Raw genomic sequence first — 70,588 nt, forward strand, 5'->3', positions numbered from 1 at the left:
CTTGTCAACACTGGCAGAGGACAGGGAGGCCTGCAGGGTTGGCTCTTGGTCCAGGGAAGAGCCAGAGAAGCAGGGAGCAGGGCCTATCTTGGGGCAGTGAGAGCAGCTGAGGAACCTGGGGAGTTGTGTGGCATTGAGCATAGTAGCAGAGTAGCTTTGGCCTCTTGACCAGCAGCAGCTACAGCAGCCTACAAAGATGCCAGGCGGGCTCCCACACGACATCACAGATTTCAGACCAAATGCTTTGTTCTGCCAAACTTGCAGAATTCCAAAGATATTAGGAGACTAGAAAATTCTCCAAAGAACATTCTACCCAAGACGATTTTAAAAACACGGAGCCTCAGTGGAAGGGGCTGTCACTGTCACAACCACCACAGCACCCCATCTGTTACATGTTCTGCCTTTCCTGGTTGCAGTCGGCTCCGATGTGCAGGACTGCCAAGTCAGAGTGGTAACACCCAGGGCTGGGGCCTCTGGCTGGCTCCTGTCCATAGGGACATCCATTTCCCTGCTCTGAGGGACAGGACACAAGGCACTTGGAAGCTCTCTGCTCTCATAGCTTGCTTGTTTGGCACAGGCTCTCTCACTGTGTAGCTCTGGCTGGACCAGAACTGAGATCTGCCTCCCTGTGCCTCGGGAGTGCCAGGATTAATGGCATGAGTGGCCTCCCACAATTGTTATTGGAGACAGTCTTACTGTGTAGCTCTGGCTGGCCTGGAACTTGCTACATAGACCAGGCTGGCCTTGAACTCAAAGGATCTGCCTGCCTCTGCCTCCTGAGTACTGGGATTAGAGGCCTGTGACATTATGCTTGGCTCTTCTATAGCATTTTACAGTTTGTGCTGGCTAGTTTTATGTCAACTTGACACAAACCTAGAGTCATTTGGGAAGAGGGACCCTCAATTGAGAAAATGACCCTACTGGATTGGCCTGTGATAAACCTTTAGTACATTTTTTTTAAAGTTAATTTTTTTATTATGTATACAATCTTCTGTCTGGGTACCAGATCTCATTATAGATGGTTGTGAGCACCATGTGGTTGCTGGGAATTGAACTCAGGACCTCTGGAAGAGCAGTCAGTGCTCTTAACCTCTAAGCCATCTCTCTAGCCCATAGTACATTTTCTTGATTGATGATCGGTATGGGAGGCCCAGCTCACTGTGGATGGTGTGCCACCCCTTGGCTGGTGGTCCTGAGTGCTACAAGAAAGCAGGTTGAGCAAGCCGGGAGAAAGCCAGGAAGCAGCATTCCTATGCTTCAGTTCTGGCCTCCAGATTCCTGCCTGAGTTTCTGCTCTGACCTCCTTTGGTGATTAACTATAAACTAGGATAAACTCCTTCCTCACCACACTGTGTCTGGTCATGATATTTATCACATCAATAGAAACCCTAAAACACGGCTAATCTGTGGCTGCTTCTATTGGAAAGGTCACTTAGCTGTCTCCTGCACACTGGAGGTAACCAGGGGTCACCTTTGGGAACTGCTCTCCCTCAAGTGCCCGGCACAGCCTTACCTACAAGCAGCACTGAGCAGACAGCAGCTGCTCTTAGATCAGTCTTACCATCCATGAGCAGGGTGCGGAGGTAAAGGGTGAGGTGACGGGGGGCACTATCTAACGAGCTCATGGAATTGCTGCGGTAGGCTCTCCTCCCCACATTCTGACTCTGAAACCTGTCATAGGCGAAAGGTGAGAAAAGGTCTCCTTATGTAGCTCAGGCTGGCATAGAACTCACTTGTCAGCCTAGACAGGCCTCAAACTCGACATTGAGAAGTTTCTGGTTTTGTTTACCATCAAGGGCCATGCACATGCTAGGCAGCAAGCACCCTTCCATTAGTACATCCCAGGATGTTGAGGTGGTTTTTTAATATTTCCTTATTTATTTTGTATATATGTGGGTTTGCATGTCATTATGCCCACGTGGAAGTGTGAGAACAACTCCCAGGAACTGGTTCTCTCCTTCCACCCCATGGGTCCCAGGGATCAAACTTGGGTTAACAGGCATCTTTTAACTGCTAAGCTATCTTGTTGACCCTAAGGTTCATTCTTAACCCTATTTAGGTTACATTTTCCTTACTGCCCTAAGGCAATTTTATTCCAAAAGGTCACTTATTAATTTAAAATAGAAGGCCTCTTGGAGGCTACTGGAGACCACGGTTCTGGTACATCACTACCTGTACCCACAATACTTTCAGGACACTGCTCAGTCTAGGAGCCAGAGCAGAGCAGCTTCCATTTCAGCTGCAAATACACAGAGGGCCTCACAACAGCCACATCTGAGTTACTAGGTCAAAAGTGAGACAGCAAGAGGTTTCTAGGCCAAAGTTTCTCCTGAGACCAGTTCTCCAGGCCACGTGTACCATAAACAGGGCGGGCATCTCCAGGCAAGTGCAACAGGCTGAAAGGATGGAACCAGAGGGCCTGACATGGAGATCAGGAGGCAAGAGAGAGGCATGGAAGGCAGGGAGGCTGCCACCCTGCCCATGGCTTACCTGTCACCTCTGTAAAGAACGGTGCCAGCTTGGGATTTGGGGCTTATTTCCCTAAACATGAGATGGAATATTTCAGTAAATGTCAGGGAAGTTCCTGCCACATGTGTACACTTCTGAGATTGTGCATACACAGTTTCAACGCTCATTTATTTGACATTTACTAAGTTCCAGATATTCAGCAGAGTGGCCACGGAAGTCTCCACTTACCTGCAAAGTTGCTTTCTGTTACCTGCAATCAATCATAGTCTGAAATATGAAAGTTTATTAAAACAATTCTTAGTTTAAAGTCACATACTGGCTGGGCAGTGGGAGTGTACTCCTTTAATCCCAACACTTGGGAGGCAGAGGCAGATGGATCACTTTGAATTCGAGGCCAGCCTGGTCTACAGAGTGAGTTCCAGGCCAGGCTCCAAAGCTATAGAGAGAAACCCTGTCTCAAAAAACCAAGAAATAAAATAAAGTCACATACTGTGCTGAGGAACATGAATTATCATACCTCCTGCTCCATCCCAACCCAGACATTATTTAGTTCAGTGTGTCCATGTTGTATATAACTGACAGTCAGCTACTGTTGTTATCAGATCAACCACCTTCGTATCGGTATCGAATATCAGTGTTTGTGCTCAGATAGCCCTTATCTCCCTAATAGCCCAGAGCACAAGAGTAATGTTGCCAACAATTCAGAAAACCAGGGGTCGGGGATCTAGCTCATTGGTAGAGCGCTCGCCTACCAAAAAAACAAAAAACAAAAACAAAAAAAACCCCAAAAAACAGAAAAGCCAGAGAAGCATCAAGTGCTTCCTTATGTGAAAGATTCAGTCGTGGGCCAAGCATGATGGCACATACCATTAATCCCAGCACTTGGGAGGCAGAGGCAGGTGGATCTCTGTGAGTTCGAGGCCAGCCTGGTCTACACAGTGAGTTCCTGGACAGCCAGGGCTACAAAGAAAAAAGAAAATCCTTGTCTGAAAACACAACAACAAAGTCTAAGTTTTTGACTAACTACAATTTTAAAATTGTACACTGGAGTGGCTAAATTACCGTGTTCACACAGGTTTTATAATAGTATTTTAAATGACTGTATTTATTGTGTGTGTGTGTGTGTGTGTGTGCATGGATAGTACGTGTGCCACAGTGTGAGAATGGAGGTCTGAGAACAACTTTCAGCAGTCAGGTCTCACCTTCTACCATGCAAGTTCCAGGGACAAATTCACGTAGAGAGGCTTGGTAGCAGGAGCCTTTATGAAATGAGCCATCTTGCCAGCCCCTATTGTATTTTTAATTGTTCTTTTTTTTCAGCATGGAAAATAGTTTATTACAGAACAAAGTGAATAACTGTTCTATTTTGTTATTGTTGCTAATCTCTCACTGGGCCTAATTTGTAAATTAGAATTTGTCATTGGTTATGTATGTCTAGGAAGACGACATACGCATAGAGTTCTGTACTGTGGCTTCAGGAATCTGCTGGGAACCATGAGAGACAAACCCTCTCAATATCTCTATGATGGAAGAGTGGTCATACAGATGGGAAGTGAGGTCAGGCAAGGCCCGCAGCTGCTTAGTGGTAGGACTGAGACCTGAATCCCAGCTGTCTGCTTCAGGAGCGCTGTCCTTAACCAGCCACGTTGCATAGGAATGTGGGAATGCAAGTCAGTTGTCAGCCCAGAACCTTCTCTGGCCTCACTTGGCCACGCACCGACCTTTGAGGCCATAGATGGGATGTAAAGAAGGACAGAGTCTCCTAAAAGGTCACTCTTCTTTATTTCCCAGGGCCATCCGTGCCCCAACTCTCAGCAGTCTGTGGGAAATGTGACGTCTTGCCACCTCACAGACTTCTTGACTTTGTGTGACACCTGGAAGCTTCCAAGGCCTGCCTGATCAGGAGCCTGCTGGGTCAGGGATGTTGAGCTATGTCTCTTCTTGTTGCTTTTGTTTTGAAATAGGCTGTCACACTCACAGGCCTGGCTCACTATGTAGCCCAAGTCAACTTCAAAGTTGTGGCAATCTTACCTCCGCCTTCTGAGTGTTCAGATTACAGACGTGAGCCACCACACCCAGCTTCAGCCATGGTGTTTCTATAAGCAATTTCCAGGCAGAAGGTCCCTCAGTCATTCAATTATCCTTCTAGCAGTAGACCGTTTGCCTAGTTTGCTGGGCCTATCCCAGGAAGAAATGGGAGGGCCTCTGGAAAGCAGGCCTTGGGTCTGTAGTCGTTTAACTTGAAGATGGTTAGAGCCCAGGGAAGCTCTGAGAAGGTGCTAGCCAGCCCCTCCTCAGCAAGCACAGGCTCTTCATACTGTGCTGATGTCCCTCTTCAAGGGCTCAGGTTGAACTCACTAGGTGCAGGGACACATGACAAAATCCCAGTTCAACTCCGCTGGAAGCCACCACGCTGGAGGAACACTTCTTTCACTTTATCCACAATGGTCTCCACCTCAGCCATGGCTCCTAGACCTGGAAGCAAAGTTCATCTGTGGCTAAGAGCCACCATGTGAGCTAACCTTGCCTGTGGCTACACTCAGCTCTCCCCTGGGCACTTGACCCACATCCTAGTCCTGGGGAGCCCAAGTTCAGCTCAGCATGAGCTAGCTCTACCATATCTCTCCCAAGCTAGCCCAGGAGAGGCCCTGGGGGGCATTCATTTACAGTGTTTGTCCTATTGCCAGGGACTCTGCCAGACACTTCACACACCTGTCTCACTTCAGCCTAATGATCCTGAGAAACAAGAATTAGCACTCTATCCATTGCCAGATGAGAGAGCTGAGCTCAGAAAATAGTTCTGTCCAAGGTCAAGATGGGCCAGAGAACCATTGGACCACAGAACCCAAAGGTGACCCCCAAAGCAGAGCCCCTCTACAGCTCTGGGCTGAGTATGGCAAGAAGCCCACCTTGGTCTCCACACACCAGCTTTTTGCTCACACAGGGAATCTCCACATAGCCGAAGGCCTTGAGCTGGCCCACCTGCTGTGCAGTGAGAGGATGCTTCCACATGGCAGTGTTCATGGCAGGGCAGAAGAGTAGGGGCTTGCTGAGGTCCCAGGCCCGGATGACACAGGTCTGTGAAGAAGGGGAGGAGAGGTGCTGATGCTCTGTCTACCACCCCTCCTCAGTACCCCCAAGTTCCCCTTACTGTCCTCCAGCCACAGTCAGCAAAACAGCTGTTGACTAGGGATGGCTGGCTGTCACACATCTACAGAGATCTGTCCTTGCATCCTTAAGCAGGGAGGGGCTGTCTCTTCATCCCACATCATCTCTGCTTAGGCTCTGGCAAGGTCCGAGACACAGGAGATACTCAATCAGCACCCACAATGCCCCAATACCTCCACAGATCTCCACTCTGTATGCATTCTCCCCACTGACAGCCTGAGCCTTCACACAGGCTCACAACTGCGGGGCTGGGAAGCAATCCCAGGGAGCAGGGGCTAGCTTCACCGTTCATTGGAAGGCTAGAAACAGTGTTCAAGTTCTACTCAGCAACGGCTCTACTTCTAGGCTGAATAAACCCTGAGAATGAAAACATCCAACACACGATACCTTTTCTCATCCATTATCTCAAGAACCCTTACTGTAACCACCCTATAAGGAAAGTACTGTCCCTTGTTCACAGATGAGCAAGCTGAAACTTCCTGACTGACTGATAGTTGTCCAAGGTCACACTTAGATACAAACATGGGCCTGCATAACCACCCATTGGACTGGGCGGTCTCCCCTCCTCCCAAAGCTAGACCATACCCAGGTCACACAGCAGAGCAGCTATGAAAAGGCTTGACCAGTTCAGATCCTCCCTCCTTCTTTTCTTCCTTCCTTCCTATTTTCCAACTCAGAGTCTTAAGGTTGTGAACTCGGAAGTCATACAAGCTTGAAATCAAACCATGAATGCTAGGTATGGTGGCATAGCCTGTAATCCCAGCCCCGCTGGAGGCTGAGGTAAGAGAATCTCAAGTTCAGGGCCAGCCTGAAATATATACCAGGACTCTTTATTTTTTTGAAAAAAGAAAGAGCTGCCAGGCAATGGTGGCCTCACTCAGGGAGACAGAGGCTGGCAGACCTCTGAGTTGGAGGCCAGCCTAGTCTAAAGAGCAAGTTATAGGACAGCCAGGGCTACACAGAGAAACCCTGTCTGGAAAAAGAAGGAAGAGTGAGAGAAGGAAGGAGGGAGAAAGAGAGGGAGGGAGGGAGGGAAGAAAAAGAGAGAGACACAGAGAGACACACACACAGAGAGAGAGAGAGAGAGAGAGAGAGAGAGAGAGAGAGAGAGAGCGAGCGAGCGCAAGAGCGAGCAAGCACTGGGCATGGTAGTACACTCCTTTAATCCTAGCCCAAGAGAGGCAGAGGCAGGCTGATCTGAGTTTGAAGCCAGCCTGTCTACACAGCAAGTTCCAGGCCAGCATAAAAATAAGAAAGAATGTGCATGCTTTTGATGGTAACATGGTATGGCAGCAGTTTTTTGAGGCAGAGTCTCATGTAGTCCAGTGTAGTTAGATTTTTCCAAATCTCTCTTACCCGCCAGTCCCACAGTCGCTCAGACCCAACCAAGAAAGCATACAGAAACTTACATTGTTTAGAAACTGTATGGCCGTGGCAGGCTTCTTGTTATCTGCTTCTTCTCTCTTAAATTAACCCATTTCTGTTAGTCTATACTTTGCCACATGGCTTGTGGCTTACCAGTGTCTTTACGTGTTGCTTTCCATGGCGGCGGCTGGCAGTGTCTCTCTCCAGTCTTCTACTTTCCCAGAATTCTCTTCTCTCTTGTCCTGCCTATACTTCCTACCTGGCCACTGGTCAATCAGAACTTTATTTATACAGAGCAATATCCACAGCAGTCCAGGTTGGCCTCTGAACTGGCTACGTAGCAGCTGACCTTCAACTCTTGGCTCCCTGCTTTCCTAGGTGGTGGGATTAGAGGTGGGTACCCCAGATGCCAGTCGAAGTGTGAAAGCTCTTGGCTGAGGGGCTAACACTCAGAATGGGCCCACAACCAAGGCACAGGCTCAGGAGGCCAGGGAGAGCCTCCCAAAGAGATAGGCTCCTGTGCTCTGGCCACACCAGGCACCTCCTCCTGAGGGCTCCCGGGAGACAGCAACTGTGACACCCTCCCAGAAACAGAGTCCTTTTGGGAAAGGAGGAGGGGCAGAGAACAATGCAACATAGAGCCAGAGCCAGTGCCTGTCTTCAGTGCCATTACATCTCCTGGGACAGCAAACAGCCTCAGAATCCGACTGCTTGCGCCATCCCAGACACCAGGCTTGGTTTCCCACCAGCTCCTCTCAGGATGACAACCCGGCTATGAGTGGGCAATTTCAGTCACACTTCCCCTGGGCTCCATGCCACCTGCTGCTTCTGTGGGAGTTGTAAGCAAACCTAGAAGGGCCCTTGGTGATGTTTGGTGTGGGGGTGGGGCTGGCGCTCTAAATACTTTCAGAGCGGAGCACACTGACCACAGCAAAAACCCAACCCGTCTGCCCTCAGCAGGGCTGCTTCCCCAGCGTCTGGGTCTGGCTCGGAGGCGGCAAATCCCGGACAAACCACAACCTCTCTGAAGCAACTAGCAGTAGGAAAGGGAGAGGAGGACGTGGTTCCCACAGCCAGGTGACCGGCACCATGCTCAGTGCCTCGGCCTTGCCCCTGGGAAACCGCTCAGGCAGGGCAGAAGGCTGGATCCCAGTCAAGAGACTGTCAACCCTGGGGGTGGGGGTTACTCCCTCTTTCTGGACCTGACAGTTTAGCGCAGAGAGGCCGGAGCAGATGGAAACAGACATTCCCAGGCTGAGGGCCTGGAGACCAGGAATGCAGGGCAAGATCTAGCATGCTGCTCTCCAGCACCTTTCCAATGGAGACAGGAGAGTCTGGAAAGGGAAAGCAGCGTGAGCTTCCTTTCAGGATTCTAAGAAGACAGAGCAGAAGGTAGCCCCACAACCGAGGATGCTTACAGTTCAAACCGTAACACCAGAGATTGTCTGAACCGTGTTCAGGTTAGACTGTTTGAGGAAAGTAGTTAGTTCAGGGACATACCCCACTCTTCAGGCAATTCTGAAGAAGAGAACCTCAAAAATAGGGAGAGTGGCAGCCTAGAAAAAAAGCCAGGCCCTCAAGCCACGGCGATCCCATCACTTGGAAAGGGAAAGCAAGAGGCTCAGGCTGTCAAGGCCAGTGGGCTATCTGAGACGATATTTGTTTTATATGTGTGTGGGTATTTTGACTGCATGTATGTCTGTGCACCACATGTGTGCCTGCTGTCCATGAAGAAGGTGTCAGATCCCCTGAGACTGAAGTTACAGACAGTTGTGAACCACCATGTAGGTGCTGGGAATCAAACCTGGATGCTCTGGAAGACCATCCAGTGTTCTTAACTACTGAGCCATCTCTCCAGCTATAGGCTCTATTTAGAAAAAAAAAAAAGGCTTATAATAACAACAACAGAAAGGAGGCAGACCTGAGTTTTCAGAGGATGGGAAGAACCCTCAGAGAGCTGGCTGGGGTGTGTTCTACCACATCGGCTGCTGTTAACCTGCTAATAGGAGCCAGGGATTTGGGGGTGCATGGCTGAGCACCTCCCTCACCTAATGCAGAGCCCTGCTGCCCAGGCCCAGTCCTCCTGGGCAGCGAGGACCATGCTGTACCTGGCTCTGCTTCTCTGTCCTACCCAATCTGCTTCTGGCCACAGCATCATGGCGCTGTTCCTCCCGTCCTGTTCCTAGTCTAATGATGCTTAGTCACCAGCAGCTTCCCAGAAGAGGAGCTTAGAGTCTCCTAAAAAGCAGACAAGGGCTGAACGAACCCAGCTATCACACAAGCATTCTGCCACTGAGCTACATCTTCAGCCCTCTTCTTACTTTCTACTTAGAGAATTGTGCTGAAGCCTACCAGGCCTTGAACTTTTGATCCTCCTGCTTCAGTCTCTCAAGTTGCCAGGACTACAAGCTTATGCCACCGGGCCCAGATGACAGGACATTAATTTCATGATCTCCTAAAGCTCCTGATGCATCTTCAATATGCACTTCTTCACCATTTTCAACTCTAAAAAGGAGCTGAGTGTAGTAATACACACCTGTAATCCCAGTATGCAGAAGGCAGGACTGCCCAAGTTTGAGAGGATCCTGCATATTCTGTCTCTCTCTGTCTGTCTGTCTCTCTCTGTCTTTCTCTCTCTCTCTCTCTCTCTCTCACACACACACACACACACACACACACACAAATTCAAACAAAAATATTATGAAAGAAAATCACTTCCCATCACATACAAGCAGCACTAGTAAATGCCTACCTAGTGCCCAGCACTAAGCATGCTGCACAGGCTGACGGGGTCCTTTAAGTCTCTAGTACTCAGCAGGGGAGTATTCCTCCTGCCTGCATGGGTGATCACAAGTCTCTTCCTGTGTCCTCAGTATAAGCCCTCAGAACACGGGAGGTGAAAGGTCAAGAAATGGAGGAAGGGGGTCCATAAGACCTCCTCAGGATCATCACGTAAACAAAGATCGATGCTCTTTTATGGGAGCAGATCCCTAGAGGTCTCGGGTAAAAGCCAATCCGGCAATCACGTCTCACCTGGTTTCCCCTTCTCTGCAAGCTTCCTCTGATAGACGTGAAAATTGTTTGGGTTTTAGTTTGGGGCCAAAACGACTCTAGAGAAGGAAGTGTGTGAACTGCATAAGGACGCAGACACCCTCATCAGGGTCTTCACGTGTGTTTCTAGACTCCTGGGGGGGGGGGCAGAACTGATGGAGAAGCAGTAACGGACAGGAAATCAATGGGTGTGCATGCAGTGCAGAGGGCAGCCTGTGGGAAGAAGAAGGAAGAAGGGGGGGGGCACCTGGCTGACCACTGAGGGCAGGAGAGAGGTGGCCACTCCCAGACAGCACTGGCGAAGCCAGATGACCCATCAGGCCCGGACCTTCAGCCTCTTTGCTAAAGAGACAAGGACAGGGGGCTGCTCGGCAGACCTGCACTCCATAGTAGCAGATTTACTTGTACGGTGAAATCTGTAGCTCAGCAAACTGGGAGCAAGGCTGGAGAGGAAAGATACTAGGAGTCACTCACAAGTAAGTTGTCACAGATGCCACTGGCCACCTTCCCCAGAGTGTTGGCATCAAGGGGAGCCACTAGCATGAGGTCAGCCCACCTTCGCAGGTCAATGTGGAGAACTGGGTCAGAGCGGTGCTTCCACGTCTGCCAAAAGAAAGAAATGGGGGCCGTCAACCCAGCCATTCTCAGTATGTGTGTGGGGAGGGGATGATGGCCAAATAGGCCAGGTACAATAAGTTGAGAAACCCAAGGAAACCACCTAGCTCTCCCTCAGAGTCTTCCACTGTCCCCTCTCACAGTGAAGCTGGCAAACATTGGCCATGGAGCCAGCAGCTTGACAGAAACCAGGCCTGAGGAAACAAACGCTCCTTGTCTCTCTGAGCTTATTCCCTTTATGGTTTGGTTTTCAAGAGAACTGACATCTGGCAGGGAACTCCTGGCCTGTCTGCTTGAGGCGGATGCTTGGGTTGTCCAAGCCAGTAGAAGAGCTCTGGGGCGGTGAGAAATGAAGGGGGAGGGGAGGGAGGGGAGGGCAAACCAGCCAGAAATGTTCGGGACTGAGAATGTTTTAAAATGCCTGGCAGGACAGCCCTATGAGGCCCACACTGCGCGCCTGGCAAATCGGCTGGTGCCCACCCCTCCGCAGGGGGGCAGAGGCATGGCCAGCGGCCGTGGGAAGTAAAGCACTCTGGATAGCCTTGACGCTGAGAGCCACATGGACAAGGGTGGTGGGAACAGAGCTCCTCTGTGGTTTCATCAGCCCAGATAAGTACAAGGACACTCAACCCCAGGCACTGGGCCAAAGCTGAGCTCTGCCTGAAGAAGGCGGGACTACGGGCCTCCCGCAGGCCAGAAGCTAGACAGATGTTTTCCTCATTGCCTCTGCCCAGATGGCCCTGACCACTGACTTGAGCCCAGGCTGTGTGCTCCAGCAGCCAGGACCATAGGCTGCAAGGAAGATAGCTCTGTCCAGCTGAAAGAAAAGCAATGGGCCCAGCACTGACCTCCCATTCATCAGCATCACTGTAGAGGGTGACAGGAACATCCTGAGGGCTATAGAAATGTTTGGCTCTCTCAGTTGTTACCACTGTGACTTCCAGCTGTCACCAAGGAAATGGAGGAAAAGGAGAAAGAAAAAAAAAGTTACTAACGCCACAGGCGTAGAGGCCACCTGAGGGCCAGTACAGACAGATGCTCTCCTCAGCCTGGTGGTGAACAGGACTTCCCCTTAGCAATGAACCTCATGTTTACACAGCTACTTCCGCTGTCACTCAAAGGTCAGGCCCTGCCAGGTGTACACATTTCACTTCCCTATTTAAGGGGCTGCTGAGAAATGAGTCACCAACTGCCTCAGTATATAAATCAGCAGCCACTTGCCACTCAGGCAGTAGAGTGAGTCCGGAGGCAGTGGCAGGCAGACAATGGGAGAAAACTCAAGCCTACCATAGGCAGGAGAGACCAACCAGGGAGACTCATAGGACCAAGCTCTATGCCAATAGCTTGCTTGCTACAGGCCAAGGCATTGACAGCTGGTGTGTGCATTCGATGTCAGTCTCCATGCTCCAGTGAGAGTAGAGTGCCCTCACCTACTTCAGGAACCAGGCCTGGGTGTGGGAAAGGGCCTCAGGCTACAGACAGGCTCTGGGAAAATGAAGTCTGTGCCCCCTCCTACGGGGGTGTGGGGGTGTGGGGTGTGGGGTGTGGATGAGTGTGTCTTCACCTTGTCAATGACTGAAAAAGTACTGGTGCAAACCAAAAGGTAGTCTGCACCACAGAACGTGGCCTAGAGAAACAGTCCAGGAGGAAGTCACTGCCTGAGGCAGGGAGTAGAAAGCCACACCTTAGGAGAAACCACTGAGGCAGGAAAGGACATTCATCCAGGAGGACGGCTAGCAAAAGGAGACAGAAAGCATCATTGACAACCAGGGCTTTGTACAAAGGCCACAGTGTCTGAGCAGAGCTAGCCCTTAGCCTGGACAGGGTTCTAAGCAGTAAGCTCATGTATAAGCTGGAAGATTTCACACAAACTTCAGTTTCCTGCCTGCTAGAGAAACCCTGAAAGCTCCAATGCCTCTGGATCCAAATTCCTGCTGGATAAGAACTGGAGGTCAAGGCCACCTCTTTGCACACAGTCTAGTCGACACTCCTTCCCACCAAGAACCTTTCTCCCTGCTGCACAAAGCAGGGGGTACCATGCTCTGTAAGAACAGAGCTGAAGCTAAAAGCAGACATCTGGAAGAGGAAGACTGAGGAGTGGCTGCAGGCCTCGGGTCCCCAGCACTGCTGACTTGTCCATTCTGTCTTACTTCTACCTAGCATCCCTAGTCCCCCCCACCATACCTCAGGGATACTTTCAGATATCCTTTAAACCAAACCATCACTGAGAGCTGAGGGCCTCTCTAGGACACCTATGAACAAGCCTGCCAGTTCTAAGCAATGGCAAATGAACAGGGCTGCCCTGGCCCTCCACAGAAACCAGCCATGGAGTACAGCTTGGACCCACCACGGCAGGGAGAGCAGAGGAATGGGGAGATCATGCTGGCAGGGAGAGCAGAGGAATGGGGAGATCATGCTAAGGGGCTTTGTGTTTCCATGGCAAAGACACAAGATAATGAAAAGGCCAACTATCAGCTTAATAAGTTACACCATGAGAAGAACGATCCACAAACTCAATCATGCTTAACTTTCTAACTAGGAGAAGAAATTTCAGTCTACACAATAAAGGAAAGAGCAGGAAAAACAGGGGAGAAAAGACACACTAGGTAGAAAGTCCTAAATAAAATGACAAAGGTAGCCACAGGTGGGGCACACACCTGCAATCTCAGTACTCAAAAGGCAAAGGCAGCAGGATTATGAGTTCAAGGCCAGCCTGGGCTACATAGTGAGACTCTAAAGAGGACTGGGCCTGCAGCTCAGTTGGCAGAGTGCTTGTCTAACCTGCACAAAGTCCTAAGTTTGATCCCCACATGGCATAGCGCCAGGCATGATGGCGCACACCTATAATCCTCCACTCGGGAGGTGGAGACAGAAGATCAGAAATTTGGCGATAGTGATATAGAGTTCCAGGCCGTCCAGGGACACATGAGGCTATATTAAGTAAAAAAAAAAAAAAAGGGGGGGGGGAGGGAGGCTGGGGAGAGAAGGAGAGAAGGGATAGGAGGGAGCAGGCTCAGTAGTAGAGGCCCTGGGTTCAATTTCCAACACTGAAAAAAATACAGACGACAGAATTAAGTCCAAGTATGATAAATATAAAATATATAACAGCCTACACTTCTGATCAAAATACACATTTTTCTTAGCTGGCAGGATGGCTCAGTGGGTAAAGGCACTTGCCACTAAACCTAGACGTGAGTTCAATCCCTGGGACCTGATATTGAAAAGAGAACTGACTCCCTCAAGTTACCCTCGCATCTCCACATACATGCAGTGCATGTACACAGACAAGAGAAATATGTAAAACGTAAAAAAAAAAAATCACATTCTCCTTCAAACTGGGTGCAGTGGCCCACGCTCATAACCCCAGCTTTTCAGAAGACCATGGCAGGAGGCTAAGAAGTCTGTCTCAAAAGAAGACAGTAAAGGGCTGGCAACGTAGCTCAGCAGTAAAATGTTGGCCTAGCATGTGTAGCCCTTTGTTTGATATCCAATACTGCAAATAAAATAATAATAAAATAAGCTTCCAGCCAAGTGAAGTAAATTAAACTCTCAAGAACGCAGGAGGAAATGGCAGCAGTTGAGACTTGTCAACACACTTTTGGAAAACTAAAGTGGAAGGAAACATTAGCAGATGAGATCAGAAGCCCAAATACCAAGAGCCCGTCACAACACCGCTGCACACAAGCCCACCAGAGGAAAGGAGGGGACAGCTCAGGGCCCAGAGGCCTGGGGTACCATGGAGGGCAGGCAGGAAGTGGAGCTGAATGCAGGACTGTCTCACCACCTACAGGGCAGTTAAAGCCTCCCAGCCTCCATCTCAAGGCAGCAGCCAGACATTAACGCCATCAGAGCTGTCAAACAGGGGCCAAACAGCCCGGGCTAGAAGTGCTTCTACAGAGGCCCAGACACTGGAAGACTCTTCTCCACCTGAGCCCTTAACACTGGCTCTACAGCCGGAGATGCAGACTCGTGAGGGCTTTTCTGGAAATCACAAATGACTCTGGGACTACTAGGGGGTTGCAGGGAAGGAAGTTTTGAGGTATTAAATTCTGAGGACCCCCCAACAGAAGCATTCATTTCCAGCTGAGTCCTGGCAATGGAGAGAAGTTTCCAGCCAGCTTTTTCAAAGCCGAGTAAGTGTAGTCAAAGAACAGCAGACATGTGAAGAAAAACCTCCAGGTCGGGGAATAAGATTAAACAACTGAAAAGAAAACAGAAACTCATAGACAATGCAGAGAGAAGACTCAGAGCTGAGAGATGTACCCAAGAAACAAGAGCATAGTGCTGTTTTTTTCTTTTTTATGTATATGGGTTTTTTGCCTGTGTGTATAACCATGTACCACGTGCATGCAATGCCTTCAAAGGCCAGAAAAGAGCATCAGATGCCTAGGACTGGAGTTATAGACAGCTGTGAGCTGCTGTGTGGGTGCTAGGAATGGAACCAGGTCTTCTGTAAGAGCAGCCAGTGTCTTAATTGATGAGCCATCTCTCCAACCCCCACAGTGCTTTTTTTTTTTTTTTTTAAAGAACTATTTAGGGAACAAAAATAACTCTGGCAAATTAAAATTATAGTGAAATAAAAAATTCAGTGCACGGGCATGGCAGCTCGCATCTTTAATATCAGCACTGGGTGGTAGAGGCAGTATGGTCTGAGAGATCAAGGCCAGCCTGATCTATAACGAGTTCCCGTCCAGTTTACATAGTGAGACTCTGTCTCAAAAAGCCAAAAAGTAAATCTTACAATTTTTTAATCAATGCAAAGCTAGGAATGGCAGTATACACTTGAACAAAAATAGAAAACTATGAAAACAATCAGGCCAATGCAGGGGGGCTAAATCTGAGCAGTAAATGCCACAAGGAAATAACAGAAAGGGAGAGGGGAAAACTGTTTACTTAAGCCTAGAAGCCCAGCACTTGGAAAGCTGAGGCAGGAGAGCATGACTCAGAGGCTAGCTTGTGGCACACAGTGAGACCCTGGATCAAAACAGGGGAGCAGGGGAGAAAAGGGAGGAAGGAGAAAGGAGGACAAGGAGCAGGAGGAAGAAAGAAAATGAATGAATGTACTCAGGAAGCTGAGGCAGGAGGATCATGAGTTCCAGGAAAACCTGAGATACAGGGAGACCCTGTCTCAAAAACAAATGCACAACAACAGAACATAGCCCCCAAGGGGCTCCTCTTGCAGCCATGATTCCCACCAATGTATATGGGGTTTGCAATCAGCAAAACTCACCAAGTTCTCATCCATGCTACTACTAAGGCCACATCCAGGCTTGTAATCCCTCAGGGTTTTCTCCTAAGTCCCCACACTTACCAGAGTTGGCTCGCTGTTTGCTTGGTCTATAGCAGCTCCTAAAATCTGAATCCTGCTGCTCCCCATGGCTGCTCTCAGCCTGTACCCCCATCAGTAGCCCCCAAAGACGCTGATGAGAACAAGAGACCTTCCACAAGGCTCACATGCTAGGGGAAGGGGAAGAGGGATGAAAGAGAATCAAGAATGGATCCTTTGTGTGTGTGACACAAGGTCTCAAGTAGCCCAGGCTGGCCTTGAACTCCCTTTGTAGCCAAAGATGAACCTGAACTTCTAATCCTCCCGAATGCTGGGATTATAGAGTTGTACCATCACACACATTTTACGTGGGATCGACAAAGGCCTTTGAGCAGGTTCTCTACCAACTGAGCTACATCCCCTACAAGAATAGCCTCTTTCACTGGTTAGAAATGGTCTGTCATCGCCAGGTGTTCGAGGAAAATGTCCTCATGTAAGGCTAGGAGATACAGCCAGTGAGAGAGAGCTTACCTAACATGTGTGAAGCCCCAGATCCTAATCCTAGGTCCTAAAGAAAAACAAAACAAAACAAAAAAACCACACACACACACACAAACAAAACTTCACCTAAACCCAAAAATACTGTCCCAAATCTCAAATCTAAGATACAACTGAAGGGCTGAAGAGAGGGTTTGCTGCTCTGGCAGAGTACCTGGGTTCGGCTCCCAGCATCCACACGGCAGCTTGAAGCTATCTGCAACTCCAGTTCCACAAGACCCAATGTCCTCTTCTGTACAGGCCCTGCACACACTAAGACATGAATAAAACGGATACTGCCATGCCTGTTCCCAATGAGCCTCATAGAACTCACCTCCTTATTTATTTATTTTATTTTATTTTTTATCTGAGACAGTGTCTCACTAGGTAGTCCTGGCTGGCCTGGAACTCAGGCACACACCACCTGCCTTGTTTTAAGACAAGATTTGCTGTGGCCCAGATTAGCCTCAGACTTACACGGTGTGGTAAGGGGCTTTTAGCTTTCATTTCTAAGAGCTCCCCGCCCCCCATTCCGAACACCAGGTTCCTCTTTCTCTACTCAGAACTCTTGGAAAGATGCTTCTTGAAGCTCTGAGGGCTCCACTCTAATACCCAAGCCTCTTGTGAGCGCTAAGAAAAAACTCTGCTTAGGGCTAGCTCAGAAACACTCCCAGGTTGGTACTGTCCTTGTTCAGGGGGTCCTCTGGCTCTTCTGGCTCTTCACTAGGTTTTCTCTCTACATGCCATTCAATGTTTCAGAGCCTGTATGGTGCCTCCCCACATACCCACCACCTCCAAGGATCTCCAACCAGGTATCCTTTTGGTCTCCTATCCTAAGCGACATCTCTGCTTGAGATCTTTCCTTCAAGATTTTGTACTACCTCTTAGCCAGTACACTCTGGCTATCCTTCCAGGGTGTACAGTCACACTGCTAGGGAGCCTCCTGGAACAATGCATTCACTAAGAATAGTGTGAAGGACATGTGACAGGAAGGTCCTTCCCCATGCCCTTCCCCAAGCCTAGTGCTCGCAGACAAGCCTGGGCTAGTTTCTCTGGTTTTAAAGGGATGCCACTTGATCTGACTCATCAGCCATAGGGTCTGATTATTTCACCTTCAGCCATTTAAACAAAAGGTCCCGAGAGTGAAGGGTTGGGTAGGCTCTGGGTCAGCACTCTAGCACATGCATGCACACACACATACATACACACTATAGACTATTTACTCATTCATTCATGCACATCAGGCAAAAAATGCCAAGGGGTTCTGGCAGTGCAGAAAATGCCCTAAGGGCAGGGACCCCCCCCCCCAATGCTTTTCTGAAATCTCTGTGGGTTCTAGTGGAACAGAACTGGGCAGTAAAATCTTCTCCCCCACACTGAGTAACTCCTGAGAGTCAGCTCTGTGCTTGGTCCCCCAGAGATCCCTCTTAAGATTAGGTTTTGTACCAAGTATTTTTAACCTGTACTTCTTTGTGTGATGTGACTGAAGCCAGGCCAGACACGATTGCATAAGCTGTCTGCATTTTGTCTAGCATTTATAGAGATTCCTTCCTGAAACCAGTTCACAAGTCTGGTTTCCTTTTCTCTGCTGACTCTGGATTCTGGGGCTCCTAGAGAGTTTGGGTGGGGGACAGGGGTAATGGAGACAGAATTTGCAGTGATACCTCCACCTCTACTTTAGACCCCTGATCTGGTCCAGGTTATGACAGAGATCAAGGAAGTCTGTGTGGAAATACTTCACGGTCATAGTGTGAGAGAAACTCCATGGCCAGAGTCTCCACCTCTATCCTTGTTGTCTACTAGAAGCCAGTAGCATGACCATCCTTAGTTATGACAACCAAAACCTGTCTCTGGACATTGTTCACTGTTCCCTCAAGACACAACTGCTCTAATGGAGAACCAGGAACCTACAACATTATCCAGTAAAAACTCAACAGCAATAATGGAAACGCCTTACCAGTTCTGTTCAGTGTGGTCACCACCAGTTACAGGTGGCCACTGAGTACTTGTAATCTCTGCACAGGCAGAGATGAGTGGGTATTTCTAGCACTGCATGTGCATGTGAGGATGTCGCCACGGGAACAAGGGACTTTAAAGAGAAAGCGCCTGCTGTCTTAGGCACTTTGCTGCTGCTGTGGTAACCCACTATGACCAAGGCAACTTAGAGAAGGAAGGGTTAGTTGAGCCTACGGTGCCAGAGGGATAAGAGCCTATCACCATTACTGTGGGGAAGAGTAGAAGCAGGTAGGCACAGCAACTGGAACAGCAAACTGAGAAGACGTGAATCTTTGAATTCTGAGAGCCAGCCCCCAGTGACATACTTCCTCCAGCAAGACCACACCTCCTAAATTGACTGAACAGTCAGCCCCACCAACTGTGGACCAAATATTCCAAGGCCTAAGAGTATGAGGAACAGCTCATTCAAACAACATCTGCCATGTACTTATCCTGTGATGAGACAATGCATCAGAGCTTTAGCTTTGGGCCTCATACATACAGTAAAGGCACATATTTGGCACATGGACCCAGTAAAGGACCCTGACACTGAGCCAACATGTTCTAGATCTGTACCTATGGTCTAGTGTTCAGACAAGCTGCCACCAACCCAGGGATAAGAGTGACAGATATACTCCAGGCAAAAAGACTCTTGATGTCCAGAGCAGCAGCTGGCACACAGGAGATGGAGCTATGGAGGAGGTAGCCTCATGAACAAAGCCCTGAGTGAGCATGCCGATCTCTCATAAGGAGAGATGACTCGGCATGTGTTTACCATACATAGGCCACGGGGGCCAAAGCCCTCAGTCCAGCTTAGCCGAGCTAGGAGGCACAACATATGTAATATGACCATAGAACAAGACAGGCAGAAGCTAGTTCACAACTTCCTGAGTTCAAGTAGAGAAAGCCCATGGTGGAGACCTGAGCTCCCCAAGTTCACTCACAGCAGGCATCAGGAAAGTAGCCACTTTACTCACTGGGAGGTCTTGGGCAGGATAAGTTCCTCTCTGACATGGTTTCTGAGGGGGTCTTCCGGCTCTCTGGGATGACCCAGTCCTTTTATGACCCTTTTCCTTTACCCAGCAGGCTCCGCGGGAAAGTCTCTTGCTGCCCTGTTTCATGGCCTCACCAGCCCCTCACTGCAGCACCAATCCTGCTGTGCCTGTCCCCAAGACAGGAAAACAATAAAGATAAAACCACAGACATACTGTCCTGGGCTATCAAAGGAGGGTCGCAGAGTACAGGACCCTCTGCCTGGGTCCCAAGATGGTTGCCTCAGACCCGTGCCCATGGCGTTCATTCCCTAGAACTCCAAGTGAGAAGCCTGCAGGTAGAGGAAGTAGAGGCCAGCCAAGTCAACTGAGGCATAACTAGAATTCTCAGAGTTGCCATACCAAGATCACAGGTGGCTGCCACCTAGAAATTAACTAGAAAGAAGGGAGAAGGGAGGACCCAAGTCAAGCCTGGTTTCTCCTGCTCACCTCTCCTTGACGAATACTTAAAAAAAAAAAAAAAAAAAAAAAAAAAAGCAGCGCCTCACAGCACAGTCCTATAATTCACGCAACCAATGCCATTCTGAGCTCCATAGCAAGAATCTGCCTCAATACACACACACACACACATAAATGTAAATTTTTAAAAAATTAAAGGAAGAAAAGCAAAAAGAATGTTCCATAATCTGTCCCACCTCCAATTTCACTGTCTTAAAGAATACAAGTATACACATAGGTTAGAAAACAAAAATTTAACAGAATAATACAAAATGAAGCCCATCTCCCTCCACAACTACCTCCAAAGGGAAAAAATTGCAGGTAATCTTAGATATATAAACATTTAAAGGCATCATATTATATATGTTTTCTAGAATGGGTTGGAGACTCTTTGAACTTTGTCCCAACTGACAAGCTCAGAGGCAGCCATAGGCAATAGGTTAGTATATGCATAGGTCAGTATATGCAATTATGAAAAATAATGCATGAAATATTACAGCTCTTGATTCCAATTCCCTGTCATTTAAAAATTCTCTCATTTATTAGGGTGGGGTGTGGTGTGTGGTCAGAGGACTCTTTGGAGTTGGTTCTTTACTTCCACCTTTATATGAGGAGTGAAATCAAGGGATCATCTTGTGTTGTTAGGCCATCTCACATCTCATCTCATTTTTTGTTTTGTTTTGTTTTGTTTTGTTTTTTTCAAGGCAAGGTTTCTCTGTGTAGCTGGCTGTCCTGGAACTTGCTCTGTAGACCTGGCTGGCCTCAAACTTGGAGATCCACCTGCTTCTGTCTCCCAAGTGCTGGGATTAAAGGTGTGTGCCACCACCACGCAGCTGAATATTTTATTTTTAAAGTTTTAATTGTTAGGTAGGGCTGGAGAGATGGCTCAGCGGTTAAGAGCACTGGCTGCTCTTCCAGAGGTCCTAGGTTCAATTATCAGCAACCACATCGTGGCTCATAGCCATCTATAGTGGGAAATGATGCCCTCTTCTGGCATGCATGCAGATAGAGCACTCATATACATAAAATAAATAAATAAACCTTTTTAAAAAGTTTTAATTAGTATGTGTGTGTGTGAGAGAGAGGGGAGGGCGATGAATGAGAATGAATAGGGATTCATAGAGGTCTGATCTGATCCCTAGGAGCTAGAGTTACAGGCAGTCATGAGTCACCCAACATGGAAACAAACTCAGGTCTTAACCACTGAGCACTGTTAGTCCCCAAGATGTGAGGAGAAAGACCACTGACCCAAATCATCATGGCCAAATTAATTAAAGCAAGCAATTAATTAAAGCAAGGTTTTTTTTTGTGTACATGGGCTGCCTCCCTCTAAGGCAATGTTTGAGAGGTCAGAATTAGATGTGAGGAAATCAAGGTTTTTATAGCTCAGAGGTAGTGAGTTTTCAATGGAGGATTTGGTGGGCAAAATAGACGAAGGGGTTACAGGAACAGAAGATTATCATATCAAGTTAGTCCTAACTACCTCCTGAAACAAAGATATGGTGGCAAGGTGGCCGTAACAAAAGGTAGTCCTAATAAGGTAGCCACAGCAATTCTCCAGAACAAAGGCAGGGTTTCAGGATAACTGGTTGTTACCTTTTTGAAACAAAGGCATGATTTCTGTTCCGGGAACAGGCAGTATATAGAACCATTTAAGGTTACAGGTGGGGCATAGCCCATTTGCTCCTCCCATCTTTGGGATGACCCACACTAGTAGGAAGGGATCACTTCATTGTTCCAATCCACTTGAGAAACCCACTGAGAGGCTGCACTATGAGTACACCATAGCTCTGTACTGTCGGACTCAGGGTTTGTTTTGAAATCATCAACAATGCTATAATGAGTATTCTTGTACACAGGTGAACTTTTACAACTACAAGATTCAGTTCTAGGAGTGAAATAAAGACTATGAGCATTTAAAATGTTTCCTTACACTGACCAACTAGAAAAGCAGAATTTACTTCCTAAGGGCCTCCTTCCTCATCTTCAGCCCTGGGTGTCCTGATGGACGTGCCAGAAACTTATCTTCCTATCAACCCAAGGACTAGCAGCTCCTTCCCTCTGGCTCTCAGGCCCGTTGCCACCTGTCCTGAAAGTCACTACGGTGTCTCTGTCTTCTATTCCGGGGTCAGGTCAGACTTGCCCACCAGGTGCAAATGTTGAGTTGACAACCTGGAGGAAAATACTGCCCACAACAGTAACAATTATGGAGTTGCAAAACATTCTCCTAGATAGCCTCTGGCCCTAGTCCTGGGGTCTTGCAACCTGGGCACAACAGTAACAATTATGGAGTTGCAAAACATTCTCCTAGATAGCCTTTGGCCCTAGCCCTTTTGCCTTCACATCTAGAATCTTCTAATACCAGAGCCAAAAAGACCCCGGGGGTAGATGACCCGCAAGCCTGCCTTCTCTGCAATGCACAGATAAAATGACTATGGCTAAGGAAGGAAAAAAAAACAGAAGTAAAGCAGCTCAGAGTCGGGTGTCAGGACCTCCATGCCTCTCCCCTCTTCTTTCTTTCTTTCTTTCTTCCTTCCTTCCTTCCTTCCTTCTTTCCTTCCTTCCTTCCTTTCTCCCTACCTCCCTCCCTCCCCCTCCTCCCCCCACCCTCTCCAGACTGGCCTCATACCGGTTATGTAGCTAAGGATGGTCTTGAACTTCTGATCTTCCTGCCTCTGCCTCTGTGCTAGGATTACTGGCTTGCACCGCCACTCTTGATCTGATGTGGTGCTGGAGACAATTCCAGGACTCTGTGCATGCTAGGTGGCGAGTAGTCACCCACCTGAGCTACATTTCCAGGCTTTATTATTTTTTCGAGGCAGGGTCTCCTGCAGCTGAGGACAATTCCTGTTCCTCCTGCCTCTACCTCCCAAGTGCTGGGACTACAGGTGTGTGCTACCAGGTCTGGCTCAGACCCTCTCTCCTCCTACCTGCTGCTGTCTTACTCTTCTGACTCCAAAAACGGTGCCTGGGCTTTGCTGGTGACTTCCCTCAACTGTTCATGTAAGGCCAGCAGCTGAGTCCACCACGTACCCCTGCTTACTCCATTGCCACAGGCCCTCACATCTCTCTGACCTGCTGTGGGGTGATGGCACAGCCTCTAGGCTGGCGGCTCTGCCAGGACACCTGCACATGCTGGCATGCCAGGCGTGTATGCAGAATGGCCTGGCTACCTGCAACACACACCCAGATGCTTATTGACTATTCACAAGCTGACTGTCCTCAAGAGAACCGGGGAAACCCTTCTTCACATGAAAGATGAACCCAGCAAAGAGCTGAGGGCCATTGCTCCAAGAGACCCAGACTCCACGATACTGGGAAGCTCAGTACCCCCAGGGGAGAAACTGGAGAGAGGAGTGCCACCTGGAAGGGGGTAAAGGGGCCACCCCTGGTTACCAACACCTCACCACGCCCCGCAGGCAAAGCTAGCTTTAGCCTGCTGCCAACCTGCAGGATGAGGACACGGGGACCCTCACATACAAAAAGAAGCTGTATGTAGTTCCAGGGGCTTTTCCGATGATGGCGTCTCAACAATCTCAATACCTAAAGCCATTTGTGGCCCAAAGGCTGTGGTGCAGAGCAGAGGAGGGGTGCCAGACAGGAAACACACACTGGTGAGTGCTTCCATGTGCCAACCTCTGAGCCAAGCTGCTGTCAAACTGTCCTCTGTCCCCTCCACACCTGGGGAATGGGCAGGAGGGCTCATCCCAACTTTGAAACAAGAAAGGCAGGCCCTTAAGAGTCAAGTGTCGGGAGGCCTCCACAGTTCAGGGCCCTCTGGCTGCCTCACTTGGGCTCCAACCCCAGCCAGAGAAAGAGCGGGCCAAGGCCTGCTCCAGACATAGCCTGTCCTCTCTCCCAAGGGCCCAGGCTAAAAAAGCCTGGGGTGGGTGGAGCCAGCACCCAGCAGGCAGCCCTTTCCTCACACCCCCACACATGCGTGGGCTGGGAGGAAGTGGTGGAGTTCCCATCCCTTGTGCTCTGAGGCTGCCCATCTGTTTCCTGGGATAGGACTCCCTACCCCCATCCTCCTACCGGAAACTCACTTGCTAGGGCTATGGGAAAAGGAACTATTGGAGTCCCTCTCTCCCCAGGGGGTGGTGACAGCCTCAGAACCCCTTTCCAGGCCTCCTGCCCTCCAGGTTCTTGCTAATCAGCTCCTACCAACAGCTCTGGGCTCCTGAAGCAGAGAGCAGCCGTGAGAGTCTCTCTTTTCCTGACTGTGGCATGGTTGGCACCTTCTTCACCTATTTCAGCCTGCGGGGAGGGAGGGACTTAGAGAGAGGAGCAACATTCTGGGTAGAAGTTAGTAGAAAGTAAAGAAACAAGTCTTTCCAGTCCCCCACTGGAAGGCGCCCACAACAGTCATCTGCGTGAGAGGAGCGCCCTCTGCTGGACATGCAAGATACAGCCACTAGGGGGCCCCCATCTCAAGGGTTCTGCTGACACAAGGGAAATGAATCTCTATGTCTTAATGATGTCTGCCCTACAAAACCAGCAGTGGATTCACCAAGCAGTGCCCAGTGCAGCCTATGGTCCTGTGAGTTGAAAAGGAGAATAAAACCACCCAGGTTGAGACGGGCAGGGAAGGTGTGTGAGTGCAGACTTGAAAGGTGAAGAGAGGGCAGTTATAGGCAGGGGCCAACCCCAAGCAGTGGGCATTAGGTGGAACACAGGAACAGCAGGAGGCTACATGACCGCAGAGGATTCTGGGGAAGTGAGACATCTACCTGCTGAAGCTGGCAATATTTCAGTCTTTGAATTTCTGTTCCTAAATCCTAAGATATAAAACTAGTTAAAGTGGAGGTGGTTCTGCCCACACAATCTCATTTAATCTAGCTTCTGCTTATCTTGTACACTAGTCTGTCTCCTGTGTGCCCCACACACCAGCACACACAGGTGACTTCCTGCTTACAAACCAGGATTAAGGAAAAGGCCAGCCTGTGCACTGCAGAAGTCAGTGGCCCAGGAGCACTGACTCCCTACGCCAGAAGCCACTATGCTTGTCTTGAAAGGATACTCACCCCAGGAATGTCCAAAAGCTTTGACACCAGAAGAGGCAGCTTCAGGGCAGCGACACTTCCAGTGACACCCACAAGAACATGGAACTTTCTCTCCATTGAGGATATGGCAGCTGGGGATGGGGCCCTCAGTTCCATGTGGAGTCTCGTGGCTTTCTGGGAGCCTGGAAAGCCTGGGTTTAGAATCTAAAACAGAATAAAGGGGATCATCTTCATTCAGTCATAGGACAAGCAGCTGGCGGCACGCTCTAGACCATCTAGATGCTGGAGTTGCTGTGGGTTTCAATGGTCCCAGTTTCTGGGAGAAGAGAGTGTGATGATCAGGTCAGGCCTCCTCCTCATACAATGCTGTCAGCGCCATACCTGTGCCATGGCTGCCCAGTGACTGTCCCAGAGATTATGTCACATAAAGATGTCATTCAGGCTGAGTCCTGAAGGGAGAGCACTTTTTCAGACAGGAGGAAATCACTTCAAACGGAGAATGGCAGGTCTGGGGAACAAGGTGTAAGTTAAGAGAGAAGCTGAACAGTCATGAGGGGTTAGGAAGGGCCAGTCAGGCTGCACGACCAGCTCTGTTCCCAAATGTCAAGAGTGGTGAGAACCTGGTGCTTCGATGTAAGAAAGATGATACTGGAGCTGGCAATGTGTGGAGGGGCCATGGCCAGTGGTGGAGACTGAGGGGCTACTACAGTGGGCCTGGCTGGCTGGTGAAGAGGATGGAAAGAGAGGATGAGGCCCAAAGATGCTGTGACATGGAACCATAGGCAAGAAGAGTGCTTCTGCAGCTAAGAGACTTGCCTGGAACTCTGTCCTGTATCTGTGGACCAGGCTGAGCTCCAAACTACAGATTGATTCCTACGAGCCCAACGCAAAGCAGTAGACCACTCCACAGGAACAGCAGGTTGGGTTCCTCTCCTGGCAAGTGCTTGTGAGGCAGGTTGACGCATGCATCAAAATCTCTACTCTGGCAGCTGGGCCAGCACACCTCACTCCATCAGCTACACTCACTGAGGATTGGACTCTGGGCAGAAAACTGTGGAAGATACCTGCCTTTAGAGACTCTGGGGATGAGTTTGAGATGGCCCTTTTCTAGAATGAACCTATCCAATGATTTCACACTCGATTTATACATCAGTTTCCTTTGCCTCTCCCTAACTCCAGCAATTTCCCTAAATGAGCAGATTAATCACCAACTACCACTCCCTCACTCTCACAGCCCTAAACATCTGATGAGTGAATAAATTATGCACAGGCAGCTGTCCTGTGAAGCAGGAGTCCTGGGTCCTGTCCAAGACTGTACTCCTGACCTGGTGTATGACCTTGGGTCAAAATCATTCCCTCCCCGAAACTCTTGGTTCATGTGAAAGACACAGGGCTAGGAAGATCTGGTTTCTGAAGCCTCCTCCGGCACAAACTGAGTCAACGCAGAAGACACAGGTAATGTCTCTTTCCACAAGGCGAAAAACCCTAGAAGATGTACTCCAAAAGGTCATGATCGCCATGGAAGAACCCAGTAGCTCCCTCCATGCCTGGGTACCCAAAGGAGCCTCTGTTTGGCATTTAGGCATATACCAAAAGAGCTGAGGGGATGCTCAATTCTCAAAGGGATTAAGCACAGACAGGTTCCCTGAGCACGATTCTCGCCCAACTTGCCAGCACTTTAAAATATATATATAAAGTTTTATTTGTATATTTATTGTTTATGTGTGTTTTGACTGCATGTATGTCTGTCCATCAGCTGTGTACAGAGGCCAGAAGAGGATGTCAGATCCCCTGGAACTGGAATTACAGATGGTTATGAGTTGCCAAGTGGGTCTAGGGAACCAAACCCAGGTCTGCCAGAGAAGTATGTGCTCTCTTAATCACAGAGGCTTTTCTCTGTGCCCCCCCCACCCCCTGCCGACAGCACTTTGAATCTTTTCTGTAATTTGGAGCCTCAACCAGGACCAGGCTTGTTAGAGAACCGAGTCCACCAAGAAGCCTGGGGAGCACTGTTGACAACTGATAGAGTCCACGGGGCCTACTAGCCAGCTTCCCAGAGCACATAATAGTAGGTGAGAGAGACGTTTGGGTTGTTGTTGTTAAGTTATTTTGTGTTTAATTTTGTGTCTGTATGTGACTATGTGCACTTGAGTGCAGATGCTCTCACAGGCCAGAGGCATCCAGTCACCTTGGAGTTAGCGTTTTGGGCAGTTGTGAGCTCCCCGACATGGGTGTGCATGCAGGTGACTGGAATGGGACTCGGGTCTTCTACAAGAGCAGTAGTGCTCTTAACCCCTGAGCCATGTCTCCAGTTCCATGAGAAGCACCTTCTTTTTTTTTGTTTGTTTGTTTTTCAAGACAGAGTTTCCCTGTGTAGCTTTGCACCTTTCCTGGAACTCACTCTGTAGCCCAGGCTGGCCTCGAACTCACAGAGATCCACCTGCCTCTGCCTCCCGAGTGCTGGGATTAAAGGCGTGCACCAGCGCCGCCCGACGAGAAGCACCTTCTTGATTCTGCAGCAACACTTACCTGTCAGTCCTCAGACCGTGACCCTGTCCTACTTCAGTCAGACGGTGCAAGAACAGGAAGAGTCCTGCAAAACAGAAACACAACTTCGTCTCTGCAGTCCCTGAGCCCGAGGGTCATGTGACAGAAAGCTGGCCACTGCACTGCTCAGTCCAGCTGTTCCCCACAACAGGCCCAACTGTGGCCCAAGATGCACTGCTTGGTCTGCTAGCCAAGCTTTGCCCAGGACCAAAGCCATTCTTCTAAGATGGAGTGGGGGAGGGGGAATAGTTGAAAAATAGGAACTAGATTATTTAACCAATATTTGGAAGCGAGGTCAAGTATATTCAACCCAAGAGTCCCAGGGGAGTGACAGCTGGCAAGAGTTTGCTCTCCAATATCAAACTGCAAGCCAATTAAGTCTCTTCCTCCACCCAGATCCTATTAAAGACTTTTTAAAATTTTTATTTATTGACAGTGGGGGTGACTATGGGCAGCATCTCACTTCCCTAGCTCCTGCCACTCACAGGAACTGTGAGCAGCAGAGAAGAGTGGACAAGCAGGGAGCAGGTCACGACTGAAAAGTCTGATTCCTGAGCTCAGGGACCAGGGCAGCCAGCCATGTAGGGGAGAGCCACAGGCAGGTAACTGCACTTTCTCTATCCTTCAGAAAGATGAGAAGATCCTTTGCTTACACAATAAACGTAGCCTCCAAAACACAGTAACGAGAGGAACTCTTTCCCATACTTTAAAATGCTTCATATTGGTGTTTCTTCCTAGCTGGTTAATGGTATACCTTCTGATACTTTGGAGCACAAGTTTTCTAGCCCAATCCCTTTGGCTCTGGAGGGCAGTTAGGATAGCTAACCCTCTATCCTAAACACAGAGTTCACTGGTTTGAACAGATGAGTCAGTACATGTCTGTATTCCCTGACCTATGTATCATGCTTGTCCAGGTATGTCCAGGAACTGAACACCATATCTAATTCTCTCCCACCACTACTGACCCTCCCAAGAAAAAAACTCAAAAGACAAGATTGTTTTATCATATAATTCAAGGTTCCCCTTAAACTTCCAGAATCAAACTTGAGTTACTCTTGGCTGGCCTTGAACTTAGGGTTAATTCTTCTTTCCAACCCTCACAGGCTGAAGTACAGGTATAGGTACAAGTACAGGTACAGAGAGACGCCTATATTACTAATGTGCTGGCTACCGCATTTGCTAGACCAGACTTTATTTTAAGTGGCATATGCAGAAAACACATTTTTTTTTTCATATTTTTACTTGACCTGTATTATGACCACAGAACTTACACTTCAAGAGAAAGTGGGGTTTGATGGCACATGCCTTTAATCCCAGCACTTGTGAAGAAGCAGACAGATGTCCATGAATTCAAGATCAATGTGGTCTACATAGTAAGTTCTGGGCTAGTCAAGGATACAGAGAGACTGTCTTGAACAGAGGAAAAAAAGGGAAAAGAAAAAGAATTTAAGATAGAGTGCGCACACACACCAGAGAAAAAGGCCTGTGTGTGACATGTAAGTCTCCTCTCCGTTGAATCAAGGTCAAAGTGTAATTAAAGTTTCAGTTTCGTGGCTACCTTCCAGTAACAAAATGGGCAAGAATGTAGCCAGGAAAATGTCACCACCTTACACCAAAATCCATACCACCCAGCACCTAAACCCATTTCATGGTAGTGGGAAGAGTAAGGAATGCTCGTTCGGTCAAAAGGCTTGGCATTCTAATGGACTTCCCTCAAACCAGAAGTAGGCATGTTTGGCTCTAAAGCTCCTCCAAGTTTCATTTCAGCACCTCTTGAGGACACATGCCGGAGGGGAACCCCCAGCTCCCAAGCACCCATCACTTCCTGAAGCTGGGGATCTCTCCTGCCTCTCTTGCTTCTAATATCCCAATGGTTCATTGACCAGGAAAATTTTTTCGGAAAAAACTGCCCCCATTCTAATTTTTAAACGCTGCTCAGCACATTTAGGGATTAAGCAGCTAAACACTCCCAGGGGTTTCCTTTCCCTAGTTTATTAATTTAAAATACAGTTTGAGGCAAGTTGGCTCGGTAAGGAAGCTTGCAGCCAAGTCTGAGGCCCTGGATACGAGTGACGGGACTTACATGGTGGAACTGAGTCCCGCAAAGTTGTCCTGACCTCCACCGCACGCCGTGACAGCACCCCCTCCTTCAAAATAAATGAAATTTTAAAAAAGTTTGCACTTCGGGACGCTCCTAGATCTCTTTGAGGGCAGCTTATGCTGCAGTTTTTCAAAGGTAAGCGTCAAGTGTGGGTGTCCTGCTTGCGCCGCCTTTAAACTAGATTCAAAACTCTGGTCAAGGATAGAGCATACTGTGAGCCGGCACACAGGGGCGGCTGCAAACCCCCAACTCTGAGCTCGAGGCCACGCCCGTAGCCTCACATCACACACATAACACATCAACCCTCACTCGAACCCACAGCTCGAGGAGCTTCTCCCACCGCCACATCAGGCGGGACCCAGGGACATAGCTTCCCTGCCCCTTCCACGGCTCACCCGCGCCAGCCGTGCAAGTATCGCGGTACCTAGGCGCCCTTGCCCTCCGAGTCTAAATGGCACGCGAGAAAGCTACGTGATCGCATGGCCTTCTGGGAGTCGTAGTCTACTTCTCTGCTTTCTGGGAGTTGTAGTCACCGGAGCGCCCAGCGCTTTGTACGTCCCTGGAGCTCGCTCCAGGAGGGACATAATTGTGTGTTTCTCCAACTCCCCCGCGCACCTGTTCAGAACTCAGGCACTCAATACTATTTACCACGCCTGTTCTAAGAGCCAGCTCTGCTCTCGAAACAAACAGGACTACAGAAAATTAGAGGCTAAGAATAATGAAGCTGCAGGATCTAAGCCACAACTCTAAGCAGGAAATCCATGTCATTGAAGCCATCGCTTCGAGAATTTTGGGGGGAGGAGGGGGGCGTTAATTGGCTGGTCTGGAACGCAGAAATCTGCCTGCCCCTGCCTCTGTCTCTTAAATACTGGGATTAAAGGAGAGTGCTACTTGAGAGGTATCTTGAGAGGTGACCAGCACAGAGGATCTAGCAGCACTCCTAGTGGGCACACCTTTGGCAAAGACTCGGCATATTGGAATAATTGTCCTCACCCTGCAGCAATCATAGGTCTCAAGAACCTGTGTTCAGTGAGGCTACTGAATTAGCTTCAGGTGGCCCACCATGGGAGCAGAGGAAGGGCCTGTGTTCCAGTCCTACCATTGCGGGCCATCAACCATCAGGACCTCACTCACTGTTACAGACTACGTCTGTTATTTCTTCTTCTTCTTCTCCTCCTTCTCCCCCTCCTCCTCCTCCTCCTTTTTTAAAATTTATTTATTTATTATGTACACAGAAGAGGGTACCAGATCTCATTACAGATGGTTGTGAGCCACTATGTGGTTGCTGGGAATTGAACTCAGGACCACTGGAAGAATAGTCGGTGCTCTTAACCTCTGAGCCATCTCTCCAGCCCCCTATTTCTTCTTCTTAACTGGTAGTTATGGTATTTACTTCATAGCCTACTCAAGGCTGCTTTAGGGAAAGGATCACAGAGAAGTATATGGTTTTGGGCACCACAGAACGCCAGGCCACAGATCCACTCAACCCAACCCTACACTCTGCCTCACATCCCACAGCAATGCTTCATAAAGATCCACATGAAGACAAGTAACACAGCAGAACAGACAGGGTCAAATGATCCCTTTTATTATGGTTCATCCAGTTACCACAGATAGACACATTGGCTCAGGCAGGTCAACTGCCAGCTAGGGAAAAGTTTGTGTCTCGCAGAAACAAGGGGCAGTGGGCACCAGGAGAATGCAAAAGCAGGTCACTGGCTGGCAACAGACAGGAGGACCCCCAGAACCAACTGGGCCCACCTCCCTCCCCCAAACCAAACGTTCTGTACCATTTCTCAGCCTGGTTCCCTCCTCATGAAAGTGCATAGTTGCCTGGAGATGCAGCATTCCAGGGCCTGAGCAGCTGGGCCAGACACTGGTAACAGGCTTTCCCAAGGGCAGCGCCAGGCATGGTCAATAGGTCTGAGCCAGGAAAGAGGAAAGGCAGATAGGACAGGAAATTGACTGGAGGTAACATCCAAGAGCTTGTGGATGCTAGGCTGGCAGCTAGATCACAGCCCTCCTGGAACTACCAGAGGACTAAGAGAAAGGGAGCCAGAAAGTTGGGGTTCAGGAGGAGGGAAGAAGAAGAAGGGTTTAGGCCTAGGGTCTCCTAGGACACCCAGAGCTAGGACAGATGTTCTCCAGAGAGGAAACAGTAAGGGAGAGAATTCACTAAGCCTAAGGGGTCATTAGGAAGGGAACTTTCCAGAGACTCTCGGCTTCTCTTACAAGAAGCTGGAAATCAAAGCTCAAGGTGGCCTGAAACCAGGTCTTAGGCCAATCGTCTGGGAATGGCCAAGTACAGTCTGGTTCTCCAGTCTACCTAGCCCAGGTGAGTTTCTGTTGGAAGGAGGTGAGAAACAGGCAGCTGCTCCTTGGTAAGGCCTACCCACTTCAGGCCTCACACACAGTCAGATCCTCCACCAGGCAATGTCTATCCACTGCTTGGAAGAGACAGTCCCGGGGACTGAGATCAGTTCTGAAAGGGAAGGGGGTTCTAACAGAATTAAGAAAAGACCAGGAACCAAGTCCTGTAGTTCTCAAGAGAATGGAAAAGAAGGAGAGAGGGGCAAAGGTCACTAAACTAAAAACTAAAGGCAGAGTCCTTCCCTCCCTGCCAACCAGGAATCTACTCAGGACATTGTGCTTGCAGCTTGAACTGGGCCTGGGAGCATGTCCACAGAATCTGTCCAGTAGCCAAGGGCAAATGGGACTGGAGAGGTAAGCTACCCTCTCATTGGCTTCTACTTGACTTCTCTTCTGAACCCCTCCTTCAGGCCTGGCCCTGTGAGCTCTATCCTTTCTGCCATACTCGAAGAGAACAGTGACCCAGGAATCCAATGGTCACTCTGAGATACCTAGAAGCCCTGTGGGCCGGCACCTCCCCCGGGGCCAATAGTGAGTTCCACGCCCAATCTTCTCACAGTGCCTTTACAGCTAACAAGTCACAACTCAGCTCAGCAGGAAATGCAGAGTAGCTAGAGGAGGATCCAGGGAGAAGAGGGAAGTCGGAGAGGAAAAAGCAGCCTGCCTCTGCAGACCAGACTTTCAGAACCAAGGGAATAGGCCTGCACTTCCATTCCCTGGGAGCCAATACCAAATGTGCTCTCCATCTCCAAGCTGTGTGCCCCTTTCACATCAGGGCTGGCCCAGCCCCCGTGTCAGCTTCCTTGAACCAGGAAGCAGATCAGATTTGGGGATCTGTGCAGTCCTGGAAGCAGACATAATGGGGACACTCAGCCTTAAGGAGACAAAGGAAAGCTACATGGGGAGGAGAAAGGGAGAGCCGCTAGGGAAGAGCGCAGAGTCTAACAGTGAGGCAGAAACAAGGGGGGAAGGGGGTTGAGGGGGGACTCCAGGGAGCAAGGAAACATCCTCTCTGTCCCACCCTCCAGAACCTATTATCACCATGAATGCTAAATACTGTTGCTTCCCCAATAGGACCAAAGGGGAAATAGCTTCAGCTCATAACTCTGCACAGGGTGCCAGGCTCTCTGCTAGGCCTCCCCCTGCCCCATGAGGAGTCCCTGGGCCAGGGCCAGAGGGGGCAACCTGGTGGATGGGGTGGAGGAGAGCTGGTTTAGTTCTAAACACACATGTAGCACCACAACAAGAGATCTCCACTGCACATTATTTCACAAGGGGACGTGGACTCAGCTACCAGTGCACAGGGCCAATCTCTGTGCAGCCCACAGCTCTTGGAGTGCCAAGAGCAGGACCCAAAAGGTGGGGGCAGGGAACAGACATATACATATACATATACATATATATATATATAACTCTGATTCTTTGTACAAAGTTGGGAGGGAGAAAAGGGAAGGGGGAACCCTGCTTGGTCACCACACAGATGATGTGGCATGAGCCCCCTGTCCCACTGGCCCCCAGCCCCACCTCCTGGTGGGCTTGGCTGGCTCACATCTCATTAGAGTATGTGTAGTTGGGGGTGGCAGAATATTGAGTCTGCGGTTGATTCATGGCACCCTGTGCAGCCCCCATGGCTGCGTTCTGGGCTGCCTGTTGCACATGTGGGTTTTTCCAGGCTCCAGTGGTCCATTCCTCCTGAGCTTTGCTGAAACTGCCCCCACTGCCCCGGTAGAACTTATGAACCTGTAAGAACAAAAGCATAAAGAAGGATTAGTCAGGAAAGCAAACCAGGTGTTGTTGCACGCCTACAATTCCCAAAGAGGCAGGAGAATCATGATTCAAGAGGCTATCTAAAAAATAAAAACAAAGAAGCCAGGAGAGCGGCACATGCCTGTAACCCAAACCCTTGGGAGATGGAGGTGGGAAGATCAGGAGTCCATGGTTATACTTCAATGCATCTTGAGTTTGAGGCCAGCCTAGATTTCATACATCCCTGTCTCAAAAATTGATGAATCTTTTAATTAATTAATTAAAGTGGGGCATGGTGGTGTATGCACCTTTAATCCCAGCACTCGGGAGACAGGCAGGAGGATCTCTGAGTTCGAGGCCAGCCTGGTCTACAGAGTGAGATCCAGGACAGCCAGGGCTACAAAGAAACTCTGTCTCAAAGAGCCAATAATAAGCCAGGCATTGGTGGTGCACGCCTTTAATCCCAGCACTTGGGAGGCAGAGGCAGGTGGATCTCTGTGAGTTTGAGGCCAGCCTGGTCTACCAAGTAAGTTCCAGGAAAGGTACAGAGCTACAGAGAAACCCTGTCTCGAAAACCTGCCCCCCCCCCAAAAAAAAAGCCAATAATAATTTTTTTTTTTTTTTCAAATGGGACAGGCAGCCGTTCAGGAAACAGATGGGATCCTTCTGTGAAAAAGTGAAAAATAAGCCCTCGGAGTAAGTAATCCTTATTTTTAAAAAGTGCGTGACTCCGTGTGTGTGTGTGTGTGTATGTGTGTGTGTGTGTGTGTGTGTGTGTGTGTGTGTGTGTGTGTATGTGTGTGTGTGTGTGTGTATGTGTGTGTGTGTGTGATTGATGTGATTCAGGTGTCAGAGGACAACCTCCAGTGTCAGTTCTTGCCTTCCCTTAGTGTGAGACGGGTTTCTTCTTGTTTTGTACGCCTCAGGCTAGATGGCCCAGTGTCTCCTGTCTCCGCTTCCCACCTTGCCATAGAGTGCTGGGATTACAGATGCTCATAGTACCTGGCTTCACAGGGGTTCCTAGTGTTCACACTCAGATCCTCACAATGGTACAGCAAGTGTTCGTTTTACCCACTGAGGTATCTCCTCAGAACGCCTCTTGTGTGCGTTGTAGGCAACGCAGAAGGGGCGCATTTGCATGTACCTGTGGAGGTCAGAGGTCAACTTCCGCTAGCTTCTTCCATTGCTCTCTACCTCATGTTTGGAGAATGCCCCCCTCTCTCTGAATCTGAAGCTTGACTGGCTGGCCTTTAGACCTGGAGTCTGTCTGTTTCTGCTCTGCTCCCAGCTCTAGGGTTGCAACCATTTGCCACCATGTCAGGCTGTGGATTCTGGGAATCTAAACTCAGGTCCTCATGCTTATGTAACAAGTACTTTACCACCAGCTCCCCAACCTCCTGAATTCTCTCTCTCTCTTGTTTGTTTGTTTGTTTGCTTGCTTGCTTGCTTTTTAGGGACAGAGTTTCTCTCTGTAACATCCCTAGCTGTCCTGGAACTCTAGTTGTAAACCAGACTGGCCTCGAACTCATTGAGATCCGCCTGCCTCTGCTGCCGCCGCCACCACCACCACCACCACCACCACCACCACCACCCAGCACCTGAATCCTCTTGTAACTTGGAGGAAAGGTGGTTTCAGATCACAGTCCCCTCCCAAAGCCATCCCCTCACCCTTGAGGCTTATACATACCATGCTAAGGGCGATGAAGGAAAAGACAGCCACAACTGTAAACATGACCGTGGGAATGAGCATCACCACTGCTGAGCCAATGTTTGTCCCGAAGAAAGAGATGGTGGCGATCCAGCCGCTGTAGGAAGAAGTCAGCTGTGGGACTATGATGTAGGAAAAGGGGACCCAGGAACCATCCCAGGGATCATCTCATTGCCACAGGGAGGAACTATATCATTAGCCACAGAGGGACCCTCTTTACTGATACTCCAGAACCTATGCGCCCAGGGCTCCTGAGCTAGAAGGCTTCTCCTCCTCAGCTTTCACAAAAAGTCTGACTTTTCTTGGCCACACAGACACCCTTTCCCAGTTCTCTGTCCCCTATAATCCTATGGTAAACACTACCCCCCTACCCCCAAACCTCACTCTACCCATAACAAGCCACTTGGAGCCCTTAAAAGCAAATCATCTTAGTACACAGGTAAGCAAACACCCAAACACTACTCCTAGTAGCCCCCGATCAGCCCTTTGCCTCTTACCAGACACCCCAGCCTGGAATTCCCACAGCCTGGATGATGCTGATGACCAGCTGTGCCATGAAGGTGAAGAAGAAGGCCATGAAGCTGAAGGAGCTGTCTGTCCTGTGGCAGAGAGGATGGTGTGTCACCTGGGCAGAAGCACCGGGCTTCCCTGCACTCAGAAACCCAAGGCTCCTCAGGGCCTAAGTGACAAGACACTTAAAGGCTTTAAATGAGAGTCTAAATGGAATGGGCTTCATCCACTGATCTTTAGAGGTTTCCATGAGTTACGCCTGTGTACAAGAAGTATCCAAACAATCCAAACATGGAGGCCTTTAATCCCAGCACTCAGGAGGCAGAGCCAGGCAGATCTCTCTGAGTTCAAGGCCAGCCTGGTCTACAGAGTGAGATCCAGGACCAAAAAACTACACAGAGAAACCTTGTCTTAGAAAAAAAAAGAAAGAGAGAGAGAGACAGAGAGGAGAGGAAGGAAGGGAGGGAGGGAGGGAGGGAGGAAGGAAGAAAGGAAGGGAGGGAGGGATGTCCTCATGAAAGGACTACCCATGACACACGAATCAATGATCCTATTGGCACAGAGATGATTCCATTGTGGGAAAAATAAATAGCTCCATTATCAAGGGACTGGAACAGGGGTGGATGCTCTACAGAAACAGAAAATCTCAGTGGTACCAGTATAGATACCTTATTGGCACCACAACAGAGGCTAACTGGCACTTAACGGTTAGTCCTATTGACAAAGAGATTTAAGGCTCCATTGGCACTGAAATGTATAGTCTGCTGGCACCAAGACAGCCTTATTGCTATGTGCAGCCCTAATGGCACAAAAATTGAAAATCCCAGTTGGCACTAGGTGGACACTCACTGGCACCAAGACAGCTAGCCCCATCAATACATAGACAGGTATTCCCTTTGGCACAGAACTGGATGGCATCATTGGCACATGTACAATGTCAGTGGCTCTTGGATGGCTAGTTCCAGTGACGCCAAATCAGTCATTCCCCACTGGTACAAGGATGGGCAGCTCCACCAAGACAGACAGCCCCATAGGCAAAATTTGACAAGCAGGAGAGACTGAAAGGGAAGGAAATATGGAGGGTCCCACTCCCAACCCTCTCAACCCAGCCTGGACCTCCCAGGAAGCCCAAGCTCCGCCTGGCAGTCCCAGTCAAAGGTGAACATGGAAAAGAGCAGACAGAGCTTGGGGACAGCAGACAGAGGGAAGTGGGGGAGCAGCTGGGGTCAGCACCAACCACTTACTTGAAGGCCTTGTAAATGGGCCGAAACCAGCAGACGTAGGAGCAAGGTGTGAAGAGGATGAGCCAGAGGAAGGCGAGGCCAAAGTTGGTGGCTCCCCCGCCTCCGATCAGCCACGCGAGACAGCCCACCAGGTTCACGGCCAGCGTGACGCTGTTCACTGCAGACCCAGGAGCACATGCACACACAGAGATAGACACCAGATACACACACAGAAAACCAAAGGCCATACAGAGATGTGAGTATCCAAACAATCCAAACATGGAGGCACATACCCAGGATTCCATATAGATGCACAACCAAATACACAGTAACAACACAGAGGAGTGCAAACTCCTCACACTCACACACTCACACACACACAGATGACCCACACCATACCAATAAACACACAAAGAAAGACAGACAGACAGACAGACAGACACACACACACACACACACACACACAGGGAGTACAGACTGTAAGAAAGAAAGCTGGGAGCTTGGGTCAACGCTTCCCCAAATCCACCCCTAAGGACCTGAGAAATCCCAACAACCAAGAGTCTCTAGAACCCAGAGATTTTGCCCAGAAAGCCCCCTGGAAGGATCTCAAAGCCTTGGGGTCCTGTCCTTGTAAGAAAGGCCTCTGGGGTGGGGGTGGAGGTAGCTGAGTTTTAAAAATTGAGCTTAGCGTGCAAGAGGCTGGGATCCACCCCTAAGACTACAACTCAGTCCTTGGTCCTCCCAGACCCACAGCGATCACCAACCCCAAGGCAAGAGGTCCATTTTCTATATTTTCTTACAAAGTAGGGACCTGAAAGCAGGGAAGAAAAAGACATTCTGGAAGCATCTCTTCAAGCCACTGGGCTACCTGCCTGGCGTGTCAGTGAGGGTAGACAACACTGGGCGCTCAGTCCTTATCTAATCCATTCCTCAGATTACCACTGTTCTTCCTCCAAGATGTCTTCCTTACCTATCTCACTTTCCTGTGACCTGCAGATCTAGACTGCTGTGCTGTTCCCCAAATATAATTCCAGTCCATCATCCAGACTAGGAATTCCTCAGTGGTGAGATCCTGACTCCTCTTCCCCTTTCTCACCTCACCTAGAAGATCCTAGGACTCATGACATCAATGAGTCACAGCTGGCAGAGGTCTAAAGACTCTTCACAGACTCATTAAGATACACCTAGGTCTTCAGCCCCTAGAAAACTCCCTTGAACCCTGGGCCGAGTCCCCAAAGACCTGCTGAGTTAACAGCAGAAGGTGGGCTCAATCGTGGTCTCAAACAGTCCGGCTCCTATGCTCATCTTCTGCATCTCAAGGCTTAGATACATTGTTTCAGGACCAAAGCACCTGACAGGCACCTAGTAAGGACTTAAGGAAGTATTTATAGCCCTTAAATCCAGCTTCTGGGCCAGATCTCCTCCTAAGGCAGAGTTCCAGGAGCCTAGGGCCAGGCAGAAGGCTCCCTAAGCCCAACCTGGCCTGATAACTATGTCACCCACCTCAGGCCTCCCCCACATGACAAAAGGGACTTCTTATATATTTCAGGAGTTTCCTCCATTCCTGTTCATGGCTTCTAAGTTTCCTAGGGCTTGTTGTTCTTACCAATTTTGTTTGTTCTTTAAAAAACGTGTGGGGTGGTGTGTGTGTGTGTGTGTGTGTGTGTGTGTGTGTGTGTGTGTGTGTGTGTGTCCCCGTCCGTCTGTCTTTGCCATGGTGCACGTCAGAGGACAATTTGCAACCCTAACCCTGAGTTGGTTCTCTCCTTCCTTCCACTATGTGGCTAGAGCTCAAACTCAGGCTGTCACGATTTCATGGCAAGTCCCTTTACTTGCTGAACTCTCCTGCTGGCCTGTATTTGCTTTACACACAGAAAGACACTACCCATCATCACACTGGCTGGCATCACTCTTCCCAGGCTCACCCATCTCTAGCTCACTTGCTCTAGTGTTTACACTGCAATTCTCCTCTCTGTCTTTGGGATGGATACCCCTGACTCGGCCATATTTCTCCAGCCATGAGGCAGTCTCTGTCTTACTCTTCTCCCTGTCCAGCTCAGAGTATTCAATTCTTTGTTATACTTTCTTCCTCCTCTTCTTTCGAGTTCTCACTGTATGACCCTGGTTGACCTAGAACTTACTATGCAGACTAGTCTGGCCTTGAACTCACAGAGATCCAAGTGCCTCTGCCTTCTAAGTCTGGAATTAAAGGTGCACATTGACCCAGAATGACCTTAACACACATCTTTGCCTGAGCTGAATGTCCCTAAGAAGAAAGGTTGCCCCGGGGAAGCCTGGAAGGACCAGAAATTCACGGCAACCAACCTCAGATGACCCTGTGCACGCCCCAGAGATCCTGGTGGCTGGCTTCCACAGCCTCATCTGCTATGAACATGGGCACCCACCGCCCCCAAAGCCCCCACTCTCCGTCCTCCTCCATATGTTTCTTTTTAAATTTTAACCTTTATTTTTTATTATTTATTTGTAGGGTGTTCTGCCTACATGTGTATCTGTGTACCATATGCATACAGTGCCCATGGAGGCCAGAAGAGGGCATCAGATCCCCTGGAACTGGAGTTACAAACAGTTGTATAATCCCATGTGAGTGCTGGGAATTGAACCCAGATCCTCTGGAAAAGTAGAGAGTGCTCTTAACTGCTGAGCCATCTCTCCAGCCCCCTCCTCCTTATTAATTGAGAAAAGCAGAAGCCATCAAGGGCAATCTTGTTTTCCTTCCAACATCTACAGACTAACCATACCTGTTCAACTCCTCCTCTTTTTATGTTACAGGGCAGGAGACCCTACCCTGCCCATAGGCCAAGGCAGTCCTCAAACAGTCTAAGAGCCTGGTCCTCTGCTACTACTGTCCCAGGAAGTTCCTGTTGTAAAGATGGTGATTTTTGTTTGTTTGCTTTTTACTGTGTGTGTGTGTGTGTGTGTGTGTGTGTGTGTGTGTGTGTGTGGTATGTGATGTGTCTGTATCTGAGTCTATGTGTATGTGTGGTGTGTCTGTGTCTGAGTGTATGTGTGTGTGATGTGTCTGTGTGAGTGTGTCTGTCTGTGTTGTGTATGGTGTGTCTGTCTAGTTTGCCATAGTTCACAAAGACAACATAGTACACACAGGATAACTTTCAGGAGCCATTTTTTTTTCCATCTCCCTTGTTAAGGCAGGGTCTCTCTTGTTACTGCACTTTGTACTCCAAACTCAGTTAGCCTTCCTAGCTTCCAGGCTTGTCTCCTGTCTGTGCCTCCCATCACGCCCTGTACTGGGCCTACAGGTATTTGCCACCACACCCAACTTTTTACATGGGTTCCAGGTATTGAACCCAGGTTATCAGGCTTATGGGACAAGCATGTTGACTCCACATTCACAAACTGAGATACCACACTAGCCCCAAACAGCATTCTTTACTGTCTTCTCGACACAACTGAGTACAGGCCTGAGTCGAGGCAGTGACACCGGAAACAGATGCCCACTGCAGTCACACCTCAGCCTGCCCCCCACCCCTCACATGACTGAGTGTCTTCTGACTACCCTGAGCAAAGTCAAGTCCACACACTTCATGATGACACCATTCCACTAGCCTGCCACAGAGCACCAGAAACAGGAACCTCTAAATCCTTGTCCTTAAATCCGTAAGGCAATAGAACCCTCGACCACACAGCTACCTGGAACGGTAGCTGTCAGTGAGCCATACTCTTTCTACAACAGAGAACCTACTGTTTTGGGAACTAGAGCAGAAAAACTAGATTCCACGTCTCCTAACTCCCAGTGGAATGCTCTTCTCTTTGACCAAGGCAACAAGAAACATGAGGCTTTAAAGGAAGGATTCTTCTCCAAATCCAGAATCTTGGCAGTCACCACGGCTTCCCTGGAAAAGTACTACAGCGGGATGGGGTAGAGAAGCCAAGAGAAAAATAACACTGCAGAAAGAAACCCTGCTCAGAGGCTCCGTGAACGAGGGAGAGCAAGGAGGGGAAGGAGGGAGGCCAAAGGACAGACTCTGAGGCCCAGCTGTGGAACTGGCCAGTAGGAGTGAGCTTGCCTGGGAGCAGCAGGGGAAAGATTTCCCAGACCATGCAGATGCTACAGTTGGAAAGGGATGCGCAAGCAACCCTCCCCAGGGCCGGCACCTCTCCCTCATCCCACAGCACTCACACATCCAGAGGTAGTAGAGGCGCTTGGTCAAGCTGAGATGCTGAGGAGGGATGTCTGCCTCGAAGTCTTGGTAGAAACATGGCTTCAGCGGGATGAATTTGGGCAACGGTGGGAAGTTATTCACTTTCTCTGTGGGCGAGATACACTGCAGGGCATCACCTAGATGTCTCTTCTGGCCTTCCCTTCTTGGTCCTATAAGTTCTATATGCCCCCCTCCCCCGCTGGGCTGCCTATAGACCCTATATACTCCTGACCCTGCGTCCTGACTGCTTTGTTGTCCCCACCCATCGGTCTATCTCCTCAATCTGCCAAGATGGTCCCAAAGAAATCAAAGATGCTAAAACAGCATCTCTCAAAAGAACACAAAAATAATAAAAGCTGCCATCAGGGTGAGGTGCTCTCCACACAGAGAGCAAGTTCCATGGCAAGGATGAGCGTCTGGAGGTGCGGGTCCTAGCCTCTACTCCATCATAAATCATTCAATTCACTGGCCCTCTCCAGACCTCAGTTATTCCATGGAGTGGAATCTGGGCTACGTGGTCCTTAAAGTTCCCTCCAGCTTTGACACTACAGACCTGTGGGCCTTTAGAAACCAGAGGGAAAAGTCTGAGTAGAATGGTAATACCATGGGGATGGGGATTTAGCTCAGTGGTAGCAAGCACAAGGCCCTGGGTTCAGTCCTCAGCTCCGGAAAATAAAAAAAATTAAAAAAAAAAAAGAATGGTAACACCAGGGACAGGGATAGGCCACCCATGCTGCCACTCTGTCAGCTGAAGGTAAGACAGGGCCATCAAGATGTTCAGCTCAGGTCCCCAGGCTCAAAATCTGACACAGGACTAGATGGTGCTATGACGTTCTCACAGACAAGCCACAATGGTGGACAAGAGTGCATACAGAAGGAGCAAGCCTTCTGACAAGGGCCAGCTACTTTACGTTTTTTTTCATGTCTACCCCATATGACCCACTTCTCCTTACCCGCCATGATGGACCAGCCAGCCCAGAAGCCTGCTCACACCTCTTTGTCCTGAACTGGAAGGAAAGAAAGACTAGGTAAGAATGAGGATTAGGCTGGATGGTGGTGGCGCACGCCTTTAATCCCAGCACTCAGGAGGCAGAGGCAGGAGGATCTCTGTGAGTTCGAGGCCAGCCTGGGCTACCAAGTGAGTTCCAGGAAAGGCGCAAAGCTACACAGAGAAACCCTGTCTTGAAAAAAAAAAGAAAGAAAGAAAGAATGAGGATCGGAACACCGTCTAACACAGCTCCCCTCCACGCTCCCATTCCTACTGTGGCATGAACCCAAATGGGGCAGCTCTTCACCCTGAGGAGCAACACAGCATCATCCACATCCTTCCAGCTGTTTCCACCATGCTAATTAGTTTTAAATGTCACCTTGTCACAATCTAGAATCACCTGGGAAGACAGCTCCAATTGAGGAGTTGCCTAGCTCAAGCTGGTCTCCAGGCACGTCTATGGGGGACTGTCTCGACTGTTAATTAATGTGGGAGGACCCAGAACACTGCTGGAGGCACATTCCCTGGGCAGGTGATCCTGGACTGTGAAGGGAACTCGCTGAACATAAGCATCCTTGTGCTTCCTTCTTTCTGCTCTTGACTAGGGATGGCAACCTAGCTGTTTAGGATCCTGCTTGAGTGTGGATGGTAAGTAACTAGCTGTTTAAGACCCATTCTCTGATCCTCATAGGCTAAGCTGGCCTCCCTCCTGCCATATGTTCACGTATTAGGATTTCATTATCTGCCAGGTACCAAGGAAAGAGACTGAGCAAGACAGAAATGGCCTGTGCTACACATGAAGCACCCACAGCCCCTGCAGACAGTCACACAAGGGAAACAAGCCTGCCGTGTTGGTATACACTTGCAGCCCCAGCACTCTGGAGGTTGGTGCAGGATAATCACAGGTTCAAAGCCAACCTGGCCACAACAGTGAGATTGGGATTCCTAGGGCTAAAGGAAAGAAGCAAAAGGGCAGGCTCTCAGCCACTCAGAGCCCTGGGCAAGTGATGATGACCTGCAACCAGAAGCATGTGTGAGGAGAGATACAGAGCTCAGGAAGACAAGCTGTGTTGTGGGCACAGTGGGAAGACTGCAGGCAGGGCTTCATGCCGGCATCTGGAGCACATAGGGTCAGAAATTCAGCAGAAGTCTCGCTGGCACGTACCTGAAGTCATCACTGATGAGATATGACCAGGGAAGCCACTGTACAATCCCCTGCTGTAAGGGTACCCTTAGTGGATGTTTATGTGACCAGGACCAGAAAATTGGTCAAGTGCAACAGCAATGTACCATTTTCAAAGCTTGGCTGACATTGATCCACAGTTTTGTTTGTTTTGTTTTTAAGCAAAACTAATCTATGACGTTAAAAGTGAGGACACAGGGCTGGGTAAGTGAGGCCGGGTGGTGGTGGCAGCGTACGCCTGTAATCCCAGGACTCAGGAGGCAGAGGCAGGTAGATCTCTGAGCTCAAGGCCAGTCTGGTCTACACAGTGAGTTCCAGGACAGCCAGGGCTACACAGAGAAACCCTATCTAGAAGCCTAACCCCCAACCCCTCCCCCCAAATGGCTCTACAGAGAAAAGCAGCTGCCACCAAGCCCAATTACAGAGCAAATGCTAACAATGAATCCATCTGAGTAAAGAGATATGGTGCCCTACACTATCCTTTCAACTTTATAGTTAGGTTTGGAAGTTTCCAGATAAAAAGTTAGAGGGAAATATAAATATTGTGAGTAATGGATTCAAAACACTGAGTGAAAAAGTGTCTTATGTCATCTCAGCACTCAAGACGCCGAGGCAGGAAGAGCACAAGGTGAAAGCTAGCTTGGGATACAGGGTTAGATGGGAAGAAATGAAGGGACCTTGGATAAAGCTCAGTGGTAGATCACATGATTAGAATGTACAAGGCTTGGGCAGGCAAGATGGCTCAGTGGGTAAAGTGCCTGAGACCAGGCCCAATGACCGGAGTTCGGTCCCCAGGTCCCACATGGTAGAAGGGTAGAACTGACTCCCACAGCTCATTCCCTAACTGCCACAAGTACTCCATGAGACTTGCATGCCTGTGCACCCGCACACACACTAAATAAACGTAAAAATTGTAAAAGGGGGGTCGGAAGATGGCTCAGTGCTTAAGAGCACTGGTTTCTCTTGCAGAAAACCCAGGTTTGGTTCCCAGCACACACACATCACAGCTCAAAACAGTTTGTAACTCCGGTTCCCAGGGATTCAATGTCCTCCTGACCTCTGTTGGTGCCACGCAGGCACATGGTACACAGTACACATACATACATGCAGGCAAATCATCTAGACCCATAAACTAAAACTAAATCTTTCTTTAAAATAAATAAATAGAATGTGCAAGGCCCTGGGTCTAATCATCAGCACTTTTTAAAAGTCCCTCTATTCTTTTTTTAGGTGTATTATTTTATGTATCTCAGGGTTTTGCCTGAATGTATGTCTGTGCACCGTGTGTGTGTAGTGCCAGAAGAAGGTGTTGGATCCCCTGGGACTAGAGTTATGGATGGTTGTGAGCTGCCATGTAGATGCTGGGAATGAAACCCAGGTCCTCTGGAAGAATAGCCAGCACTGTTAGCCCAGTGCTAACAGTCATTGTAAAGTCCTTTAGAGAAAGCAGAAGGAATAACAGTATTCTTCAAAATCACCATTCAGTGGCTTTCTGTGCAAACATGAGAGACTTGAATTTGAATCCCCAGTTCCTAAATAAAAAGTTGGATGTGACTACATGCACCTGTAACCCATTGCTGTTGGCATCAGAGACTATAGGACCACTGGGGCTTGCCAGCCTGCCTAGCCCAAAACAGCAACCTCCAGGTGAGAGATCTTGTCTCAAGGGAATAAGGTGATAGAGTAGGACACCTGACATTATCCTCTGACCTCTGCATGAACACACACACACACAGGTAAGGACACACACCAATATACTACATGTACACACAACTCTCCACTCTGCAGCCCCTGCATACCAAGGGGCTGGCAGGGCTTCCTTGGCTGCCAAAACCACCGTGTGAAGGCTGCTATGGAAAAGCAGCAGAGTGAGTGTCACATTCCAGACTGCTTATGACTCTTGAGAAAGAAAAGATATTCCTAAACGAAAGAATCCCGACAGACCAGAAGATCAAGCTTAGCATTCATGGTAACAGGATAAAAAGGCAATGTGTGCACTGAAGGACACACACTCTCCTGCATTAGATCATTGCCAAAAAATATTTAATCTGAAAGTATAGGCCAAGCATGGTTGAGCATGTCTGTAGAGCCAGCAATAAAGAGATGGAATCAGTAGGATCAGGAGTTCAAGGTCAACCTGAACAACCAAAGGACCTATCTCACAAGGTTGGGGGGGAGGGGGGATAAGGGGGAGAGCTACTTATTAAAAAAGACAAACAACTGTTCACAAAAGATAGCTCCCTTATGGGGCTACTTACACAAGATCCCGAGTCAAATTCACAAAAATAGAAAAAAAAATTAAAGAAGGTAATAATCGATGGAGGAGGAAGAACCCAAAAGGGGAGATTCTGAGGGACTCTGGCGTAAGTAGGTGAGAGGAGCCGTGAACTTGGTAGGTGGGAAGGAGCAGCTGCAGGCAGATGTGGGGCACTGGAATACAGCAGGCTCAGCCTTGTTACTCCCCGTGATACTGTACAGGGCAGCTGCAGGCAGATGGGGGGCACTGGAATACAGCAGGCTCAGCCTTGCTACTCCCCGTGATACTGTACAGGGCAGCTGCAGGCAGATGGGGGGCACTGGAATACAGCAGGCTCAGCCTTGCTACTCCCCGTGATACTGTACAGGGCAGCTGCAGGCAGATGGGGGGCACTGGAATACAGCAGGCTCAGCCTTGTTACACCCTGTGATACTGTACAGGGCAGGTTGCAATGAGAGGGAGGAGGCAAGAGCAGGGCTCTCAGTTAATGGGCAATCACAACATGACCTAAACTCTGTGACTGTAAACACTGAAAGCTGTGGGAAACGACACCTCCTGGTACCTGCCAGTACTGCCAACAAGGGCTCCACAGAGGAAGCAGCATCAGATCTGACCGTGCCAAGGTCAGGTGGGAGTCAGCTGGGCAAAGGAGTGAAGGAAACAGGAGCCGAAAGAGCAATGCATCCCTATCCAGGGATGCGGAGGCAGACCAAGCAGAAGGCTTGAAGTGGGAGGAGAAAAGGAAAAGCAAAAGGGTGGCCAGGGCCTGGAGAGACGGCTCAGGTGAAGAACACTTCCTGCTGTTGGAAAGGACCCAAGTTCCATTCCCAGGCAGCTCACGAACACCTGGAACTCCAGGAGATCCAACACCTTATTCTGGTCTCCTTGGGCACATGTACCCACATGCACACATCCATACATAGACACACACGTACACATAACTGAAATAATTAAAAGGTGGGGAGAGGTGAAAAAAATAAATGGGCCTATCCCTTCCTTGAAGGCCATGGGCAAGGTCTGGTTTTGCACTTAGAACCATGGGACACTATGAAGGAATTTATCCCAATAACAGCAACAACAAAAACTCCAGACTACTTTGGGTTTGTTTGTTCCATTGGTTGGCTGGTTGGCTGGTTTGACACACGGCCTCACACTGTATCCAAGGGTGGCCCAGAACTCACTATGTATCCTAGGCTAGCCTCACACGCATGACAATCTTGCCTCGATCTCATGTGTGTCAAGATAACAGACATTCACTAACAGGCCCAACTCAGACATTTGTTTTATAAAGCTAAATTTTTATCGTAATAAGTAAGTAAAGGTTTGAGGGCTGAGGAGATGGCTCAGTGGGGTGAAGGCATCAGCCACACAAGCCTGAAGACCCAAGTTCAATCCCTGGATCCCTGACAGCCAGATTTGATTGGCTCATACTTGTCTAGAAAGCTTGAAGCCTAGCTGGCCCAAAGTAGACAGAGCAGAAAAAGCAGGAGACACCCTGTCTCAAATACAAGGTAGATGTATGTACAGGTGTAGGGAGGCAGAGGCAGGCGGATCTCTGTGAGTCTGAGGCCAGCCTGGTCTACAGAGTGAGTTCCAGGACAGCCGGAGCTGTGCAGACAGACCCTGGTCTACAGAGTGAGTTCCAGGACAGCCGGAGCTATGCAGACAGACCGTCTCAACAATAACAAAAGGAAGAAGATGAAAAGTGATTCCCCAAAGGGTCTTCTCACCTCCACATAGGCACTGTGACATGCATGCACCTGCCCCTGCTTACTTGCTTCCCCCTCCCCCTCTGCTTCTCTCTCTGTCTCTCTCACACACACAAATTCTAGAAGTTGTCATCCTTTGACACTCATACATACAACACACACAAATATAAATAAATAAGTAATACGTTTTTAAAAAGTAGTGGTGTCACATGCTTTTAACCCCAGCACTCAGGGAGGCAGAGGCAGGCAGATCTCTGTGAGTTCAAGGCCAGCCTGGTCTACAGAGCGAGTTCCAGGACAGCCTGGGCTACAGAAAGAAACCCTGTCTCGAAAAACCAACCTAATAAATAAATGTAAAAGAAACTGAGCTTTACAAAAACAAACAAACCCTCCAGGGCTGGGGAGGTGCTCAGGAGCTGCAGCACTTGCTGGAAAGCACAAGAATGAGAGTTTGGCCCTCTAGAGGCATGCAAGCACCAGGCAGAAGTGGTAGCCTACCTGCTTTTCCAGCTCTCCTGCAGCAGAGAAGGGATCCCCAGAGCAGGGTGGCTAGTGAGACCAGTAAGCTCTGAGTTCAAGCAAAAGACCTCGACACATGGAGTGGAGAACAATCCAGGAGCACACCTAATGCCAATCTCTGCCTCTGAATGCATACATATGTGTTCCCACACAGGGATACACAGATACACAAACACACACATGCCAAAAAGTTAATAGTGGTAACAACAATAATACTTGGACCTTGGTACAGTGGTACAGGCCTGTAATCCCAGGATTTGGGAGGCTCGGGCAGGTGGAATACAGGAATACAGTCTCCTAGGATTTGGAAGGCTCAGAAGGCTCCAGGCCAGCCTGGAATACATACTAAGATACTGTCCTCTCGTCCCTTCCAAAAAATAAAGATAAAAATCTTGAAGCTAGAGGGATGGCTTCGTGAATAAAGTACTTGCCACACAGGCATAAGGAAAGGGGCTTGGGTCCCCAACACCCATACAGAAGCAGGCTGGATGAGGGGATGTGCATAGAATTCCAGAACTGGGAGGCTGCAACAGGCTATCCCCAGTGCAAGCTGGCTAACTACCCTAGCCAAATTGGCAAGACCCTGACCTGAGTTTGATTCCCAGCATCCATACCAGGAGGCTTAGAACCCTGCGTAAATCCAGGAGTCTGGCACCTCTGGCCTCCAAAGGCATCTATGCTCACATTCATATATCCATGCACACACACACACACACACACACACACACACACACACACACACATAATTGAAAAGAATAAAATAAATGTTTCAAAAAAGAACATTCTAAGAAGCTCATACCTGTAACCCCAGCACTCGGAAGGGAGGCTGAGGCAGGTGGCCCTGAGTTCAAGGCTAGCCTGGACAACAGGAACTAAGAAGCAAGAAACTGCCTCAAAAGGAAAGGAAGAGAAACAGAAAAAGAGAGAGAGAGAGCACAATAATGCAGAAGCTTGGCATGGTGGATATACCTTTAATTCCAGCACTAGGGAGGCAGAAACAAGCAGATCTCTGTGAGTTCCAGGACAGCCTGTCTACACAGTGAGTTCCGGGTCAGATGGGGTAACACAGAGGGTACCTGTCTCAAAAAACAGGTAACAACAACAAAAGAGAAACACAGAACCCGAGGATTTGGACCCAGCTTCTTCGGTCATTGAACAGCCAAGTGAGCAAAACACCCAGATGCATCACTGTCCATACCGACCTCATAGCTGGTTCAACCCATACATACATAAGCTCCCCTGCCACACTGAGAGGATTCTCACTGAAGAGGAACAAAATGTTCCTAAGCCAGTAAAGGAAGGAAAAAGGTCTTCCTGAAGAAACAAAACTTTATTGCATGGGAACAATTCAATGTAAAATACAAACAAAGGCCGGGCGGCAGTGGCATGTGCCTTTAATCCCAGCACTTGGGAGGCAGAGCCAGGCGGATCTCTGTGAGTTCGAGGCCAGCCTGGTCTACAGAGTGAGATCCAGGACAGGTACCAACACTACACAGAGAAACCAAAAATAAAACAAAACAAAACAAAACAAAAAACAAACAAAAAAACAAAAAAGGTAAATAAATATAGATCCTAACTTTGATTCAAAAAGAAGGAGGAGAAGAAGGAAGAAAGGAAGGGAGGGGGGAGGGAAGAAAGGAAAAGAAAAAGGGAAGGAGAGGAAAAAAGAGAAGGAAAGAAAGAAAGAAAAAAGAGGTTTGACATGCTTGGTGGATAAAGGCACTTGCCACCAAGCCTGACAACCTGCATTCCCTGGGACTCACATAGTAGAAGGAATAAACTGGTTCTTATAAGTTGTCCTCTGATCTCTGTTAGTATGCTGTAGCATATACATGTACACAACAATAAGTAAATAAATGAAAAAAATTAATTATTTCAAAGAGATTTATTTAATGTGTTTGGGTGTTTTACCTGCTTGTAAGTCTGTGTACCATGTGTGAACAGTGCCTGGGGAGGCCAAAGGAGAGTGTCAGATCCCCTGGTACTAGGGTTACAGATGACTATAAGCCACCACGTGGGTGCTGGGAGCTGATTTGCCTGCAGGTATGAATGTATGAATATCACATGCGTGCCTGGTACCTTCCACAGTCAGAAGGCCGCACTGGAATCCTTGGAACTGGAGTTACAGATGGCTGTGAGCCACTGTGTGGGTGCTGGGAATTGAACCCAGGTCCTCTGGAAGAGCAGTCAGTGCTCTTAACTGCTAAGCCTCCTCTCCAGCCCCAAGAAAAGTATTTTTAAAGAAGGAAAGAAAAACTTTCCTATTAATGAGTACAGATCTATCTTAATCTTTTTAATGACTGGCCAACTAGGTCAACAATGGCCAGGGCCATGGAGCAGTCAAGTGGGACATGGGCTGACCGAACAGTCAGGAGGTCACAGCTTCAAGGAAGAAGCAGAGTAAAAGCCATGCTGCTAAGAAACTAGGAAAATATGAGTGGGAAGAAGAAATAAGTCTGGCAGCTGAAGGGCTGACTTGGTGGTTAAGAGCACATCATGTGGCTCACAACCTGAAGCTCCAGCTCCAGGCAGATTTGACACCTCTGACCTCCCCAGGCACCTGCACTCAAGAGCCCATACCCACATGCAGATACAGACATGCACACATAATCAAAAGTAACATCTTAAAAAAAAAAATCCAGGCTTGATGGTGCATGCCTATCACAGCAGCACTTGGGAGGAGAAACCAGGAGGCCAGCCTGGGCTACAGAGCAAGATCCCACATCAAAACCAAACAAGACAAGGGCTGGGGCTGTAGCTCTTTGTCTGCAGGCACAAGGTCCAGAGTCCAATCTCCTGCACCCTACAAAATGGGTGTGGTGGAACACACCTGCAATTCCAGCACTTGGCAGGTAGAGGCAAGAGGATCAGTTCTGGATGATTATCAGATACACAGTGAGTTACAGGCCATCCTGGGCTACATGAGACCATCCTTATAACACCCCCCCCCCCATCACCTGCAAAAAAAGAGGCTAAGTACAGCTTGGGCTACAGTGTGAGACCCTGTTTCAATAAATGAACAAAACTACAGCAGATACAACACTAAGCTAGAAAGCTTTTTTTCCAGGTCGGGAAACTTAACTACATTTACAAACCAGGAGGAAGGTATCAAAGAAAGCAGGAGAGAGGCTCAAGATGGAGAGGAAGAATAGAACTGATGGGCAGTCGTACTTTGGGAGACACAAAGGATCAGTGTCCCTAATACAGAGTAGGGCTTTCCACAAGGATGTGCCTTCCTAGAATTCAAGAGATGCATGAGGGCAGTAGTGGTACATACATTTAGTCTTAGCACTGGAGAGGCAGAGGCAGGTGGAGTTCTGTGAATTCAAGGCCAGCCTGGTCTACAGAGTGAGTTCTAGGACAGCTAGGGCTACACAAAGAAACCCTGTCTTGAAAAAAAAAAAGAGAGAGAGGAGAGACAGACAGACAGGCAGAGAGGCATGAAAAATGCCCAGCATGGTAGCACATTTATAATTCCAGCACTTGAAAGCTGAAGATCAACATGTGTAGGACAGCAGCCTGGGCTACATGAGGAAACCCTGTCTCAAAAGAAAAAAAGAAGAAGAGAGAGAAAGAAAAAGCAAAAGAAAGGGCTGGAGAGATGATGCAGATGTTAAGAGCACTGGCTGCTCTTCCAGAGGACCCAAGTTCAATTCCCAGCACCCACATGGCAGCTCACAATTGTCTCTAACTCCAGTTCAGCGGATGCAAGGCCCTCTTCTGGCCTTCAAAGGCACCAGGCACGTATGTGGCACACAGATACATCTTCAGACAAAACACTCACATACATAAAATAAAACTTGTGAGCTCTTATATTAAAAAAGAACAAGTGGGCAGGCAGGGAGAGGGGCAGGAACACAGGTATGGCTCTGCCTCCCTTAGCACACCCCGATCATCCTCTCTCTACCTGAAAAAAGGACTTTGGGGAAACAGTCCAGGTTGGAATATTCCTCCCATGGAACAGACTGCAGAACAGATGAGAACAAGGGAAGAGTTTCTAGGCTTTTTAGATGACGCAGGGACATGACTGAGACAGGACACTCTGCTGGAAGCACAGTCAGACTGCCCTGGTCTGACGGTCTCCACAAGTTTTCCTCATTCTGAGTGCAGAATCCAGAACTGGGGTCTGCTTCTGGGTAGACCATGTAGGCAAAATGGTCCAGCCTGGAGCCAGAGGATGCCAAGGGACACTGCTCATGCAATAGAGAAGTCAGATCTGTTAGAAAATATTAGGTCCCACCTCTAGCCCTGAAGCCCACAGCAGGTAAGTCCTTGAGGTCAGGGAAGAATTCAAAACTGCATAAGTGACCATATGCCAAGGATAACAATATAGGGGGCAGGGGCTGGGGTGCAGGGGGTGCACTAAAGGAGGCACTGCCTTCCCCAAACAGAATGGGATATGGAATGAGAGCCTGCTTCCACAACAACGTCCTCCAGAAAAAAAAACGAGGAAGGCAAGCAGGAAAGGAAGGTAAAACTAAATTATAGGAACTTCAAGGGAGGAGGATGGTCCTCTAATTCTGGCTCCAGCCCGACCCTAATCACAGACCCCAGGTTGTTTCTCAAAGGTGAGCTCACAGTGACAGAGAAGTCAAAAAGTCACATGGGAATGATCCAGGGCAGAAGTCTGGTCTGTTGCTGAAGGTAAAAGCAGAGGTAATTTATGGCTCAGAAAGGCTACAGAAGGCTGAAATCACAGAAATGAAAGTCTGCAGGGTTCTTTCTCCTTAGGACAAGGCTACCTTTTTCTTGGGGAAGGGGATGATATAAGAGATGAAAGAAAATGCTGGCTTTTATAACCAAAATTCTTACTTGGAGAAGTAGCAGTTCATTCCTCAAGTGAGAATCTTTTGTAATTGGGAGCATGTTACATTGCTCCTGAAAAATACAGGCTTAATAAAACATCTTATTATCAAATAAGATACCAAATATAATGTGAAAATTTGCTTTGTTTTAGTTTGCTTTGACACAGGCTCTTACTAGATAGCCCTGACTGGCCTGAAACTCACTATGTAGGCCAAACTGGCCTTGACATTCCAGCAATCCCACTTCAGCCTCCCGGCTGCTGGGATTCCAGGTACACACCACTACCCCGACTCAATATAACCTAGACTGTAATTTATTCAAATCCTTAGTGTGCTGGGCCTGCAATAGTGAAAATAAGGTGCACGGTGGACATAAAGAAGTCAAGCCTGGCTTCAGGTCCAGCCAGGGGACCTTTCTTACTTCCTTCTAAGAGCTCTCAGCTTGCCAGCAAAAGCCCTCATCTACTGACACAAAAATGGTCATTCTTCTATTGGCTAAGATGGAAGTTTCCACTTCCTGTTCTTCCTCTGACCGCCTTATCCTTGTCTGTAGTCTAATCCCATCTGTAGTCCTGAAGCCCTGAACTGTGAATCACCCTCAGAAAACAGCCCTCTCCTGGCCCTGTTACCATGCCGCCGATGATGCTGTAGTAGCCGCCTACAGATCCTGCACCTGGCATTCCAAGTTTTCTGCCAATCAGCTACAAATACCCCCTCCCTGATACCCTGTTTCTCTACCGTAGGCTGACCAGTTTCGATACACCCAACTTCATGCAGAATATCATGTCCAGCCACCTCAGTGACCCCAAACCAGCAGCCCTATCACCTTCTCCTACACTTCTCACACCTCTTCCTGTGAGGCTTTCCCACACAGTCCCGCTCTGCAGCCCACTGCGGAAGTTCTAAAGCAGTCACTGGGTCCTTAGCGTACTCATCCAGTCTCTTCCTCCATCCCTCACAGATGAAGGCTGTTCTGTTTTTGATACAGAGCTTTGCTCAGGAGCCCAGGCTGACCTTGAATTCCCAGCAATCCTCCTGCCTCAGCCTCCCAACTGTGGGATTCCAGGCACGTGCCATTCTACTGTGTTCCATCCAGTCTGGAGGTTGAAGCCAGACGGTGACTTGCTCCACTCCTTACTCAGTGTGGAGTTAGTGGGAACAGGTCCTGCAGTAGGGAAGATCAGGTCCACGGTGGAGAGGAGGTTTCAGATCCGGCCAGAAAGACCCACACAGAGCACAGTCAATCCATATTTAGTACTTAAGACTTGGATAGCCTCCCGAGAGATGGGAGTGGGAAGATTAATGCCCTCTCCTAAACAGGCTAAGGCCAGCACTTCTGTTAACCCAGGCACATCACACTTCCTTCAGGAAACTCAGTCTCCAGACTGACAGAGGGGCAGGAAGTGCATCATGGAGAGGAAATCTGGTGGGGAGGAGACCAGAGAGGCAGAGAGAAGAGAGAAAAGGAAGAATTCAGAGGGTTCTTCTAAAAAAGAACAAAACACATCCTCAAGCTTAGTCCAATTATTTTGTTCCTAGACTAAGTGTTGGCAGAAAGATACACAGAGTGGGGAATCAAATTATTCAGCAGGGACCATCCAGAGAGGGGGCTAAAGAAACAGCCACACTGGGGCTGGAGAGATGGCTCAGCGGTTAAAGTCACTGGCTGCTCTTCCAGAGGACCCAAGTTCGATTCCCAATACCCATAAGGCAGCTTACATCACAACTGTCTGTAATTCTAGTCCCAGGGGATCCAATGCTGGCTTCTGGCTTCTGAGGACACTGTACACACACAGTGCACATACATGCAGGCAACATCCATACATATAAAATAAATACAACTTTTAAAAAATTTAAAAGAGAAAGAGCAAGCCACAAAGCCCAGGCAGGACTCCTAATATTGAGTTCCCCTCTACTCACACTCCATTTCCTGTGGCCCATTCACGACATGGTCTTCTCTCAGCAATACAGAGTTGGCTGCCCGTCTTTCCAAGTGCCCACAGGACCTAAACTAGCCACCCCAAGCAAAACCTCTCTGTCAACCGCGCCCCTGACAGAATCACTTCCCTCTTTCCCAGTCCTAATGGTGAAGGCATCAAGGGTAAAGCACAGGCTGCAAATTTCTCTAGACCACCCCTCCCCCAGACACACCACAGACAGGCTGCGTGGAGCAGCTGTGCTTCGCTCCCCCCTCTGGACTTTGCCCCATACCACCACCCTGAGATGCCCTGTCTTGCCTCTGCCTCCTTCCAAATCCCACCTCCAGATAGACCCCTACTGACAGCTTTCCTCTCTGTCTCCTGCCCAGGCCCTTGCTGATCTCCTCAAGCTGGGCCATCGCAGGTTTAAGAGGCCTTTGACATCCAATTTTTACTCTTACTTGACTCCCCGGGCCTCCAGATCAGGAGAACCCCAAGGCAAGGACAGAGGTTGGTTCCTACACTTCTCCCCTCCTTCCTCGTGACCGACTGGTGACAACGTCGGATGCGCTACGTCCAGCATCCTTATCCCACGACCCGAACCCTAGGTGGTATCCGGGCCCTAGCCAGTGCACCCATCCCCCCTCCCTCCTCCGAAAATCAGGCTGCTCGGACCCGCGGTACAAAGATCGGCCGCCCAGGGGTGAGTACAACTTGGGTCCACCCGCAGGCGCCTTTAGTGATACCACGGTCACCCGATTCCAGTCGCCCCTATCCCTGGCCACATGCGCCATCCCAAAAGGAGGCCGGTTTCCAGGGAATGCCAGGTGGAACTGGGGGGTTGTAGGGTGGAAGGCCCAGGCTCAGGCTCCAGCATCGAAGGGTCTGACGTCACCCAAATCCCGGGCTCCCTATGCGGGGACAGAGGATGAGGAAACAGGGGTTGGAGAGGGTTTAGGGGTGCCCAGGGAGCTCTTCACCGCCCGGAACAGGGAAGGTCACCTCGACTCCCCACTTCTCCAGCACCTCGGCCTGCCCTCTCAAATGCAAAGGGACGCTTTGAAGGCAGGAAACTGGAGCCGCTGACGCCTCTCCAGCCCAGCTCGCAGCTTCCCTGCAGAGCCCTCCTGGTGTCTCCAGGCCCAGGACTTACCAGCCCCGATGGCTCAGCTGCAGAAAGGCAGACGCCTTGCACCGCGCTGCGCTGCGCTGCACCTGGTGAGGAGGCGCGGGGCCGGCCGCCAGCGGCTCCGGGATTGGGGGCGGGGAGTGCGCGCGCGCGCCCGAGGCGGGCCCTGCGCGCTCCCGCGCCGCTGTGCCTGCTGCAACCACTCTCGCGAGACTCCCACTCGGTTCCTACGGCCATTCCACTGGTGCTCGCGAGAAGAAAGGCGCAGTCGTCGTTGTGGTTTTCCCCCACACACCCCGCCCCCCGTCACCTTGCAGGAGCTGTCCAAGGTGCTAGATCCTCGGCCATGCCTCGTTCAGGTTGTAGGTGAGCACCTTGGAGAACAAGGGCATAGCCTCAGAGATGGGAGCCTGGTACCAGCAACCAATGCCTCACCTTCCAAATCTGTAAAGTGGGGAGAATGACCCCATACCAATCTCAGGGGCCTCTGGGATGTACTAGGAAGGAGTAAGAAACAGCTTGATGAAGGGCTGGAGAGATGGCTCATAGTTAAGAGTACTTGTGCTCTTGCAAAAGATTAGGGTTCCGTTCCCAGCACCTGTAGGGCGGCTCCATCACCCCAGTTCTGGGGAATCCAACAGGCATGCACGTGGTGCACACACACAGATGCAGGCAAGACATTCATACACATAAAATAAATGAAATTTTAAAAAAGAACTAGATAGTTTGATGAAATAAGAAATAGAAATAGAGCCAGACATGATGGTGCATGCCTTTAATCCCAGCACTTGAGAGACAGAGACAGAGACTCTCTGTGAGTCTGAGGGCAGCCTGATCTACACGGTGAGTTCCAGGACATTTGGAGCTACATAGCCAGAACTTGTCTCAAAAAAAGAACGAAAGAGAGGGTGAGTGTAGAGAGGTACATAGAGAAATAGGAAGAACGCAAGTGTGTTGATTCACACCTGTAATCCTAGCCCTTGCAAGACAGGGGCAATGGGGTCAATGAAGTTCAAAGCCAGTTTTATGTACATAGCAAGTTCCAGGCTACCAGGGATACACAGTGAGCGACTGTCTCAAAATAAATAAATGAATAAATAGGAATAGAAAGGTAGGAAACAGCTTTGAAAAAAGACAGAAAAAAAAAGAAAGAGATAATATACAGACGTGAACAGGAAGAATGAGGAAAGACCAAGGCAAATGCTTAAGAGCGCTGGACTTGGGTGGCTCTGAGACTCTTTGGAGACATGGAGCTAGGGGAGTGGGAAGACAGGCAGTCATTGTGAGTGGTGTTTACATAGTAAACCCCTGTGGGCTCTTCACAGCCAAGGCCATTTTCCGTCCTGCCAGCCAATTGCTTCTGACCCTCACCCACACCACCCCAGGGCCTGGAAGAGGGCTTCCGTGGGTGGGATACACTGCAGTGATTCTTTGCCCAGAATAAGGGCCCATTGTCTGGCTCTAGGCTGCCAGAGCCTGGGCCTCACTCCCACAGCTGGCATGACAAGGGGAGGGATCGAAGGCAAGCAGACAAGAGCAAGTGCAGGAGAGACGAGGAAGGCTGAGAGGGGCTGAATAGGAAGAACGTGAGCCCCCAGGCCAACCAGAAGGAAGAGCCCTGGGTGACAGGCAGGACAACTGAGTTCTCTTCTAGTTCTGTCCTTGTTCCACCCACGTGGTCCCTTATTCTGTATAAATGTGCTGAATTTCTAGGCAGTTGTTGGGATGTCTCCATCAAAGTACACAGCCTACCAATTCCAGCTTCTCTGTATGGGTGTTTGTCATTTCTTCATTCTCCAGAGACCCAGTTAGGTCAGTCGTTAAGCTGTGAAGGCCATGACACATGTAAATGAAAATAACAAAAATACGGGCGGTGGTGGCTCATGCCTTTAATCCCACCACTCAGGAGGCAGAGCCAGGCGGATCTCTGTGAGTTCGAGGCCAGCCTGGGCTACCAAGTGTGTTCCAGGAAAGGCACAAAGCTACACAGAGAAACCCTGTCTCAAAAAAAAAAAAAAAAAAAAAAAAAAGAAGGTAATTCCCCACAGGCATGCCCAGAGGGCCATTTCCAGGGAATTCTTGATTGTCTCAAGCTGACATTAACACTAACCATTACATACATGTAGACATACATTACATATGAGACAGTGTCTGGTACATAATAAACATTCAATGAATATTTAACTCCTACAGCAGTGGGGATGTGTGTTTTTTATGGGCAGAGTGAGAGAGCCTGAGCCAAACCATGTAATAGCATTAACATTTCAAGCTTGAAGGATGCCTCATCTACTCCCATGCCTTTACTCAAAGCATGTCATAAAGTTAATCCCAAAGTAGGTCCAGAGAGGAATGCTTCCCAGATAGGATGATGAGGAAAGTCACATGACAAATAGCAGTGTTTAATCCCATTGTAGGGAGATACAAATGACTGGGAGCAGTAACCTAGTCAGTCACCCACAGGGCCAGTTCCAAGCTGTTTGTGTTCCCTGTCTAACTATGGCCAAATGAGGCATGTCCACCCAAGGATCTCCAGGACAACATCTACATTACAGGTCAATAAACAAGTGAAAATATTAGCTTTTACTGAACTTTTGATTCATCAAAGGAAATGCTAAGTCTTATGACTATTTTATAAAGCAACCACTATTATCCTCATTTATAAGTGAGCATCAGAGATGTAATCAATCCACGGAAATAAAGTGGATGGATCTAAGAAATGGATGATCTATTATCTTTTTTTTTTTTTTTTTTTTTTTTTTTTGGTTTTTCGAGACAGGGTTTCTCTGTATAGCTTTGTGCCTTTCCTAGAACTCACTCTGTAGCCCAGGCTGGCCTTGAACTCACAGAGATCTGCGTGGCTCTGCCTCCCAAGTGCTAGGATTAAAGGTATGCACCCCCACTGCCTAGCGATCTATTATCTTTTTAAGATCTATTTATTTTACTGTATGGGTATGTGTGTTTTTTCTGCATGTATATCTGTGTACCACGTGTGCCTAGTGCTCTTGAAGACCAGAAGAGGACATCAGATGCCTTGAAACTGGAGTTACAGATGGTTGTGAGCCACCATATGGGTGCTGAAAATCAAACCAGGTTCCTCTGGAAGAGTACCCAGGGCTCTTAACCTCTGAGCCATCTCTCTGGCCCTAAGACCCATTATCTTTAGGCTGGGTGTAATAGTTAGTGTTAATTATCACCCTGGCATGGTCTAGAATCACCCAAGAAGGGAGTCTCAATGAACAGTTGTCTAGATTAGGTTGGTCTATACTCATGTCCATGGAGGGGATCTTGATCTTGTTCATTGAAGTGGGAAGACCTGTACACTATAGCATCATTCTGTAAGCCAGGGGTCCTGGACTATACAAGAGTGGAGAGAGGCAGCCCAGTGGCATGCATGCATTAGTTTATTGCTTGCTGCTCTTGAATGTAATGTGAATAACTGTCTCCCTTAAACTGCTTCTGTCATGGTATTTTATCTCAGCACCCGGAAACGAAACTATGAGGCTGGCTTTTCCCAGAGGCAGACTCTGTGGTAAGGGAGTAAGTACAAATGATCTGATTTAAACAAAACAAGGGAATGAAGGGAAACAATGAAGGAAACAATAATGAGTGTTGTACTAATGTGGGCAACCAAAGCTTGATCCTACTGGGGTATTCAATACAGAAGACAATTAGGGCATCCCACCAAAGGAGTGTCCACTCCTGGCACTTCTCAGCAGAGAATGCTCTCAGAAAGTACCAGGAACTTGCAGTAAAGAATCACAAGGAGCAGAGCGGTGGTGGCTCACACCTTTAATCCCAGCACTTGGGAGGCAGAGCCAGGCGGATCTCTGTGAGTTTGAGGCCAGCCTGGTCTACAGAGCAAGATCCAGGACAGGCTCCAAAAGCTACACAAAGAAACTCTGTCTTGAAATAAACCAAATCATCACCACCACCACCATCATCATCATCATCATCACAAGAAATGTCTAAGGGTTTGGAGAGGGCACTCCACTGCCTCCAAGATAACCCTTGAAAACCAGCTATTACCTATACCCTTGGGTGTTTGCACTATGGTCTCTCTTTCTCTTTCTTTCTCTGCAATAGGAAGGAGGATGGGTAAAACTCAGAACCTTTTGTATTCAAAGGAGAAGACTCCAAGGTTTGGAAATGTAGTTCAGTGATAGATCTTCGGTCCTTGGAGCCTTGGAGTTTCCTTTCTTCTTCTTCTTCTTCTTCTTCTTCTTCTTCTTCTTCTTCTTCTTCTTTTTTTTTTTTTGGTGTATATGTGTCTTTGGGCTTTTTGTTTGTCTGCAGGGTTTTGTTTTTTTTAAGATGTTTTTATTTATTATGCACACGGTGTTCTGCAGGAGTGTATGCCTGCAGGCCAGAAGAGGGCACCAGATCTCCTTACCCCTTAACCTCTGAGCCATCCCTCCAGCCCCTGTCTGGAGTTTTAATGAGGTTTGTTTGTTTAAGATTTATTTTATTTTACTTTATTTATTTGTTTATTCATTCATTCATTCATTCATTCATTCAGAGCTGAGGACCAAATCCAGGTCCTTGCACTTGCTAGGCAAGCACTCTACCACTGAGCTAAATCTCCAAACCCTAACTTTATTTTTTATGTTTGGTTTGGCTTAGTTTTTTGGTTGTTGTTGTGTTTTTGGTGGTGGTGGTTTTGTTTTGAGTCTGGAACTCACTATGTAGACCAGGATAGCCTCTTACTCAGAGATCCACCTGCCTTTGCCTCCCAAGTGCTGGGTGGGATTAAAGGTGTATGTCACCATACCTACTTTTATGTCAATGTGTGTGTGTGTGTGTGTGTGTGTGTGTGTGTGTGTGTGTGTCTCTGTCTGTGTCTGTCTGTCTGTGAATGGGTTTGTACAAGTGAATACAGTGCTCAAGGAGGCTCGGGTAGGAGATCAGAAGTGTAAGGCCTAAGCGACACAGTGAATTCAGGGCCAATCTGAGCAACTTAATGAGATCCTGTCTCAAAATAGAAAGTGCAAAGAGGTGGGCTGGAGAGGTGGCTCAGCTAGTTGTTCTTGCAGAGGACCTGGGTTCGGTTCCCAGCACTCATACGGCAGCTCACAACTATCTGTAATTCCAGCTCCAGGGGATCCTATGCCACCTGCTGACCTCTGACCTCTGGTGGCACAGGCATGCATGTGGTTCATACATGCAGGTAAAAACACTCATTCGCATAAAATAAATAAATCAATCTAAAAATCTCTTTAAAAAGTGAAAAGAGGACTGTTAATACAGCTCAGCGGTAGAGCACTTGTCTAATACACACAAGGTCCTCGGTTTAATCCCAGCACCCCAATAAATTAGGTGGTTAACTAATTAAAATGGGCAAATAAGGGGCCTGAGGATGTTGACCCAAGGCCTTTAGGTCAATGCCCAGCACTACATAAAACTAGGTGTGGTGGTTCAGGCTTGGGAGGTGGTATCAAGTCAATCAGAAACTGAAGAACATCCTCAATACTGCACAGCATGTTCCGGGCTAGACTACATAAGATCTGACTCGAGACAATAAGATAGGAATAGAGCTGGCGGTGTATCTTAGTGGCAGAGTACTTGCCCGACATATTCAAGGCCTTGAATTAAACCCCCAGAAATGGGGTGTCAGGAACAAATAATCCATTGCATAAAAATCTCTCCAAAGAAGATACAGGAATAGCCAATAGCCATATAAAATGCATGCCCAACATAATTAGTCATCAAGAAATGCGTGCCACCTCACACTCACTGGGGTGGCGCTGACCTAGAGCCGTGTAAGTTTTGGTGGGGATGGGGCAACCACACTACTGCAGAGCTGATAGGAGTGTGAGTGATGTCATCACTTTGGAAAATGACTTCACTAATCCTTAAATTTAGTTAGTTTTTTGTGATGCTAGGGATCTAACCCAGGGTCTGGTGCATGCCAAGTACACACTTTATCACTGAGCTACCTTCCCAGACTACCCCAAAAAATGTAACACAGGTCAGATATGGTGGTGCACACCTGTAATTCTAGTACCTGGAGACCAAGGCAGGAGGATGGTCAGTTTGAAGCCTGTCTGAGCTCTATAGGAAAACCCTGTCTCAAGAAAGGAAGAAAGAAAAAAGAAAGGAAGACAGGAAAAAAGAAAATCATTTGATCCAGCAAATCTACTCCTATAGGTATAGTGCCAAGAGAAATGAACACAGACATAATGATCATAATAATCATTGCAAATTTTTAAATAGTATTTAAAAACCAGAAACAGGGCTGGAGAGATGGCTCAGAGGTTAAGAGCACTGACTGCTCTTCCAGAGGTCTTGAGTTCAATTCCCAGCAACCACATGATGTCTCACAACCATCTGTAATGAGCTCTGGTGCCCTCTTCTGGCCTGTAGGCATACATGCAGACAGAACACTAAGATAGATAGATAGATAGATAGATAGATAGATAGATAGATAGATAGATAGATAGATTTTTATGCAAATTACTTGGATTATTTGTTCCTGACACCCCATTTCTGGGGGTTTAATTCAAGGCCTTGAATATGCCGGGCAAGTACTCTGCCACTAAGATACACATCCAGCTCTATTCCTATTTTATTGTCTCGAGTCAGATCTTATGTAGTCTTGCCCGGAACATGCTGTGCAGTATTGAGGATGTTCTTCAGTTTCTGATTGACTTGATACCACCTCCCAAGTGTTAGAATTGGAAGCCTGAACCACCACACCTAGTTTTATGTAGTGCTGGGCATTGACCTAAAGGCCTTGGGTCAACATCCTCAGGCCCCTTATTTGCCCATTTTAATTAGTTAACCACCTAATTTATTGGGGTGCTGGGGATTAAACCGAGGACCTTGTGTGTATTAGACACTGTATATATATATATATACATATAATCTTTAAAAAGAAAGAAAGAAAAAGACAGAAACAACTATGAATAAAAGAATAAATTGCCATCTATTATTTAAAATATGAGCTTTTGCTCTTGCCAAGGACCCAGCTTCGATTCCCAGCACCCATATGGTGGTCACAACCATCCATCACTCCAGTTCCAAAGCATCTGATGCCTTATTCTGACCTCTCAGGCATCAGGCACACATAGTGCACTTATATATATGAAGACAAAACACTCATATACATAAAATAAAATAAATAAATCTAAATAAATAAAAAAATTAAATATAGACCAGTTATGGTGGCTACTGCCTTTAATCCCAGCACTTGGAAGGCAGAGAGGCAGGCAGATCTCTGTGAGTTCAAGGCCATTCTGGTTTACATAGTGAGTTTCAGGACATCCAGGCATACATAGTAAGACACTGTCTCAAAAAATAAAAATAGGACAGTGGTGGCACACACCTTTAATCCCAGCACTTGGGAGGCAGAGGCAGGAGGATTTCTGAGTTCTGGTATGCAGAGTGAATTCCAGGACAGCCAAGGCTACGCAGAGAAATCCTGTCTCTAAAAACAAACAAATAAATAATAAAATAAAATAATCATATATTATTGAACAATAGAATTCAATAAACAACTGACACAAAATATAGCTGAATTACAACCAGGTTAGACAAAATAAGCCAAATCATAAAAATAAATGAAGGGATGAAGGGATGAAGCTTAGTGACAGGGCCCTTGTCTAGCACATGCAAGGTCCAGGGTTCCATGCCTAGCACTGAAAAAAAAAAAAAAAAAGGAAGGATAACTCTGAATAAACAGAGCTGGATGCAATGGCAGACACCTAGAATTCCAGCAGTTTGGGAGGCTGAGGCAGGAAGATTGCAAGTTCTGAGACAATCTAGGCTACATATGAGATCTTCTCAGAGAGAGAGAGAGAGAGAGAGTGGGAATGTGGCTCACTTAGCACAGCACTTGCCGAATATGCACAGGCCCTGAGTTCTATCCCAGACACTGTATAAACCAGGCATGGTAGTGCCTGTCTGCAATCCCAGCACTCCCAGCACTCAGAGGTGAATGGAGGAGAATCAGAGGCCATCCATCCTTGGCTGTGGGAGTCCTAAGCCAAGCCAGGCTGTATAAAACTCTGACTCAAAACAAACAAACAAACAAAAACCATTTATATTAACTAACCACAGTAAGACTGCTATTGGGAGGGGGAAAAAAAAAAAAAAAAAGCGTGGTCTCTGAAGAGCAGGAATCTAGGAAACAAGATCAAGCCCAATCCTACCTCCCCGTCAGCCACCACAGGCCTTCCCTCTACTAGCAGTGCCCACAGTGGACCACTTGGGGGCATGCAAGTCTACAGTGATCAATGCTTGCAGAGTTAATTCTCCACTATCAAGTCCACTCTGCCCTAACCAGAAGTGCACCGTGCTAGGCAGTGTCCAGGGTTCCACACAACCAACCACAACCACCATCATGTTTAGCCAGCAGCTCTGATCGTGGAATCCAGAGCACAGCCTGCTGTTCACACATTCAGTTAGTACAGGAATCCTGCAGTTAGCAGCATCCATCCCAGCCTGTTCCTACAAACCTCCCACCAAGAAAGAACGCCCTCTACACATCCTACCCTTCCCGTAAGCACCAACCTCGGCCACCAGCCTAGCCCAGAGGTCAAAACCACAAGACACATCCTGGTCTTCATCTGCCTGATCATTTTCACTGGTACTCCATTGCCCTTTTCAGCCTGACATCCTCTGCCCTGGATGTTGCCTCACCGGGTCCTCAGCATCCCAGCCCTGTCCCTCTTCCCAGAAAGTATTACTCTTCATCCTTTAAAATATGTTTGCATTTATTTATTTATTGGGAAGTGGTGAGCGTACCACAGGATGGACGCTTGTGGAAGTCAGAGGAGAGCTTGAGGAGCCTGTTCTCTCCTCTCACCTTGTGGGCTCCAGGGACCAAACTCAGGCCCCCAGGCTTAGCAGCATCTTGCCCAAGAGCCATCTTGCCAGCCCACGAATAGCGTGGCAAATACCCTCAGAAGCAGGGTCTACTTCTTCTCTACCTTCCCCTTAAGAGCTAAGATGGATGCTGACCACTGTCCTCAGGGACACTAGGTCCTGGTTTTGTTTGTTTTTACTGTTGTTTTGAGTGTCCTCTTGTGCTGTTTTGATTTGTTTTGTCAACTTGACACAGCTGGGGTCATCTTGGAAGAGGAAACTTCAACTGAGAAAAAGCCTCCTTCAGATTAGCCTATAGGGAGCTTGGCGGCGGCGGCGGCGGCGGCGGCGGCGGCGGCGGCGGCGGCGGCGGCGGTGGTGGTGCACACCTTTAATCCCAGCAATCGGGAGGCAAAGGCAGGCAGACTTTTGTGAGTTGAGGCCAGCCTGGTCTACAAAGTGAGTTCCAGGACAGCCAGGACTGTTACACAGAGAAACTGTGTAAAAACAAAAACAAGAAAAACAACAACAAATTATCCCATCTACCTTTTGCCTCTGGGCTTTTTCCTTTTCTTACTTCTGTAATCTTATTTTCACTCTTACTCCCTGCCTGGCTGGGTGGCTGTGTGACTGGGTGGCTGTCTGTCTGGGTGGCTGTCTGTCTGGGTGGCTGGCTGGCTGTGTGGCTGTGTGACTGGGTGGCTGGGTGGCTGGCTGACTGGCTGGCTGGGTGGCTGGCTGGGTGGCTGGGTGGCTGGGTGGCTGGCCCCTGGCATCCTCCTCTTCTTGTTCTCTTGCTCTTTCTTCTTTCTCTCCCAGATTTCTCCTTCTATTTATTCTCTGCCTGACAGCCCCGCCTATCCTTTCTCCTACCTCGCTATTGGCTGTTCAGCTCTTTATTAGACCATCAGGTGTTTTAGACAGGCACAGTCACACAGCTTCAGAGTTAAACTAACGAAACAACAAGAGTGACATGCCTTGAAATGACATTGCACAGCAGGCCAGTGTGTTTATCACACACACTGGGACTCTTATAACCACTGGGCCTTTGTGCATGGTTTTCCTCGGGCTGGCTGATTCCTGCTCATCTTGGAGTGTCTATCTTGGTCTTCTTTCTTGGCATGCCCCCCTGGATTAGCCAGATGCCATTGCTTGAACTGAATGCCTGCCCTCCTGTCCACCCAGCATCATGACTTCAGAATTCCTTGAGTTTAGAATCAGGCATGAGGCTCGGCCCACATCAGCATCCTTCTCGGTCTCAATGCTAGTCTCAGACAAAGGAGATCGTGGCCTCGGCATGTTGGTAAATGTCTAAATCAGTTCAAGGGAAAATTTACTGTACATAGCTATATGTGTATGTGTTGTTAATCTTCCTGATACAAAAACATTTAAGGCTGGGAATGTAGTATATGCAAAGCCCTGAGTGTGGGAGAGGTGTGTGTGTGTGTGTGTGTGTGTGTACATACCCCAGATACTGTGATTAGAGGCATGTGCCACCATACCTATTTTGTTTACTAAGTTTTATAATTAATACAAACAGTATCTTGCTTATTAAGTGTTGTGTTTTCTTTTTCTTTCTTTTTTTGGGGTGATTGGGGGGGGTTTCAAGGTCTCATTATGTAGTCCTGCCTGGCCTAGAACTCACTATGTAGACAAAGCTGGCCTCAAACTCAGAGATCTGCCTGCCTGTGCCACCTGAGTACTGGGATTAAAAGCAGTTTGAGCCAGACGTTGATGGCGCATGCCTTTAATCCCAGCACTCGGGAGGCAGAGGCAGGCGGATCTCTGTGAGTTCGAGGCCAGCCTGGTCTCCAAAGCGAGTTCCAGGAAAGGTGCAAAGCTACACAGAGAAACCCTGCCTCGAAAAACAAAACAACAACAAAAAAAAGCAGTTTGTTTGGTTTTTTTCTTGTTCCTTGTTTTCTAAACAAGGGTTCATGTAGCAGGCTTCCTTGCTATACATCTGAGGTTGACCTTGAATTTCTTATCCTCTTGTTTCTAGCTTCTGAGAGCTAGGATTATAGGTGTATGCACACCCAGTTTGGGGGCTTTTACTAATCTCTTCCACTATAGCTGACTTTTAGCTAACAGTGTGATGTCACTGAGTGCAGAGCTGGACAGAGATATGCCATGCTATTGTGGAATATTTTCTCCACTGGGATGCAAGAAACAAACATTATTCATTCAAGAGAATGAATAATGGTAACATGTGGACCTGAGATGTAACTCAGTTAATAGAGTACTTGCCTAGCATGCACAGTGCTCTGAATTTGAGCCCCAGCATCAAATAAAACCAAGAGTGATGGCGCATACCTGAAATGTCAGCACTCTGGTGGTAGAATCCAGATGACTAGAAGTTCAAGGTCATCTTGGCTATATAGCTAATTCCAGCCCAGCCCAGTTGGTATGAAGAAGACCCTGCCTTTTAAAAATTGAGTGAAAATGGAAGTAAGAAAGTTATTAGTATGATGAGTTTCAAATATTCACTTATTAAACTTTGAATATTTATTTTAATATACTTTATTGTAAGCCAATATAATTAAATTTTTAATAATGGCTGAGTTTAAACAATCAGCTCATAAAAGTAAACATTTAACAGTTAGTTCTCCTGAGCCATCATGAGCTGCTGAAAACATACCATAGCTTGGTTCCAAGCCCAGGTTCTTTTCTCTTTGTTTTTTTTGTTTTGTTTTGGTTTGGTTTGGTTTTTGGTTTTTCGAGACAGGGTTTCTCTGTGTAGTTTTGCACCTTTCCTGGAACTCACTCTGTAGCCCAGGCTGGCCTTGAACTCACAGAGCTCTGCCTGCCTCTGCCTCTCGAGTGCTGGGATTACAGGCATGTCACCTGGCAGAAGTTTAATTTTTTTTAAGATTTATTTTTATTTTTTATTTATGTGTATATGTGGGGCTGGGGGGAGTGTATATATACATGAGAATGAAGTGCAAGTGTCCTGAGAGTCTGGAAGAAGGCATCAAATCCCCTGGAGCTAGAATTATGGGTGGTTGTGAGCTAACCAATGTGGGCGCTTGGAACCAAATTCAGTTCCTCTGCAAGAGCAGTACACACTCTTACCCACTGTCCTAGTTAGGGTTACTATTCCTGTGATGAGACACCACGACCAAAGCAAGTTGGGACGAAAAGGATTATTTGGCTTACACAGTCCATTGAGTGAAGCCAGGCAGGAACTCCAATAGGGCAGGAACCTGGAACAGAAGCTGATACAGAGGCCATGGAGGGGTGCTGTTTACTGGAGTGTTCGCTCATCATGGCTTGCTCAGCTTCTTTGTTATAGAACCCAGGACCACCAGCCCCAGGAGGCCTTCCCATGTCAATAATTAGTTAAGAAAATGACCTACAGGCTTGCTTACAGCCCGATTTTTTTTTTTTGAACTGAGCATCGAACCCAGAGCCTTGCGCTTACTAGGCAAGCGCTCTACCGAGCTAAATCCCCAAACCCCAGCCTGATCTTATGGAAGCATTTTCTTTTAAAAAAAAAAAATTATTTATTTATTTATTATGTACACAGTGTTCTGCCTGCATCCCTGCAGTCCAGAAGAGAGCACCAGAGCTCATTACAGATGGTTGTAAACCATCATGTGGTTGCAAACCAACATGTGGTCGCTGGGAATTGAACCCAGGACCTCTGGAAGAGCAGTCAGTGCTCTTAACATCTGAGCCATCTCTCCAGCCCCCCCCCCCCCACCCTTTTTTTTAAATGCCGGATGTCGTTTATGGAAGGAGGGAAGAGGTCTTAAATACGGCTTACAGCACAATAGGAGAACCCCAGAGGGCTGAGGTTCGCTACTGATATTTTACAATCTTGCATCTAAGCTGTTAATGCCCAATATGCAGGATACACAGGCAAGGAACTTCCCTTAAACTTTCAGGAGGGTGGAACCCGGCAGGGAATTAGCATAGGGAAGATATCAAGGTCAAGGTCAGCAAGCAAGGCAACAGTTACCCAAAACAGGGGCCAGGACCCTACAGGGCCCCCTTTTGCTAAAAAATGAGGGAAGCATTTTCTTAATTGAGGTTCCTCCTCTCAGATGACTTTAGCTTGTGACAAGTTGACATAAAACTAGTGAGCACAACCACTGAGCCATCTATATAGCCCTGCAAAAAAGCAAGTTTAAAAGGGTCATTTGGGGGGCTGGAGAGATGGCTCAGAGGTTAAGAGCACTGGCTGTTCTTCCAGAGGTCCTGAGTTCAATCCCCAGCACCCACATGGTGGCTCACAACCATCTGTAATGAGCTCTGGTGCCCTCTTCTGGCCTGCAGAGATACATGCAGACAGAACACTAAATCATAAATAAAAATCTTAAAAAAAAAAAAAAAGGATCATTTGAAAACTCTGTGTATTTGGGAGTCCCGCATGGTGGCCTCCAGCACTCGGGGACTGAAGCAGCAGCATCACCAGTGATGGTGAACGGGCCAAACGTTCCAGGTGCTTGGCCTCTTGGCCGAATGATTGAAAATAAGGGCTCACACTGACCTGCAAAAGCAGCACGAAAATTTTATTTGGAGTGAAGCGATAGTACAACCAGAGAGAGACAACCGGACAGCACGAGGGAGGGTGTTCAAGGGCCCGGGCTACACCCTGCAGTCTCCTTCATGGGGTCTAAAGGAAATGGGGGCTGGTTACTTAAGGGAAGTAGTCTGAGTGATTCCCTACTTCAGCTGATAGGTCAGATTCATTTTTCCTACTGTGTGTGTCCCTTCCCAGAATGCCTCTGCTCTTAACCACATGAGTACATAATTACACACAGGGATAAGATAGTAAACAGGATTATGCCTAAAAGTTCACCTGAACAACGTAGTGTGCCTTACTGCAAAATCAGAACTCACTCTGTTGAACTCAAAGATCCGCCCGCCTCTGCCTCCCAAGTGCTGGGATTAAAAAGGACTGCACCACTGCACCTGGCATATTTTTTTCTTGTATAACAAGACCTATAAAAATGACCCAGACTTCATGTTTGATGATTGTGTAAGAGCACTGAGACACCTGAAAAACTGAGTACAAACTGACTACTATAGTGTCCCCAGTCTCTCCCAGTGATCCCCCGCACAAGCCAACCACAACATGTGTGTTACTAGGTGTGAAAGTATTGACTTAACATCCTTTTTATTTTTATGAATCATTCCAAGTCCTTTAAGCACCTCACAGAAGTGAACTATTCAGTATTTATCTTTTAACGAATGGCTAGGCTTTGTTTGTTTGTTTGTTGTTGTTTTGAGAGAGGACTTCTCTGTGTAACCCTGGCTGTCCTGGAACTCACTCTGTAGACCAGGCCTGTCTCATACATATCTGCTTGCCTCTGCTTTCTGAGTGCTGAGAATAAAGGCAAAAGGCACTCACCACCATATCCAGCATCTCCCCGCTCCTTTTTTTTTTTTTTCTGAGACAAGGTCTCATGTAGCCCACACAGGCTTCAAGCTTGCTTTGTAGCCAAGAATGACCCTGAGTTCCCAATCTTCCTGCCTTCATCTTCATAGTGCTCAAGTGATTGGCCTGCCCCAGCAAACTCTGCTTCCAAATGGATTCTTTAAAGTTTCAAATAAAAAAAAAAATGTAACTTTGAAAGTCAGTGGTGGTGGCACACACCTTTAATCCCAGAAAACAGAAGGCAGAAGCATGTGGATCTCTGTGAGTTCGAGGCCAGCCTGGTCTACAGAGGAAGTTCCAGGACAGCCAGGGTTACACAAAGAAACCCTGTCTCAGAAAACAAAAACAAAAACAAACCAAAAAAAAAAAAAAAAAAAAAAAAGGAAAGGAAGGAAGGAAATATTTTTCCATTTAATTACTTATTCATTCATTTGTTCGTTCGTTCGTTCGTTTGTTTATTTTTATTTATTTATTTATTTATTTGGGGTGTGGGGGGAGCACATATGTACTATAGTACCTGTGAAGGTCAGTATTAGCATTCAGGCTTCT

The 70,588-nt window shown here is 48.2% G+C and overlaps 2 protein-coding genes across 7 annotated transcripts; both read right to left on the reverse strand.

The window, feature by feature from the left end:
- Positions 1-4,234: 4,234 nt before the first annotated feature.
- On the reverse strand, positions 4,235-30,059 carry Ppcdc (phosphopantothenoylcysteine decarboxylase). Of its 5 annotated transcripts, none has more exons than XM_036194117.1 (8): positions 30,003-30,059; positions 29,590-29,653; positions 27,489-27,552; positions 24,981-25,163; positions 11,517-11,612; positions 10,528-10,656; positions 5,379-5,547; positions 4,235-4,944 (listed from the first exon to the last, which is right to left on the reverse strand). In XM_036194117.1, the coding sequence occupies exons 4-8, from the start codon at positions 25,113-25,115 to the stop codon at positions 4,859-4,861; spliced, it is 615 nt and encodes a 204-aa protein (XP_036050010.1). In that variant the 5' UTR covers positions 25,116-25,163; positions 27,489-27,552; positions 29,590-29,653; positions 30,003-30,059; the 3' UTR covers positions 4,235-4,858. The 5 variants fall into 5 exon arrangements, with proteins under 5 accessions (XP_036050010.1, XP_036050011.1, XP_036050012.1 ...); XM_036194118.1 differs by lacking the exon at positions 30,003-30,059 and adding an exon at positions 28,778-28,916 and having other exon boundaries at positions 29,590-29,996; XM_036194119.1 differs by lacking the exon at positions 29,590-29,653 and having other exon boundaries at positions 30,003-30,047.
- Positions 30,060-33,384: 3,325 nt separating this feature from the next.
- Scamp5 (secretory carrier membrane protein 5) lies at positions 33,385-56,025 on the reverse strand. 2 transcript variants are annotated; one of them, XM_036194153.1, is made up of 7 exons: positions 55,879-56,025; positions 42,299-42,352; positions 41,324-41,452; positions 37,186-37,342; positions 35,929-36,030; positions 35,411-35,528; positions 33,385-33,717 (listed from the first exon to the last, which is right to left on the reverse strand). In XM_036194153.1, the coding sequence occupies exons 2-7, from the start codon at positions 42,303-42,305 to the stop codon at positions 33,523-33,525; spliced, it is 708 nt and encodes a 235-aa protein (XP_036050046.1). In that variant the 5' UTR covers positions 42,306-42,352; positions 55,879-56,025; the 3' UTR covers positions 33,385-33,522. The 2 variants fall into 2 exon arrangements, with proteins under 2 accessions (XP_036050046.1, XP_036050047.1); XM_036194154.1 differs by lacking the exons at positions 37,186-37,342; positions 42,299-42,352; positions 55,879-56,025 and having other exon boundaries at positions 41,324-41,403.
- Between the last annotated feature and the right edge of the window lie 14,563 nt (positions 56,026-70,588).

This window comes from Onychomys torridus, chromosome 7 (genome assembly GCF_903995425.1).
Source record: "Onychomys torridus chromosome 7, mOncTor1.1, whole genome shotgun sequence".
Classification (NCBI taxonomy): domain Eukaryota; kingdom Metazoa; phylum Chordata; class Mammalia; order Rodentia; family Cricetidae; genus Onychomys; species Onychomys torridus.

Bases quoted from the DNA above. Each gene is read 5' to 3' on its own strand.
- Ppcdc (XM_036194117.1), bottom strand. From the start codon at position 25,115: ATGGAACTGAGGGCCCCATCCCCAGCTGCCATATCCTCAATGGAGAGA. The intron at 10,657-11,516 runs GTCAGTGCTGGG...TTCTTTTGGCAG, and splicing joins GTGATGCTGATGAATGGGAG to ACGTGGAAGCACCGCTCTGA. The intron at 4,945-5,378 runs GTGGGCTTCTTG...CTTTGCTTCCAG, and splicing joins GCTGGTGTGTGGAGACCAAG to GTCTAGGAGCCATGGCTGAG.
- Scamp5 (XM_036194153.1), bottom strand. The intron at 37,343-41,323 runs GTGAGTGCTGTG...CTGGGTCTGCAG, and splicing joins CCTCTACTACCTCTGGATGT to TGAACAGCGTCACGCTGGCC. The intron at 33,718-35,410 runs GTATGTATAAGC...TTGTTCTTACAG, and splicing joins CCTTCATCGCCCTTAGCATG to GTTCATAAGTTCTACCGGGG.